This window comes from Galeopterus variegatus, unplaced genomic scaffold (genome assembly GCF_000696425.1).
Source record: "Galeopterus variegatus unplaced genomic scaffold, G_variegatus-3.0.2 Scaffold1660, whole genome shotgun sequence".
Classification (NCBI taxonomy): Eukaryota; Metazoa; Chordata; class Mammalia; order Dermoptera; family Cynocephalidae; genus Galeopterus; species Galeopterus variegatus.
In genome coordinates, this window is record NW_007727771.1 from 288,856 (window position 1) to 352,920 (window position 64,065).

General features: G+C 48.8%; 1 protein-coding gene and 1 long non-coding RNA gene across 2 annotated transcripts; one reads left to right on the forward strand and one right to left on the reverse strand.

The window, feature by feature from the left end:
* The first annotated feature begins 8,050 nt into the window (after window positions 1-8,050).
* LOC103595014 lies at window positions 8,051-24,482 on the forward strand. Its single transcript, XR_550903.1, has 3 exons — window positions 8,051-8,138; window positions 16,670-16,755; window positions 23,612-24,482. It is a non-coding gene; the product is annotated as an uncharacterized LOC103595014 (long non-coding RNA).
* An 18,181-nt stretch (window positions 24,483-42,663) lies between these two features.
* FZD2 (frizzled class receptor 2) lies at window positions 42,664-44,542 on the reverse strand (the record flags this gene model as incomplete). Its single annotated transcript, XM_008578318.1, has 1 exon — window positions 42,664-44,542. A coding segment is annotated over one exon (1,677 nt), but the record flags the coding sequence as incomplete, so codon positions are not given.
* Between the last annotated feature and the right edge of the window lie 19,523 nt (window positions 44,543-64,065).

Sequence of the window (64,065 nt, forward strand, 5' to 3'; positions counted from 1 at the left end):
AAAAAAAAATGTGCAATTCAATGGTTTTTAGTATATAAACACTCAACCTCTTGTGTTAAACACCATGCCAATCTGGCCTACTTTACTACACAGACCTCTTCAGTTGCTTTTCCTTTGCTCCCCCCCTGCCCTAATTCTTAATTCCCTGGACTCAAATTTTGGAAAAGTTGCCCCATATTTCTGGCATTTCCCACCTCTGACCCATCTCTTTGGCTGGGCTCCCCCTTCAGACTGACTATACTGAAAGTAACAACTGGAGCTGGGGACGGCGGGGAGTGTGCAGAAAAGCCACCAGTATGATCCCCACATTTTGTAAGAGTCAAGAATGTCCAGTGAGAATCCAGGCTGCAGGAGTTTGTGGGCATGACCAGCCCTGGGAGCTGCAACACTCGACAGAAACATTGTTAGACTGTGATTCACTCCCCGCCACAGTCTGGAACACTGGATCTCTTAGCTTGGACTTCAGAGGAGGGCCACGCAGACTGAGCGACCTTCTGAGGTCCAGGTGGGGCCAGCACAGCTAGGGCCTCTCCATTCTCAAGCAGGACTGTTTCACGCCCCTTTACCCCACATTGAGTTTCCCATATGTGAAAAAGTTATGCGTTGGGACCCTGAAGGGAGGGAAAATCTTGTCCTCTTTGTGTTTTCCAAGAAAGAAGAGGAGCCGTCTGAGCTCCTGACCCTGCCTAGAGATTTGGCACCTGGAGCTCTTCTGACCTGCTGTGGAGACCCAGACCCAGGCTCCGGAGTTAGTGAGAATGAAGCAGGGTTCCCTAAGGACCCTCGCATTATTTTCTTCCCCTGTCGAGGACTGTTCCTTGACCTTGGGGCACTCACATGCCTCTCTCTTTTCATTCCTGTTTCCCACCAACAACATCAGCCCATCAGATCTTTCACAATACAAGGAAGAAAGTGGGGCAGGGAGTCTTCCTTTTCCATCTTACTATATTGGCTTTGGATCCCTATTTTTATTTTTTTAAATTTTTTTGTGTGTGTCTGGCCAGTACAGGGATCTGACCTTGACCTTGGTGTTACACGGTGGTGCTGTAACCAACTGAGCTAACTGGCCAGACCTCCCTCTATTTTGAATGCCTGTTGAAGTCTGGATCTCAAAGAAGATTGTCCCACTCTGAAGGCACAGGGAGGGGCTGCTGAATTATTCCATGTCATGCAGTCCTGCTGTCCTTGCATTCTCAGGCCAGGACCTGACTGGAGTAGTGAGTGGGTAACCCAGAACTCCCTGTCTGAGGGGGAGACAGAGTTTAGTCTCTGGCAACTGCCTTCCTGGTGGAGAAAGGCAGACTAAAACAATGAAAGACTACTTAACAGAGTAACATGTTCACAATTGCAAATCCTACAAAATGCTGAAGCTACAGAGAGTGACGGGTATTATGGCAAGACTGCCCAGAAGCTAGCTCTGAATCATTCTGAATCGCACGGGGTCCCCAAATCCTTCAAAAGCTCCTTCATTAACACCCTGGTGGGAACCATCACATGACTGTGCTCACAATGTCGAACACTCCCCCAAACGAAGCCAGGTGGAGAGTGTGTCCATATCGAGGGAAATTGTCCAGGGAAGTTAATGCTGGGCTGAATTAGGGGAAGTTGTGCCTTGGTTAGGTATCTTTAAGAACAGGAAAGTCCCCCAAATCCAGTGTCCTTCCACCACCCCAAGCCACTACCACTGTCTTTAGATGACAGGAGGAACATGGGGAGTGGGCATTGGGGTGGGTAGCTGTTCAGGCACATGAGAAAGCTGAGGGTATGGTTAGCCCTGCTCCATCTGATAAGGGCAGTGGGATGAAGTGCTGACCAGGTTTCTTGAAACAGTACTTTCTCTTTTGTGGGATTAGCCAAGTGCATCTGGAGGAGCAGAATGAGAACTACCTATTGGGGAGGGAGGTGAGATCAGCCACTGACACAGGTTGGGACATCATCTCATAGCCAACAATGCCATGGGTGTGGCCATTTTCCCTAGCCACACGAGCACAAGTCACCACTCATAACCACTCTGTAAGACATGTTATTGTTACTACCCCCACTTTCTAAGTGAGGTTCCAAGAAGTGAAATCACTGGCAGCTGGCTCACTGCAGATTTGGGACCCAAGCCCAGGTCTTCTGATTGTAGGTCTTGTGGTTGTTCCACTATGCCACCTTGTCACTCCATGAGGCTGGTGTCTAGGATCATTACTGATTTTCAGGTCCCACTATATGCCCCTTTCCTTGACACAAGCCATTGCCCTGTTCAGTGTTTTGGGGGAAGGTGGGAAGACTCAGCTCATGGCTCAAGTTTTCCAGGCTCATCAAGCTGTTCTTAGGTTCGGTTTGACACCTTCCTTCCCCACCTGCTTACACTTCCCACCCACACCCTCATAGCCCCAACTGACTTAGAGCTATAGTGAGGCAGGCAAGGCCAGAAGGCTTTGTTTTCCAATGATGAAGAAATGGCTGAAATCCTGGCATCTCCCACAGAAGACAGAGGCAGCTCTGGATTTCCTGTTGCTCTCAACATGGGCCAGATAATTGGAGACAGATTTTTGAGCTTGGGTTGGGAGGTGAAGCCTGAAATACAGTCATCGGGCCTCCTGTGAGTCCGTGTGTGTGTGTGCACGCGTGCCCTGCTTTGTTGGGATTTCTTGGTTAGTACATATATGTGTGTCTGAATGTGCACATATGTGTAGACACTTGTGTATGAGACACTGTGTGTATGTATGTATATCTAGTGTATGCATGTGTGTTTGTGTGGCATGCCTGTGATCCTTGTACTATTTTGTTAATGTATAGGACTCTGTGCATGCATGTGTATGTGTAACAAAATGTAGAAGCATGTGTCTGGGCCTCTGTGAGTGGCTCCCTTGTTTTGTTTTTTGTTTTTTCCTTTGAGAGATTCAATCCAGCTTGGAGAGACCTCACCAGCTCTTTTAGGATTTTATTACTCAAGACTTGGTGATTAAATGTAAAACAATAATTAAGATTAAAAAAAAAAAGCAGGAAGGCAGATGGCCTTCAGGAAGACGATGTGAGGGATAGAAAACAGCCAGAGTGCAAAGCAGATAGCAAAGGGAGACCTTTGCACAGGGTAGAGGGATGCTTTTAGAGGATACAAATAAAGCCCCAGTTTCCCCCACCTCTCTAATGGATAAAGGCAACATACACTTCCACAGTGGTTTAGCTTTCTCCACTGTTAAAAGTTGGGGCACGGGAAGGGGTTTCTATTGCTTTTCTGCCTGACTCTCCACCCTGGAAGGAGAATCAGTCTCCTTTCTCCTCAACCCCTCCGTGCACATTCACTACAATTGTGAATTTGCTACAAATGACATACCGTCTAGTTATGAAGTAGCCTACAGCCTAACGATTACAGCTAGCTATTGTGCACCTGCTGCATGCTAGACCCGGACCCCAGGCTGGGCACTCTATATACATTTTTGTAACAGTGTATGTGTGTATGTGTGTGTTATATACTCATATATATATATATAAAACCACTTATGAGCTGGGTATTACCTTTTTGCAGAGGAAACTGAGGCAGGACTTTAAACCTCCATGATTCCCCCAAGTGATGATTCATTTGTTCATTCAACAAACATGTACTGGTCGCCTGTCTGCCTCAGGCATTGTGCTAGATCTGGAGATGAACAGGACAGAGTTTCTGCCCTCACAGAGTCCACTCTCTAGGGAGGGAATTGATGATGCTGCAAAGATTGAGCTTCTTCTCACTCTGACCGTTCTCAGTGCCAGCCCGAGGTGGCTGTTATGGGGCCGAGGACTTTTCAGACTAGGGCAAGATTTATTCCCCAAATTAGTTGTTCTTTATAAAGAAATTTGCAGTGAGGACTGGATGGGGAGGAGACGACATGGTGGAAGTGGAGGGCAGTGGATGTGTGTTCTGGGAGCTTGAGCGGGGAGCAGGGAGAGGACACAGCAGTGGCCTGACTGCTTACTAGGCCGCTTCATAGCCTGGCATTTGCTGGGTAGACATGGTGCCCTCAGATTGTCCAGCCTCTCTGGCAGGAGGTAGGAGGGAAACAGGACAGATGGACACACCCTTGTCTCTCTGGACTGCCCTCTGAGGTCCCAAGATGGCTGGTTGGATGGGAGTGGGGTGAGGGTAGAGTCACCTTTTTGCCCCTGGCAACCTGAGTCAGTTCACCAGTGCCGCTGCAACACTGCTGCAGCCTTCCCTGGCCTAAATCGCTTCCAGTTTGTTTAGTCAAAATCCTTGGCCCAAACATCAAAGCCCCTTTGGAGTTTCTGGTGGTTGTTGTTCTTATATGGTGTTTATTTCAGAGATGGTTCTGCTGTTACTGGCTGTGTGGGGTGGGACAGCAGGGGCTCCTGGGGCCCTTGGGTTTCAGAGACACCAGGAGGGGAAGGTGGAGGTAAAATTTCCATGGCAACCACCCTCAGGACACTCTCTCCCCTATGCCTGCCTCTAGGCGCACAAAAAGGGAGGCTGCCTCTTCCCTTGCCCAGGGCCCCTCAGACGAGTCTCTATTCCCCTCAAATTTATGCTAGACCCCAGGGGTCAAGGCCATGTCAGCCTCCCCCTCCCATGACAGCTCATCTTAGAAGCCATGAGCTCCCTCCAAGCAGTCAGCTCTCCACTCTGCACCTTACCATCTTGGCTCCTCTGCGCCTCGGCCTGGTCCCCAGTGCCTTCTACACCTGCATGGCCCTTCTTCAGAAGAGGCTTTCCTTCCTTTTCTTTGGACCCGATTAGCTGAACATGGACCTGGGCTGTTTGAACTTATGTTTGGCTCCATTTGGCTCTGAAATCTGCACCTTTCTTGCCTCTGAGTTTGTGCAAGTTCTAGCAGGTCCCTTCCTTCCTGCAAATTGTTCCCCAGTGCCTAGCACAGGGTAAGCACATGGAGAAGAGGGGATGCTCTGTCCAGGTGAGCTGGATGGGGCTGGTAGTGAAGAGGCAGAGCTTGTGGTGGCCTCCACTCCTAGGAGGCGGAGCTACTAGGAATCTCTCTAGGAAAAAGCCTGCACTGGGTGAAGTGGAGGCCAACTTTAGGCCACAGCCATTTGCTAGAACAGGGACAAAGGAAGGAAAGAGACATGGGGAAGGAAGGAGGCAGAGAGAGAGGAAGGGGTGAGGACATGTATGTGTAACGGGGCCAGGTCTTTGGTAACCAGTTATTGAACACAAAAGGTTACAACCATGATCTGCAGGGACAGTCTTTCTGGGCTGACTACTCTCTTTCCTACATTGTTCTAGGAGCCAGAGGGGTCTCTAGCCTCCCCGTAGCCTCTCTACCCTTCCTCCACCACCTCCTTTGTTTCTGCTTTTTTCTCCTATCATCTTCCCAGGCTATGTCCTTCTTGCCCCTGAGCTTCCCATCTGCTCTCTCAATGTTCCCAGACAAAGGCAACTTCTAGTGCACCGATGGCCACCTTTTAGCCTCCCCCATTGGATAATACTTCAGAGCTGCTTGCTAAAAATGGGAGCCCAGCTGGGAGACATGGAGTTAAGACTAGGAGTGAACTCAGCTATTGTCCCTGTCACGGGACAAAAGGAAAGCTCTGAGTCTGAATCTCCTGCACTTTTTCACACACTTCTGAGCCAAGAACTAGGTCTTTACTACAGGGAGTACCCATCTGGGAACTTGGCCAGTCACAGGTGAGCTCCCCGCTGAGTGGTCCCTCCCATGGGGAGCCTAACTGGATGTGGCAATTCAGAATGCCTAGACATAGGCTCCCTGTCTCCAAACCAGCATCATTAATGCCCTAAGGAGCTGGTCTCCTGATTAGGAAGGAATGCAGTTTGAGCCACCCTCTCCCAGCATAGCTCCTTTGGCTCAGTCGTACAGCAGGTGCCTCCCTCTGCGCCCCAACCCCTTTCTCTATGCTCACCCCACCTTAGCAGACTGCTCATTAGTTAGTAATGTTAATGTGGCTGCAGCTGGTGATTAAAACCATTGGTTAGACTGAGGGTTAGTGGTCAACATCCCTGGCATGTTGCTAATCCCTTGGAAATATGTTTTTAATAACCATAGGGGAGGAGGTCAGGGTGGGTGGTCTTGGGAGTTGGAATCCAGTCATCTCCTGCTGCCCCAGCCCTCTGTTTCTGTGGTTTCTCCTGGGCAAGCACTGTCGGGTATGTTGGGGTAGGGGAACTGCTTGAGAAGACTGACCAACTCTGTAGCAGATGAAGGTGGTGCCTGGTACGTAGCTGCCTCTGCTAGTGGGGCAGGGACAGGGTTGTGCCAAGGGTGTGGCTGGAGAGGCCAATTGAAGTGCCTAGAGTCGAGAGGCTTTAGCTACATGTAAGGATTAATTCTGAGCCCTGTATTGCTCACAACTATGCCAAATGCCCAGGAAGGAAACTCGGGTTCCAAGGGTTCACTTGCCAAAACAACCCCATCCAGGCTTCAGGCTTCCTCAGTCTCTCTCTTTTTAGACGATCCTCAATTTGGAAGGATCCATTTCCCCTCCCTTAGGTTCCCCAGGCCTCCAAATTGTCCCATTCAATCATTTAATTTATGTAATGTCTTTTATAATATATAATTATAATGGTTATATTAATAATATAAGAGTGGGCACATAGGCCGGCCTGTGGCTCACTCGGGAGAGTGTGGTGCTGATAACACCAAGGCCACGGGTTCGGATCCTATATAGGGATGGCCGGTTCGCTCACTGGCTGAGCATGGTGCTGACAACACCAATCCAAGGGTTGAGATCCCCTTACTGGTCATCTTTAAAAAAAAAAAAAAAGAGTGGGCACATAATAAATGTGAACTATACATTAATATATTATGTGTAATAATATAATTATTATGCTTAACATTTTACTGACTGCCTACTTTGTCAGGCCCTTCATATATACCACCTCTTATGTCCAGAACACCCTGCCAAGCAAGTCTAGTTATCCCATTTTATATATGAGAAATCTGAGACTCAGAGAGGTTAACATACTCAAGGTCACAAAGCTAATAAGAGGCAGGGCCAGCATCAGCCCTAGATCTCCAGCTAACTTCAAACCCATTCTTTTCCAAGCCCATGTTCATGTAGGGAACATGAAGAATAAAACAATACATACTGCTTTTGAGACACTGATAATTCAGCTCCCCAGACATGGCATACACACCCTAAAAGTTAGATAACAGCACAAAATAACTTTTGTAGGGTGTTACCAGGCAGTGCAGGCAAGAGCTCGGGGAGTGGTACTGGCAGTATATTTCACAGGTTTGGAGGAGGGAAAGGCCACAAAGGCAGTAGGGACCACTTTATAGAGGAGGGAGACTTAAAGGAAGCGTTGGCGCTGCTGGTGGTGGGAAGAGCAGGAGCAAAGGTACATAACAGGTGGCTCTTCAATGGCAGTGAGCACATGGAACTGGCTTACTCCATCCTGACAACTTTTGTCCCCCACTCACAATGCCTGTAAGCAGGCCTGCCCTCAACATTTGCAGGACTTGGGACAAGAGTACAAATAAAAGGCCACAAACAAAATCTGTAAAGATTTAAGAATTATAAGTCAAAAAACTGTTGGATAAAATATACCTTATCCTCTTACCGTGACAAATATGCTTTCATAATGACTTTGGAGTTTGCACGGGAACATGGTGTCGCTGCCCCCATCCTCTGGCCTACCTACGTCTCCTCACACCAGCAGCTCTTTTTTGCTCTGCTCCTGTGAGGTCACCTCAGTAGCCCACGTGCGTGTGCTCCACCACCGCCCCCCAAAGACAACCTTCCCTTGACCATCTTAGTCCTAAGGGTAAGTGCACTTGCAGCTTGTTCTGCCCTCGGGAGAATGGATGGGGAAAAGGGCTCTGCAGGCCTCGGAAACAGGCCGGCTGAGGTCACTTGGGAGGGAATTCTGGGGATCAGGAGGGGTCCAGGACTAGGGTGAGTCAAGTGGCCCTCACCTCAAGTGTAAAATTTGAGGGATACCAAAAAACTTAGTAATAAAGGTAAATAATACTTTAATGCAATATTTAAAAAATCAAAATTAAGGCCAAAAAATCCATAATAAACAAAATATCAAAATTTTTAATAAAGACAGAACTGGTTTTACCGATTTCTTTTTCTATTTTTTGGTCTCAGGCTCCAATATGGTTCCACACAGTCCTGGGCCAGGAATCCAGAGCATATTTGAGAATGGAGAGCAGAGGGGGCTTTGTAAGCTCTGGGTAGGTTCCTCCCATAGAATCTGTTCTGTGGGGTGGGGAGCAACTGGAGGCTGTGAGAACAGGCCCTGGAGCAGGGAACTCTCTTGCCTGGAGCTTAAGGGTGGTAATAACTGGGAGCTCCGTGAGAGCTTCAGCATCTAGCAGAGTATCTGGCATTTAGTAAGCCCTCGATGAATCGTTCTGGAATAAATAAATAAATAACACTAATTTTTCCAACATCACCATCTCAGTCATATTCATTACATTACTATCTAGGACAGTCACTCTCAGCACTGCCTCAGTATCATCACGTTGGCCGGGTCAAGGGCATGAGTCGGGGTGGGGAGCAGAGGCAGGGAACCTATCAAGACATAGAGAACACTGAGCCAGGATCCTGGAACAAGCCATATGGGGGTTTAGAAGACAGGACAAAGAGGGAGGGAATGGAGAGGAGGGAAGAGCTGGCTCAGGGAGCACTGAAGGCCAGGCCAGGGCATGAGCAAGCATGGGATGCAGGGGAGGGAACTGTGCAGCCCGGCAGGAGTGTGGTGCATGGTGGGGGCGGGGAGTTCTGCACAGTGAATAGGGGCCTGGAGAAGGAGAATCAAAGACTCGGAGGAATGGGGATCCCAGAAGCCCAGAACAGGTCAGTTCTTCAAAAACATTTCCCAACAGCCCCCTCGCAGTCGACTCGGGTTGCGCACTGGTGTTTCCGATTTCAGGTCCCAGCCTCTCCCCGTCCCCCGTGCCCCCACCTTCCCCGGGGAAGGACAAACACACTTGATATATGAGGTGTTTCCACGTAGACGCTTGGGGATCCCACAAAGGTTCCAGTGTGTGCGGCCCCTCCCCCTTCCTCCCCACCCCCTTCCTTGCCTCCTGCTGTCTGGGAGTCTGGGAATGCCTCCTTTTCCTGGGGGTGTCATAAAGAAGGGGACATGCGGTGAGGGGGACATTTCTTGTCCTCTCCAGTCCCAGATCACGGGTGGGCGAGTGTGGGTGACTGTTGGGGTGTGCAGTGATGACTACTGGCCTCTCTGGCTGCCCGGAGGCTGCGGGGCAGGGGTGGCTTGGCTGCTACGTTTGCTTCTTTGCCTGCCCTGCCCACCTCTTTCCTGGCTGCTGCGGCCCCTTCTCCCTTCTCACTGGCAGGGGGAGTGTCGCACTCTGCCCTTTTCTCCAGACAGGAATCCAAAGGAGAAAGAAAACCGAATTTTCAAATGCTCCCAACGTGCCAGGCATCGCACTAGGCCAGTTTACAAAGCTCATCTCAATTCTTTCCTGGAAAGCTTTTGAGGTAGGTATTTTTACAGCTGAAGATGCAGTGAGGCAAGTGCAGTTGGAGGCAGTATGGCACAGTGTTCAAGACCGTGGCCTTCAGTGGTAGACAGGCCTGGCACCAAATCCAGCTCTCGGCGTCGTCAGCTCTATAAATGTGGCAAGCTTCTGTACCCCTCCCCACAAGCCTGAGTCACCTTATCCCTAAAGGAAGAATATAAGAGTCTTCACAGGGTTGTTAGAAGTCTTAAATAAGATATTGTGCATTGAATACCTGGCAAGTAGTACATAGTGGGTGCTGAGATTATTATTGATGGCAAGTCCTATACCCGGTGGGGGGCAGAGCAGCCCCTGAGCACTCCCTCACGAGGCCTGCCTCAGCAGGAGCCCTGGGTCCTGGGGAGTGGGCTTGGACCTGTACAGTCAGGCCAGGCTGAGGAAGTGTGTGCAGGGGACAACTCCATTCCGATTCTCAGGAGCCCTCTATGGAAGTACAGATGGCACACTTGACTCCAAAAGAGCCTGAAATCAGGTGGCCCTGAGGACACAGACCTCCCATCTCCCACCCACAGGCAGTGGGGAGGACCTACTCCACCACAGCGGGTGGTCTCCCTGGCCAAGCAGCTCCTTCTCTGACTCAGGGAGAAACTGCCGCTGGCCGTGGGCCACCCCAGCCACTCACACTGCCACTCACACCACATGTGTCCATCACTCTAACTCTTTTTGCCACTACAGTGAAGAGGGGAAATGGGCATACTTGGGTATGTGGAATAATGTTTTATGTGTGAATGAGTGGGTTATATGATGAGCGTGCTAGTGCAGGCACCCATGTGTAGGGTGTCTGCACGTTATTCTTATTCTGCATGTGGGGGTGCATGTATGCATACACAACTTTGGTCACACAACCCTCATATTTACCCTGGGGTCCCTGGGTGCATGTGCCTGCCATGTGCCAGGATATCTGCATGTGTCCACATGGGTGATTGCTTGTCAAACAAACTCCCTGGAGCTGGGGCTCTGCAGGAAGGGTCAGACAGCAGTCTGAGACACTTTTCATGGGTCAGGAAAACCAGGATCCCCTTTCAGGAAGCTTCCCAAGGAAAATAAACTAACCCAGCTCCTGGGGCACAGAGGGAGGGAGCTGGAGGTGGAGGGAGCTGGAAGTGGGGAAAAAGAAAGGGCTGAGAGTGGAGGAGGAGGTCACAATGGAAGGCAGCCAAGTGATACCCCTTTGACACCACCCCATCAATCCCATACTGATCTCTGGAGATCCTCTTCCCTGCACTATGTCCTAAGAGAGCTCTGTCCTCTTTCTCCTCTTCAGATTCTTCTTTCTTCTCTCAGATTCTTTTTTCTCTCCTCTCCATCTCTCTCCTCTCTCCCCAATTTCTTCCCTTCCTTCTCTTTTATCTGCCCTTCTCTCTTCCTCACAACTCCCACTGCTGTGCAGCAGACTGCCTGCCAATCATCTCTGTCTCCTCTCTCACCTCCACTGCAGGAGCCAAGGTCATGGTCCACCTATGAGAACAGGTGGTCAGTAGCAGTACAGGTTGTTTTTAACTTCTGTCCTTTGGTGCCACAAGTCCCTGGCTATTGCTTCCATCTATGGAGTTGATCTTTATTCACTGATGGGCTGATTGACTGCGTTGTTTATCACACGTTTATTAAGCAGCTGTTTTGTGCTGGGCACTGTGGTTGGCTCTAGAGCTACAATGGTGGGCAATAAGTGAGAGAAACGAGTGGGCTCCGCCTCACAGGACTTTCAGACTAATAGAGAAGTCAGAAATTAATCAAAGCCACACACATAAATGTAAAATTAAAACAATTTAAGGGCTGCAGACAGAGCGATAAGTATATGTATTTGAGAGCCTCTAATGGTGTAATTAGCAAGGTAGGGAGATGGGAAAGATTCCCTAAGGAAGTGATTAGGAGAGCTTTGAGGGAAAAGTAAGACAGAGGGAAGGGAAGGCACAAGAAAAGGCCCTGAGGCCAGAGGGAGCAAAGTCTATTTGTATAATTGAAATGAGGCTTATGTGGTCAGAAGAGAGGGAGGAATACAAGGCTAGAGCAATAGATTGGACCAAGCCATGCAGGTTCTCATCTTGACAAAAAGCCAGTATGTTCCAGAAGTGTGATGTATTTTATAATTTTTTTAAAAGTTAGAAAAGTATAGAGTTGGCCATTTAGCTCAGTTGGTTAGAATGCAGTGTTGTAACACCAAAGTCAAGAGTTTGAATCCCCATACCAGCCAGCCACCAAAAAAAAAAAAAAAAGAAAGAAAAGAAAAGAAAAAAGAAAGTATAAATTCATTAAGACTTTTAAGTGATTTTTTGTTTTTTCACCACAACAGCCCCCACACATATTTGAAGAACAACAGAGCACAGACTTGGGAGACAATGGAAAATTGCAATCTACTGATGATGCTTGATCCACTTATGAATTCCCAGGAGCCCCACAGGTTGAGGGTCATTGTGCTGGGGAAGAGACGAAATGGGGGAAGAGAATCATCCCAGTGTGTTGCTGTGGCCTGGGTCCGACTGAGGAAGCCTGGCTGAGCTCAGTACCCAGCTCCATACCCGCCCCATTGGGCTTCCACATTACTCTCCCACTACAGGGTCTGATCCTAGCCTTCTGCCACCCAGCCATGTGCTTAGCCCCTAACAGCTGGAGTGGCTTGTGCTTAGGGAGAGGTCGGGGACAGGCAGGCAGGGGCTGGAAGAGGGATGAGACAGCTGAGCAGGGAGGGGAGGAAGAAGGATGAGTGCGACTCAAAGTGTGGCCTATGGATCAGCAGCATTATGGGTTTTAGCAAGCCCACCAAATGATCCTTTGGCACTGCTAAAATTTAAGAACCAGTGATGTGGAAAGCAAAAGGCAGGTGGGAAGTGCTCTGGGCTGAATCATAGAAAATGGGAGTTGTCAGTCTGTTACCACCCACTCCATGTCACCCAAGGGCTTTTCATGTAAACCTTTCTGATAGAAAGGTGCAGAGATGGAAATGGCCTGGCTTCTTTAGGCCCAGCCCCTCACTAATCTCTCCTCGGTCTGTCTGTCCTCTTGTTCTGGATGGGAGGAGAGTACCCATCTCATCTTAGCCCTGTGTGGGGCCAGGGAGAGGAAGTGTCTCAGGATGGATATCAGGCAAAGCTTTCTGGCAGACACAGCTGTCCCTTCCAATCCTCTCCTCCCCCCCAGCTCCCTCACAACAAGCACACCCAGCAGCTGCAGGAACCACCCAGCCTGGCCCAGCTCTAGCCCCAATGTCCCCAAGCTCAGGGGAAGTGGAGTTCAACCTGTTCTTCCATGACTGCCCCTCCCAGACCTCCACCAGTGACCAGACCCACCACAGCCCAAACCATGACATCTGAACCCTTCTCTCCCTTCCCAACAATCTTCGCTTCTGGAAGGTATGGGGAAAAGCTGCCAAAAGTCATATCCTCACCCCAGGGCCCACAGCCTGAGCCCAAACCTGGCCATCAGCTCCTCAGGTCACAACCCACCCCCACCAAACACTACCCCACACTGTGGGTGGGATCTCATATCCACACAGGCCAAGCAGCTGGGTGGACCACCTGCCTCAGGAAAGACCAAATGCAAGGCCGAGAGGAAGGGCAGCAGTGGAGGAAGCTCTGACGGAGAGGAAGCAGGAGTGATAGAGCTGGGCCAGGAAGTCTAGGATGTTAGAGCTGGAAGGTATCTTAGGGATCAGCTAGTGCAGTCTTGACATTTTAGAAGCTCAGAGAAGTTGTCTTGCCCAGTGTCACACAGCATATTGGTGTCAGAGCCCAGAACAAACCTGATCTCCCAGTTCAATGCTCTTTTCACAGCTTCCCCCAGAACAAGAGAGGTAGTCAAGGGTATCTGTGCATAAAAAAGTGCTCTCCCTTAACCCTGTGCAGTCCCCTTCGTTACCTGGAGTCTTCCTTCCGGACGCTTCCTTTAGTTAACTCCTCGTTTCTTTTCCCCTATCACTCATTCCACTACTTCCAACTGCCTGTAGCTCAGTTCAGCAACTCATCTCATATTCACTCCATGTTTATGACTCTTTGTGTCTCAGGAGAGGGTGTGTGTGCATTTGTGTGTCCTGCCTCCACCATCAGACTAGGGGGTTTCCCCAAAATGGAGGCTATGTCTCTACCATCGTACTAGGTGTTCCTAGAGAACAAATTATGTCTGCCTTCCATTAGAATAGGAGCTTCCTTGCCCCAGGCTTCCAAGCCAGGGTGGTGGGGGGCCTCGGGCCTCGGCCATGCCCCCCCCACACCCACAACCAGACCAGTGATGACCACCAAGCAGCAGGTGGAGGCCCCCTGGTCTCCCCTGCAGGCATAAGGGGTGTGCCACAGGCCTCAGCCAGGCCCCTCCTCCTTCTGCCACCCTATTTTCTTTCCCCATATTCTCTCCCCCTCCCTTCCAAATGCTCCGCAACAAAATCTTAGAATGTAACAAAAATAATATTAATAGATAAACTTATATTAAAAAAAAGAATAGGTGCTTCCTGAAGGCAGCGGAATAGTGTCTATAGGTCTAATAGTGTCTTGCCAAAAAGACAGAAACTGAGCCTCCAGAATTTTGTTGGTCTCTTTCTCATCTCTACAGTTCTCTTCAACTGAGAAAGCCCTGCTGTTAGTCCCTTGGCCATGTGGCCTGGGACTTAAGAGCAGGGAGGCCCTTGGACAAGGAGTACCCGTTCAGAGACTATCTATGCCTGAAATGGCTGGTGGCATTTGGAGCCATTGGGGCTACCACCACCACCTTGAGACATGACTTGGGAATTCTGAGACAGCTGTTCCCATTCCTTGTCCATCCCAAGATTCCAATTTTTGTCACAGTAATTACAAGCCTTGGTGTTCTGTGGTTCCTGTCCCACTAGCCCTATTAGGAAATTCTCTAAAGTTTTGAGGGGACCTCACCCTACCTGAACTGGAGACCCTCTGTACTAAGGGAGTCTTGTGGAAATAAAGGGTAAGATGAGAGGCATTTCTTCCTCCCCTTGGCTGAGGCCTCTGGGGATGGCTAAGGCAGGTGACTTCATCTCCAAAGCTTCCCAGGTCCCTGCCCCTCCTTGGACTTCCCTCTGTAATATGCCCAGCCTCTCCTCCTCACCATCTTCCATAAAGAGTTGGGGCCGTAGTTCAGCAAAGGCCGTCAAACCTAACCCTTTAAGAAATTGGTCATGGAGCTTTTCTCCCTGTTCTCCAAATAGGGTGCTGGGATTTTTGTCACAACTCTCAACTTTCTCAAGTCCTGGTAGGGTTTATTCTGGAAACTTTCTGGTATTATCACCCTGATCATCTAACAGCCCCAGCCCCCAGCTGCAGAGGTGACGGGGTCTGAGTGAGTGCTACAGGTACAAGGGGACTTCAGCTCTGTCCCAGGGGATCCTGCCACAGCTGCCTCCCACACTGTGCTGGGCTCTACAGTGTACAGGGCACCTTCACAGACGTCATCCTAAGAACACATATTTAACAGGCTGGTGAGCAGTGCTTCCTCTGCCGCCCTCCATAACACCAGATTAGAGCACTTTCCACATTTAACTCTGTGTGTGTCACTTACCCCACCCCACCCCACTCTATCAAGTGTGAGCTCCCAATGGTCAAGGACCTTATTCACTTGTGAATAACCAGCAGAGTGTGGCATATAGTAACCGTTCACGTTTGTTGGATGGACTGATAGATGGGTGCATGGTCAGACAAATGAACATGATCAGTACAGTAGTCCTATGAGGTGCATAGGACAGACCCCATCCCCATTTGCAGATGAAGGAAGGAAGACTCAGAGAGGTTAAGAAGCGGATCCAAGGTCCCACAGCTCGTCAGTAGAGCTGAAACAACATTCTGGGCCCTTTTGTTTGGTTTCAGTGCCACTAACCTTTGTACGACATCTTATAGCAGTGCCAGCTTAGAACCAAACCCAGTCCCCAGACTCCCAGCCTGCACCCAGAAGCACTGTGTGTGGTTGAGCAAGTTGTACACTGCACAACCCCAGGAGGTGTTCCTCACACAGAGTCTCAGTAAGTAGCATTCCCTGGAATTGTTGCAGGACACAACCCGCATGGCTGTATATGGATACTCTGCCTCCACACTCATTCCTCAACCCTCTTTGTGCACATATTCAAACACTTGGGGCAACAAGAATTCATCCCCTCCTCCTCCTCTTCTCCCACTAGCCAGGGTGCCAGGCAGCAGGAGCTCTTGGGGGGCAGGTGAGGATCCCTGAGGAGTATACAGCACCCCTTCCCAGGACCACTGTGTGCCTCTTGCCTCCCCTGGTAGGAACACGTCCTGTCAAACCTCACCATGCCTCAACAGCCCCCTCGTATGTGCCCACACCACCTTCTCTACACGCTTCTCCCCCACTCGTGTGAGTACATACACCCACACACATGCACCAAGCAAGATCGAGGGGTAGAGCCCCAGCTCTCCAAGCTCCTGTCTGAGACTCAACCTCGCAGGGGGCTGAGGGCTGGGGGCTGGCCTCCCTTAGCAGAGCGCCCTCCTCCTCCCCCTCTGCTCGTGTGCAGGGCCCCTCCCGGGGAGCAAGGCTGGGATTAATAAGCGGCCCGGCTCCCTCCCCTAATGGGCTCCAGCTGCACAAACATTCCCAGAATTCAGAGCCGGCTCTGTCTGGGGCGGCCCAGGCCTCAGCCCCAGCATTCCTGGCCCCTTCCTCCCCCAAGCCTGGGACAGCTGCTCCGGAACTCTGGCAACTGGCTGGGGATCGAATCCCAATTCAGCTTTTCCAGGGGTGGGGGCATTGGAATGGCTGGGGCTGGGGGTGGGGAGGGGAGGGGAGGAGAGGAGAAGGGAAGAGACCGACAAACTCTGCAGGGACATCTCAGTTCCCGCCCTGCCTGCTCGCACGCCCACCCTTCCCCTGCTCGCACTGCTCACACTCCTGTAGGTACCAGGGACCCATCTCAGTCTTACCTAAACTGTCTCTGTAGGTTGAGCCCTTGGCTGGCAATTTCCAGGAGGAGGTAACCAGGGCAGGGCTGGGAGATGATATAAACATCTCCCCTTGTGTTTTAAGAGATCCAGCTGTGTGCCCCATGGAATCTATAGCCTGGCAGGAGCTTGTTCAAACAGATTCTTATTAAGAAGGGGGAAGGTGTGGCAAAGGGAGCAGGAAGAAGAAGAAAAGTAGAGTCCTCACCCTCCCATTATCCACCCAGGTAGGGACATTTAGGGACCCAGTGGCAGGAATCCTAAGTGGACAAAGATGTGTCTGTGTTAATGATGGCTCTGAACCTGTCTTCTCTTTCCCATCTCTAGATCCAGGGCCAGAAGGGGTTGCTCGGCTGTCCTTGCCCTGTCGCCCCCAGTTATGGACAGCTGCGGACACCAAGGGCTGAGGCCAGGTGAGGAGTCCTGTGACTTGTGTTGTGCCAGGGTCCATCAGAGTGGGGGACTGGTGGAGACCACAAAACCTAATAGAGGAGTGTGTGTGACTCTTTGTGTGTGCATGTGTCTCAGTGCCCCAGCACATGCACCTGCTTGATGGTGTGTGCAAGTGGAAGAGTGTGTGTGCACACTCATGCACACCAGCCTCTCAGTGTTCAGAAACGCCTGAAGTTCCACACTCACTTGGAAAGGCTGCCTGCTGGCCTTGGAAAGGCTCCCCCAAGTTGGATGTGTCCCTACCATGGGGCATGTGCTAGAGAAGAGAAAGGATGGTAGAAAGAAAAGGGGGGTCAGTGAGACAAGAGCCCTGCACAAGGCTGTGTAGGCTGCAGAGGGCACCAACTTGGGAATTTAGAAATGTGCATCCTGGCCTCAGCTCTGCCATGAACCAGCTAGGAACTTTGGACAGGTCACTTCCTTGACATGAGCCTCAATTCCCTTACCTTGAATATGAGAAGGTTGGACAAGAGTCTCTCCTAAATCCCTTCTTAGATTCCACTCAGACAAGAGCTGGGTTGGGGGTCATAGGGAAGATGCTCCCTCCCCTCAGAGCTGCAAGAAATAGGGCTCTGGAGAGGCCACCAAGAGAAGCCAACAGGGACTGTGGGGGCTCCCCAGGTCTCCGTGGCCCTGGAGGGGAAATTCAGAATTCATTCTCACCCGGGGAACCCCAGTCTGTAAGGAGGCCAAGTATACCGTGACATGGAGACAGATAAAGGCAGATTCTCTCAACTGGCTAAGTTCTTTGTGGCAGTCCTGGGGTCGGGGAGAAGAGGGTCATCGAATCAGAGAGCATGGGGTTGGTGACCTTCTCTCCTTCATGTACAGACAGCAAACACACACACACACACGCACGTGCACACGCACGCACACACACGCACGCACGCACACACACGCACGCACGCACACACACACGCACACACACCCCACGCACACACACGCACACACACACGCACGCAAGCACACACACACGCACACACCCCCACGCACACACGCACACACACGCACGCAAGCACACACACACGCACACACCCCCACGCACACACGCACACACACGCACACACACACACACACACACACACCCTCCTCAGGCCCTGCTGAAGAATGCAGACAGACCTCTGGATATCTGTCCCCATCAATCACAATGCCCATGCATGTCACATCACCTGCTGCCTCATGGGCCCAGCCATTTCTCCGTGGAGGCACACACGGGATGGTTCTGTCACGGTGTTTGAGCTCTAACTCATCATTGCTATATGTCTCAACCCCTGACTGCACCCCCAACTATGGGACCAGCTCTTGAGTTGGTGGGAGAGGGTGAGGTGAGACCTTCTCCTTTGCATAAATGGAGACACTGAAGGGCTTTGGGTAGGGACAGGAACTCAGGAACTGGACCCCATTTAGGACTCTATCCAAGTGAGCCTCCTGTAGCCATTCATCTGGCATTTAGCAAACAGCTACTTAGTATTTAGCCCTGTGTCAGAAACTGAAGAATACAAAGAAATAACATTTCCCCCAGGGGTATGAAGTCAGAAAAAAAAAAAAAAATTCCTTTCCTAAAGCCAAAGGAGGATTGGAACCAGCCCTAGGCTGACCCAAGGAAACAGAGTCATCAACATACAATTGGGTTTTAGAGCTGTTTGTACAGGCACCAGAGAAACAACAGACCAGGACACCTGCACCTCCTAGATAGAAGCTCTGGATTATAAAGCTGTAGGTGTTTAGCAGGGATACTTACGAAAAGAAGAAAAGCAGCAGACCATGGTGGTGGAACTCTAAGGTAGAAATGGGCAAGAAACTGAGTTCACAGCCTGTCTCCCCCACTCACCCCTCCCTCCCTCTCTGAGTTATCTATTGAGTAACAATCCACCCCAAAACTGAATGGCTTAAAACAACAGCAAGTTTTTATTTGTTCACAATTCTGCAATTTGGGCATCACTGAGGCCTGGCTGGTTCGCTCAGTTGGTTAGAGCGTGGTGCTGATAACACCAAGGTCCAGGGGTCAACTCCTGTACCAGCCAAACATAAGTAAATAAATGAATGGGCAGGGTTCAATGTGGACAGCTTTCCTCTGCTCCATGCAGCGTTGGCTGGGGCAGCTCCACTGGTTCCTGAGCATCCAAGATGGCTTCACTGACATGTCTGGCCCTTGGAAGAGATGGGGCTGACTGGGCCTCTCTCTTTCTCTTCATAGTCTCTCATCCTCCAGGATGTCACTCTCCTCTTTCTAAGAAGCCTCTCTGTCCTCCAGAATGGTCAGACTTCTTTACATGGTCGCTGGCTTCCAAGAGGGCAAAAGTGGAAGCTGCCAGCCTCCTAAAACTTAGAACTGAACTACCGGGGTATCAATTTTGCTGCATACTATTGGTCAAAGCAAGTGACAAAGTCACCCCAACTGCAGGCTAAAGGAGCAGCACGCATGAAGGAGAAAGCACTGCTGGTGGCCGTCTTTGCAGATAACACCCACCACACTCCCCTAACTCTGCTTCCTCTTTGTTTCTCCTTGGCTGGATGAAAGGCACTATCCTCCTCCCACTTAATTCCTTCCTCCTTCGTACCCTATGTCTGACCAGTCCCCAGGTTCTGTTATTTATGCTTTCTGCATGTCTCTCAAATCATTTGCACAGTTACTACCATTCTCTTACCTAGAATGCTCAGCAGCTTCCTAGAAGGCCTCCTATTTCCACGGCTGCTTCATTACAATGTTACTTTCCACCGTTCAGCCAGTGTGATCATTCTAAAGCCACCCCTGTGGGGAGCTGGGTGGCTGGGGGACAGGAGAGCCAGGGAGACTTGTGCTTCATCATGTTACTTTCCACCGTTCAGCCAGTGTGATCATTCTAAGGCCACCCCTGTGGGGAGCTGGGTGGCTGGGGGACAGGAGAGCCAGGGAGACTTGTGCTTCATTATGTGCCATTTTGTACCATGTATATACCTTTCCAAACACTAAAATGCCTTTAAAAAATGTACTCAAACTCAAATTTCATAATAAATAAAATAAACCACATCCTCAGTGTGTCACTGAAAACTCCTCAGTGGTGGCCCATGATTCCCAGGAGAAACTTTGGACTCCTTAATGGAGCTTACAAGGCTCTTCAAGATCTGCCCTACCTTGCCCCTCAGCACTTCCCAATTTAGCACTCGATGCTCCAGCCAAGTGGAACTTCTCTGAACTTCTTGCAGTTCCTTGAAAGCACCATTTCCTCTCTTGCCTTGCAGCTTTTGCACAGGCAACTCCTCACAGCACTCTCTTCATCCTTCAGGTCTCACCTGAGATGTTGTTTCCTCCAGGAAGTCTTCCATGGTCCACAAAGTTGAGGTTTGACACCTCTTCTGCAGATTCCCATAGTGCCCTTGACTTGACTAGCCTTGTGCTAATCGCACTGCATTGTAATTGCCTGGTTCTCCAACTGTGCCTCCCACTAGAGCATACGATTTCAACAGAGCAGGAACCACGCTGCATTGCTCACTGCTGTTCACTAGCACCTGTGCTAGAATAGAGGGGAAAAAAGGAAGAATGGGAGGAAGAAAGAAAAGGAGGAGAGAGGAAGAGAAGCTGGTTTAAAAGCTGCAACAGCTCAGGAAACTAATCTTGGAGCATGAAGGGGGAAGTTTTACTGTAAGAAATTATGTGGGTAAATCTCACAGAAGTTAGATACAGAAGAAGGCATATTTCATGATTCCATTTCTAGGCAGTCTATAGGAAGCAAAGTTAATTAGTAGTAATAAAAGTCAGGATAGTGTTTACCTCTAGAGCAGTACTCACTGGAAGGGGACAGGAAGAAAATGTCCTATATCTTGATTTAGGTCGTGTTAATGTGAGTGTAGACACATGTAAAAATTTATTAATCTGTACTGAAAATTAAAATGCATTTTATACAGTTTACTCTATGTTATATCTCAATAAGAAAGTAGAGAGGAAAGAAAAAAGGAAGAAAGGAAGAAATTCTGTGGCCAGAAATTCAGGCAGACTGCCTAGTTGGGTGACAGTGATAAAGCAGTTACGATCTAGGATGGAGGTACAGAACTGGGAGCTAGGCAGAAAAAGCTGTGTATATGTGTGTGTATGTGTGTGCATACAAGGGAGTGAGGAAGCTGGTTTATATGGAAAACAGGAGAGTAGTGCAAAAATTTGCTCATCCATTCTTCATGTATCTACCTGTTCCCTCCCCAAAGCCTTCACCGTTTTTTCCGTAAGTACAGCATAAAGCCCAGGGTGCTTGACTCAGCATTAGGACATTCCACTATCTGTCCCCCACCCACACCCATCCAGATTTATCTCCCTTGCCTCGTGCTCATTCTCCCCACATCCACTGTACAATGCGTGCTTCCATGGGCTCTTTGCTTGGATAGGTGTACCAATCCACACAGAAATCAGCTATCCAGGCTCTTTGCTTAGGAACTCCTACTCACCATCTTTATTTTCATGGCACTCTGCTCATTGCCAGATAGTATGTAACTTGCCCTCTTGTAGATCACAGCTATTTGTGTATGTTTCTGTCCCTGTCTATAACATAAGCTCTCCAGAAGGCAGTGGTAATGTCAGTGCCCAAATTTGCAGCTCTAGCCCTCAACTCTTGTCTGCATCAGAACCACATTTCTTTTCTTTTTTTTTTTTTTGGCCGGTAAGGGGATTGCAACCCTCGGCAGGGTGTCGTGCGCACCATGCCCAGCCAGTGAGTGCACCGGCCATCCCTATATAGGATCTGAACCCGCGGCGTCGGCGCTCCCAGCGCTGCACTCTCCCGAGTGAGCCACGGGGCCGGCCGAGAACCACATTTCTAACTGCCTACTGGATATCTCCTCCTGAAATAAATGTTCAAAACTGAGTTAATGATAGAGAGCCTAGAAATAAACCATTACTTATATGGTCAAATGATTTTTGGCAAGGGTGACAAGACCATTAAATGGGGAAAAAAATAGTCTTTTCAACAGGTGGTGCTGGGAAAGCTGGATATCCATGTACGAAAGAATGAAGTGAGACCCTATACACCATACACAAAAATTAACTCAAAACAGATCAAAGACCCAAATGGAAGACCTAAAACTAAGAAAATCTTAGAAGAAAACATAGTGCAAAAGCTTCACTTCATTGGACTTGGCAATGATTTCTTGGATATGACACCAGAGATACAGGCAATGAAAGAAAAAAATAGATAAACTGGACTTTATGAAAGTTAAAAATTTTGGTAAAAATCTTTAAAAAGGTTAAAAAAATTTTAACTTTTTAAAAAGATTTAAAAATCTTTAAAAAAATTAGCTCACTTGGGTCGGCCCCATGGTGCAATTGGGAGAGTGCGGTGCTGATAACACCAAGGCCACGGGTTCAGATCCCATATAGGGATGGCCGGTGCGCTTACTGGCTGAGCATGGTGCGGGCGACACGAAGCCAAGGGTTGCGATCCCCTTACCGGTCACAAAAAAGACACACACACACACAAAAATTAGCTCACTTAATTAGAGTGTAGTTCTGATAAAACCAAGGTCATCAGATCCCCATGCTGACCAACTGCCAAAATAAATAAATAAATAAATAAATAAATAAATAAATAAATAAATACGATTTTTGTGCATTAAAAGATGATAGAAACAAAGTAAAAAGGCAATCCATAGAGTGGGAGAAAATATTTGCCAATCATGTATCTGATAAGGGATTAATATCCAGAATGTACAGAGAACTCTAAAAGTCAGCAATAGAAAAACAACCAAATTCAAAAATGGGCAAGGGAATTAAAAACACATTTTTCCAAAGAAGATATTCAAATGGCCAATAAGCACCTGAAAAGATGTTTGATAGCACTAATCATTAGAGAAATGTAAATCAAAACTTCAATAGATAATACCTCATCCATTAGGATGGCTACTGTGACAAAAAAAAAAAAAAAGAAAAGAAAAGTGTTGGGAGGATATGGAGAAATTGGAATCCTTCTGCACTATTGGTGGCAACATAAAATGGTACAGCTGCTGTGGAAAACAGTATGGTCATTCCTCAAAAGAAAATTTTTAAAAAATTTATCATTTATCAATGATCTAGCAATTCTACTTCTGGGTATATACCCAAAAGAATTAAAAGCAGGGTCTCTGAGAAATATTCATGCATCTATGTTCATAGCAGCATTATTCACAATAGCTAAAATGTGGAAGCAACCTAAGTGTCTGACGGATGAATGGATAAACAGAATGTGGTGTATACAGGCAATGGAATATTATTCAGCCTTAAAAAAGAAGGAAATTCTGACATAGGCTACAACGTGGATGAACCTTGAGGACAATATGCTAAGTGAAAAAAGCCATCACAAAAAAAATACTGTGTGATTCCACTTATATGAGTTACTTAGAGTAGTCAAAATCATAGAGCTGGAAAGTAGAAAGGTGGTTGCCAGGGGCTGGGGGAAGGAGGAAATGAAGAGTTACTATTTAATGGGTATGGGTATAGTTTCAGGTTTACAGACAAAGAGTAATGGAGATGGATGGTGGTGATGGTTGTACTATGTTATGAATGTATTTAATACCACTGAAATGTACACTTAAAAGTGGTTAAGATGGTAAATTTTATGTTATGTGTATTTTACCACGCTAAAAAAAATTGGGAAAAACTGTTAGTTAATTCCTTGTGGCAGAAACAGTCATGCCCACCCTACACTGATTCCATGTGCTCCCCCTATGCTTTCCAGCCCTCAGTAGTTAGGAGAAGCCATAGACTGATTCCAGCCAATGAAATGTGGGTGGAAGTGACATACATCACTTCTGGGCTGGGGTAATAAAAAGCCCAAACATACTTACCTACCATCTCTCTCTTTTCGTATGTAACAGAGGAGGCAACTTGAGGAGGCCATGTGTTCCAGATGGAGTAGCCACACCATGGTGGTGCCTCTGTCAGCTTGGATCCCTGAGTGACTGCATGGAGGCCTCTGCTGAGCACATGGGACCTGTAGTATGAGTGAGAAAGCCAATGAGATGTTGAGATGATGTGTTACTATAGCATAATCTGCATGATCCTAATAGACTCTCCACTGCCCAGATCTGCATATTATCTTTATTCCTTATGTTGGTGAATAGCTTATCATCTACTCAGTCATCCCAGCTAAGAAACTACCTCAAGCTCCTTCCTCCCTCATCTTCCTCTTGATTCTGACAGACAGTGCTTGGTCCAGGCCTCATCATCTCTCCCTTAGATCAGAATTAGCATCCTACCCAACCTCCTTGACTTCAGCCTCCTTTCTCTAGCCATCCTCCACATTGCCTCCAGAGTTCTCTTTCTAAAACAGAATCTGATCACAACCCTCATTCACTTAAAGACCTCCACCTGCTCTTCATATTCTATGGGATAAAAGCCAAAAACATAAGGCTGGCACCAAGCACCTTCACTGCTTGGTCATCCTACCTTGCCAGGCTCCCCTGTCACCTTATGCTGTCAGATCCAACCACATGGATGACCTGTGATTCCTCAAACATTGGTCTTTGTACACGCAGCTCTTGCTACTTGCAATGCCCTTTCTCCCATTGCCGGCTTGGCAAACTCCTGCTCATTCTCCAAGCCTCCAGTTATTTAACCTCCAGCCCCTCTTTATAAGCTGTATTCATATCTCCAGGCAGAGTTATTTTCTCCCTCTTCTGTGATGTCCAGGCACCTTGAACCTTGCTCTATTAGCATTTTTCACTAAAATTTTAATAATCTGTTTACCAGTTTGCCTCTCCCACTAGACTGAAAGTGCCTCTGTGGCAGAAATGGTATCATTCATTTTTATACCCCTAGAGCCAAAGTAGGTAAAAGTGTGTTGAAAGAATGAGTGACTGAATAGATGAAGGAATCAAGGAAAGAATTTTCTTATATCTCTTACTTAATGTATATATGGTTTGTACCCCAAATTTCTTCAATATGCAGTGTATTAGTTTTTGCCTGCTGAATAAAAATTATCCCCAAATTTGGTGGTTTTAAACAACAAACATTTATTATTCTGAAATTTCTATGGGTCATGAAGTTGGGCACAGTTTAGGTGAGTGCCCCTGGCCCAACATAGCTCATAAAATTGCAGTTAAGCTGTCAGATGATTGTGGTCTCATCTGAAGACTTGACTAGGGTAGGGGGGCGGGGAGAAGGGAATCTGCTTCCAACTGGGTATTGGCAGGCCTCAATTCCCTCATCACATAGGGAGGGGATTACACAATAACACTAACATCAGAAAGCAGGGATCATTGGGGGCCAACTTAGAAGCCACCTACCACATGTAGTCATATAGTTTTTCCACTTTAAATAACACAAGGGAAGAAAAGAAAAGAGAAGGATGAGAAATTCCTAGTGCAGGACCTTGAGCCAGGTTAATGTCTTTAGAAGCAAAAAAATCCTGATACCTGGGGTGATATCAACAGAAATATTACCTAGCTCTGATGAAAATGCTAGGTGTGTGCATGTGTTTGTGTGTCTGTATACACGTGCATATCCATTAGTCCTGAGAAGGAGATAGTCGTTTTTGTACATCTACAGAAAATGGCAGAGATTAAAACCAAGATTTTTGGTATGGTGACCCTGGGATATGACGCAGGTATAGTGGCCTAGAAGGAAGGGGCTGTTGAGATAGAAGAATGTTCTGTTTTATGCACAGACTAATAGTCAACAAACTTGGGGTCTGATCCTGACTCAGCACAAAGGAGGGGTTAAGAGCATGACTCTGGCATCAGACTGCCTGGGTCCAACTTCCAAGTGATCACACTTATAAGCTGCTCTCTTGAAAAAATTACTTAACTGCTCCGGTTTCTACATCCTCTTCTAAGGAATAAATGAGTTAATACATGTCAAACATTTAGAACTGTGCCAGATACCTGAACTTAATAATTTTTATTACCATTTGTTTCAGTTACCTATTCCTGCATAGCAAAGTACCCCAAAACTTATTAGCTTAAAACAGTAATCATTTTATTATATCTCACAATTTTATGGGTCAGAAATTTGTGCAGGACTTGGCTGGGTGATTCTTCTGTTCCACATGGTGTCGATGAGGATACTCAATGATATTCAGCTGGTGGTGGGCTGGTATGGAGGGTTCAAGATGGTTTCACCCACATGTCTGGTGTGTTAGTGGGGATGGCTAAAAGGCTGGACCCAGCTAGAGCTATTAAGCAGAGCACCTACATGCGACCTCTCTAGCATGGCGGCCTCAGGGTAGTCTGACATCTTACATGGCAGCTCAGGCAGCTTGAAGGGGAAGGGTTATAAGGAACAAGATTGTGTCTGCATGGGCTTTCATGACCCAGACTTAGATGTCACATAGTGTCACTTCTGAAAGAAAGTGAGCCGAAACGCTGGGTACCGATCAAGCTTTATTAGAGGAAAAGAATCTGCTGGGCTGCACTCAAAATGGAGAACAGCAGCAGGCATCGGGGTAGGAGGGCTTATATAGGCTGTAGAGAAGGCTGATGTCATCAGGAAGGGGTTTGGTGCTGGTGTGGAAGATAAGGCTGGCTGATGCAATCAGGTGGAAGGTTGCACCCATGCGGAAGTAGAGGAGTTTGTATTTCTCAGAAACCACGAAGTTTCTCGTAAGGGAAAGGCTGGTGGCCATTTGGTGTTCAGTGTGTGGAAAATGGCGCAAGTCACATCCAAGGTCCACCATTCCTGCCTTTTAAGCATAGGGAGAAGGGAAAAGGAGCAAAGGTCTCATTCTTCTGAAGCTACTTCCTGTTGGAGATGGGCAAAGATATGAAAAAAATAAAATAAAACAATTAGGTGGCGGGGTATTGGTTTCATGTGGGGAGGCTGTATTCCTCTGGAGAAGGGTTGGCGGTTCTCAGGGACTGATGATATCCTTCTGCCAGGAACAATTCAGTGATCTTTTGGTTGGTGAAAGCCTGCATCTGCTCCTGTAAGAAATTAGAAAGTCACCCAAAGAGGCAGGGACCAAAGAGAAGGATCAGTCCTTGAAGCGTTTGGAAAGTGGGGCAAAAGAGGTTAATTTAAAAGGCACATTGCCACAATGAAATTGCTAAGAAGCAGCCTACTGATAGGAGGTAAAAGAGTGCCAGGAGAAATCTCTCTCTATCGTTACAATCCTTTGGGGAAGCTGCCGCCAATCCTGTAGCAAGTACTAGAACAAGTAGTATAATAGAGGTTAGGGACATGGGGTGGCATATACTTATCATGTCCCATGATGGCAAACCCATGATAGCAGGTCAGGATTAGTCTTGGAGCAGCTCTTGTGTGAGCGATGTGAAGCAGGCCTGTAAAAGTGAGAAGATGATCTCCAGGGGAAAGATTATTTTTCTTCTGGAATTGGGGGAAGAGTGGAGGTCCTGGAGATTTTCAGTTTTGTGGGTCCTAAAATGGATGAAGTGTAAGGAGATTTTGGGTTGGGGGTTGGGCGTAGGGACACCTCTGGCTTGGTGTAAACAGATTCTTTGGGTAAAGTCCAAGGCGCTAGTTTTACCAAGGATAAGTGATACCAAGGGGACTTTCCTAGTACCTTTACTGCCATGGGCGTGGTGAGAAGTACTATATAAGGCCCTTCCCAACATGGTGAGAGGGGCTTTGAGATTTGGGTTTTAATATACACTTGCTGTCCCAGGCTCAGTTTAAAGTCTGAGGAAGTAGTGGGGAAAGGATGAGGTAATAGAAGGTTGGCCTGTTCCCAAAAAAGATCCCTAATGAGCGAAAGAGTAGGGAGATACTGGCCCAAAGGTGATAGGCTGGAAGGGAGAGATGTGAAGGTGAAGGGTCTGCCATACATGAGTGAAGGGGCTGAGGCCAGTGGGTTTGTGGGGGGCAGCTCATAGGTGAGTGAGCAGTAAAGGGAGGAGTTGTGTCCAAGGGAGGTGAAGTTCCATGGACAGTTTTGTGAGGTGTGATTTTATGAGGTGATTGGCCTTTTCTACCTTGCCCAATAAATGGGGCCGGTGTAGGTTAGGCCGTGTGATAGGGTGTGGGGAAATGTGTGGAAAGGAATTGAGAAAGAGGTCTAAAGCCTCCATGCAATTATGTTCTAAGGGTCGTGAGTGTTTTAAGATGAGAGTGGCTGGATTTAAGGGAGGGCAAGGTTTAAAGGAGAACTGGGAATTCTCAATGAAAGTAAGGTGAATAAGTTGTAAGCAAGAGGGGGAGAGAGTCAACATGGCCTTATGGCTGAGAAGATCTTGAAAATGACGGGGAGAACAAATAGTTACTTGTTGTCCGAAGGTCAGTTTGGAGCTTTCTTGTGCTAAAAGGGCAGGTGCCGCCTAAGCCCATAAACAGGGAGCCCATCCTCTAGCTGTGGTGTCAAATTGTTTGAAAGATATGCAACAGGGAAGAAGATATCTCCCGCCTCTTGTCCCAAAACCCCAATCCTTGGGTTTCAGTGACAGTGATGTATAGGATAAAAGTATGAGATAGGTTTCGGAGGGATAGAGCTGGGGCTGCAAGGAGAGCGGCTTTTAACCTCTGGAAGGGAGAATGAATGGGCTTTGTGGGATCTAAGGAAATGGCAGGATCCCCTTTGGCTGCCTCATAAAGTGGTTTTGCTAACACACCAAGCCTCATAAAGTGGTTTTTGGCAGGATCCCCTTTGGCTGCCTCATAAAGTGGTTTTGCTAACACACCAAAGTTGGGAATCCACACATGGAGATATCCTGCAAGCCCCAGGAAAGAGAGAATTTCAACCTTTGTAGTAGGAGTAGGGAGTTCAGAAATTAGACTCTTGCAATCCACCGTTATTTCTCTGGTGTTGGTGGTGAGGTGGACTCCCAAATAGGTGACTGAAGGAGAAGAAATTTGGGCCTTGCTAGGGGACACTCAATATCCCCTGGAGGCCAGGAAACTAAGGAGAGCAACAGTGTGGGCCTATGAATCCTCCTAGGAAGGGCTACAAAGGAGGAGGTCATCCACATATTGTACTAAAGTGCTAGAGGTTGGAGGAAGTTCAAATAAGTCTTGAGCGAAGGCCTGGCTGAAGAAGTGGGGACTATCCCGAAACTCCTGAGGTAGTACTGTCCAGGGGAGTTGTTGGGAATGATGCATATCAGGATCAGTCCAAGTGAAGGCAAACAGGTTTTGACAGAAAGGGTGTAAGGGAATAGAAAAAAAGGCATCTTTGAGGTCAAGTTCAGAGAAGAAACGTGTTGTTGTTGGGATTGTGGATAGAAAACTATAGGGGTTAGAAATGATTGGGTGTGGTGCTGACAACACCAAGTCGAGGGTTAAGATCCCCTTACTGGTTATCTTTAAAAAAAAAATTTTGGGCCGGCCCAGTGGCGCACTACTAGTGCGCCACTTGGGAGCGTGGCAGCGCTCTCGCCGAGGGTTCGGATCCCACATACAGACTGGTTCCCACTCACTGGCTGAGCGAGGTGTGGGCGCAACACCGAGGGTTGCGATCCCGTTGCCGGTCCCGGTCCGGTACGGGCGTGACACTGAGGGTTGCGATCCGTTGCCAGACACGAAAAAAGACCAAAAAAAAAAAAATTTCTGTGTGAATTTGGTGTGATGTAGGGTGTAGGAAAGGGGTTGAGTGATCCATGCACGGTATTCTAATCCTGTGACCCCTACTATTGTAATAGAGGAAGGGGTTGTTGGTCCTGCATATTCAGGAAGGGTAGAGTAAGTGGCCCCCGTATCAATGACAAAAGAGATCAGCTTACCTGCTATGAGGAGAGTTACCCTGGGTTCACCTGTAGTGATCTCCATGGGGGCCTTGGGCCCTGGGCATCATCAGTCTTCCTCCTAGGCAAAGCCAAGGAGCTCTAGTAGGGATGACCATGGAGCTAAAGGTTGTGGGTTAGGGACAACCTCCCAGTGACCTGGCTGTTTGCAGTGATGACAGGGCAGGGGATAGGGCCTGGGATTAGGACAGACCCATGCCCAGTGGCCCAGATGACTACATTTGAAGCAGTTCCCTGGTGGCTTGCCCCTAGAGGCAACTGGCTAAGGGGTATGTGAGCCTCGGATGGCATTAGCCAGGAGTTGGTATTTGGCCTGATCTCTTTTGTATCGATCCTTCTTCTCCTCCTCCTCCCTGTTGTTAAAAACCTTTCTAGCTGCATTGAGGAGGTCTCGTTGGGTTGTATTTGGACCATCCTCAAGTTTTTTTTAGTTTTTTTGAGTATCAGGTAAAGAAATGAAAGTGTAAGAGGGCCATGCCTGGAGGGGAGTTTGGGTCTGTATGTGTAGTTATGTAAAGCCTCAGATAAGTGGGTTAGGAACTCATTGGGATTTTCGGTGGATCTCTGTGTAATTTTTCTAAGCTTGTCATAATTGACTGACTTGTGAGTAGCCTTTTGGAGGCCACGAAGTAGCTGTGTGATCATATTATCCCAGAGATCCCAGTCCCTGTGGCCGGCTTGGTAGTCCCAATTTGGGTCCATGTGAGGGATGGCAACGGCTCCCATAGGCTGCCTATTATTTTGAGCATGTACCTCATCTTCCTGTTGTTGGGCCATTATCCAGACCTGCTCCCTGTCCTTGGGAGACAAAGTAGTAGTGAAAATCATAAAAATATCATGCCAGGTGAGATCATAAGACTGGGTGAGATATCTGAGTTTCTTAAGATATGTGTCTGGGTCGGACTGGAAAGATCATAGTCCTTTTTCGATTTGGGACAGATTGGAAAGAGAAAAGGGGATATGGACCCAGATGATTCCCTCTATCCCAGCCACTTCATGAAGGGGGTATAAAGGAGCTGGAGCTGAGGCGGGGTTGTCACCTGACAAAGGGGAATAAGGAGAAGGGTTGGGTGGCTGAGGATGAGCATCTCAAGACCAGGTATGGGAAGAGAGGGAAAAGGTGAAGGGGCTGGTGGAGGATCTGGAGTGTAAGGAGGTGGTCAGGGAGCAGAGTGGTCTGATGGATCAAAAGATTGATCTGAGTCTGGAAGGGGAGGTTGGACATGAGCTAGGAGAATTTGAGATGTAGGACAGTTTTGACAGAGAGAAGGATGCAATCAGAGATAGAAGAAGGCTTGAACATAAAGAATCTCTTCATCTTTGCTGCTTCAGTGATAAAAGTTGTCTAAATCTCTAAGAGTATCCAAATCAAAAGTGCCATTTTCTGACCACTGGGATCCATTGTCTAGTTTGTACTTAAGCCAAACTTGATTGCAGTAGAAAATGAGGCATTTGGGTTTAATGTCTCCCTGGAGGCCAAGAGGTTGTAAATCGGCCAGGAGACAGCCTAGGGGCGTAGAGTTTGGCAGTTTGTATCATGAGGATCCCATGTAGAAGGTGAGAAAGGGAACTAGTAATCCTAGTAGAAGAAGAGTGACAACAAGGTCTCCCTGGAAGCTGAGAGATTGTAAATCATCCAGGAGACAGCCCAGAGGCACAGAACATGGAGGTTTGGATTGTGAGGATCCCATTTAGAGGGTGAGAAAGGAGGTGATCAGTCCCAGTAGAAGAAGGGTAACACCAAACAGCATCCTCATTGGTGTGCACCTTCTTTTCTAGAGAGGAGCCACCAACTGGCTAGAGGAGCACCCTCCAATAGCTACGGGTTCCCCCAGCCAGGCGCCTGGTCTTTGGGAAGTAGACAGTAGTCGTAGAAAGTAGTTGGAGAACCCATAGAAGTAGGACAGACCCACTGACTCACCCTGAATTGAGGCTGATGGTGGATGTCTGAAGTGGCAAAAGGAGAGTTCCAGAGGTACCCGGTTTGGCAAGTCTGGGAAGGGCAGCCAGGGGGGCCAATCAACCTAAGAGAGGGGATCATCTGAAGGTCCCAGCCAGGGCCCTTCTCGGGTTTTGGTACGAAAATGAAAGAAAGTGAGCCCAAATGCTGGGTACCGATCAGGCTTTATTAAAGGAAAAGAATCTGCTGGGCTGCACTCAAAATGGAGAGTAGCAGCTAGCATCGGGGTGGGAGGGCTTATATAGGCTGTAGGGAAGGCTGATGTAATCAGGAAGGGGTTTGGTGCTGGTGTGGAAGCTAAGGCTGGCTGATGCAATCAAGTGGAAGGTTGCACCCATGTGGAAGTAAAGGAGTTTCTATTTCTCAGAAACCACAAGGTTTCTCATAAGGGAAAGGCTGACGGCTATTTGGTGCTCAGTGTGTGGAAAATGGTGCAGCTCACATCCAAGATCCATCAACTTCCACCATATTCAATTGGCTATAGTAGTCCAGATTCAAGGCAAGGAGACATAGACACCACTGCTCAACAGGAGGAGCGTCAAATTTGAAGTTGTGTATTAAAGTCACCTCACTTCTTGTCCCCCATAAAGAAGTTTCCATATAAATACCAGAGTTGTGTTAATGGAAGCTTATTCCTCCATGAAAAGGAATTAGGATAGCATCTCCTGAGACTTAGAGGCAACCATTTCATTCCCTTCCCCAGAGGTATGCACATATACTCTCATACATATACATCCATATACACACATGCAGGCACAGTCACACAGATCTGGTACATAAGGGCAGTCAAGCCTGCCCATCTCTAGCCATGTCTCAGGTCAGGAGGACCTAAGTACTGCCCTAGAGTTCTTTCCTAGGAAGTTAATTCACTGACCATTCCTCCTCCTACTGGTGTGAACAGAGGGTGTTGGTAGGGATGGAATCAGTCACTGACTGGGAAAGAGGACATATGTCCAAAACCTGGTGTGTGTGTGTGTGTGTGTGTGTGTGTGTGTGTGTGTGTGTCTGTGTGTCTGTGTGTGTCTGTGTCCGTACGTGTGTAAATGTCTCCTGGTTCTCACTGGCTCAAGTCAGTGTAGAAAGGAGACCTAGAAGCCTGGCCAGTTAGCTCATTTGGTTAGAGCACAGCCTAATAACAACCCCAAAGTCATGGGTTCGGATATCTGTACCAGGCAGCTGCTAAAAAGAAGAAATGAGATCTGGGCTTGAGAACAGGCAAGGGTGGCTCAGGCCTGTGCTGCAGGGCCAAGGAAGCCAGTGTGAGACTTAAATTTTGCTGGGGATCAGCCCAAATCCTCACTCTCAACCCTGCCACACTCTTCTCTGCACTCACTGTCCCAGGCACACTCTCCTTCTCGCCCTTCCCTGATCATGCCATGTTCTTCCATTTTTCCATGGCCTTGCCCATGTTGTTCCCTCTGTGGAATGCCCCTCTTTTTCCTGACAACCCCAGTGCCTGTCTTTTGTATCACACGATATTACAATGATGTGTTTAGATGTCCATTTTCCTCAAGAGCAGGGGCCATGCTCTATTTATTGCCATATCTCAAGTGCTTGGCACAGAATCATTCTCAGCAAACACTGGTCAAACTGATGATTGAATTCATTCAGCAACTATTCTGATTCAGCAACTATTTCTCCTCTATGTCTCTGGGCTGTCCAACTCCACCCCAATTCCCTGAGCCCCTATGAGAAGGGGCAAAGGTCTCTAAGGCTAGGGTGGAAAGTTCGGGCTTGATTCTTTTTTTTTTTTTTTCCTTTTTTTTTGTCTTTTTTACTGACCGGTAACGGGATCGCAACCCTCGGTGTTGTGCCTGCACCGCGCTCAGCCAGTGAGCAGGAACCAGTCTCCACATGGGATCCAAACCCTCAGCAGGAGTGCCACCGCGCTCCCAAGCGGCACACTCTCCAGTGCACCACCAGGCCGGCCCATGGGCTTGATTCTTGAAGCCCCAGGGAGACATTGCACTCTCCAGAAACTGGAAAGGATACAGTGCTGAGCTGTAGAGGTGTGGCCAGAAAACTCACAAGCCCTCACACCCATAGCGGGAAAAGCCAGAGAATTCTGCAAGGTTTTTCCAGTGTAGGTGAGGACGTCTTAAAATCTTCATGCCTTAATTGAAATAGTCCATAAATGCACATGGTTCTTCTGGGTTAAGTGTTAGGGTCTTTTGGGAACTTTTAGACCTGGGTCTGAGCCAGCACCTTCCTGGTAGGAGATGATTCTGGGTGCTGAGGTGGGGGTAGGTGCAGTTGAGAAAAGAGGCCCTGTAGACCAGTGCTCCTCACACTTGAATGTGCAAACAAATCCCCTAGGAATCTTGTTAAAATCCAGCTTCTGACCCAAGATCCTGGGGTTTTTTTGGCAGCTGGCCAGTAAGGATATCCGAACCCATGATCTTGGGCTCCACTCTAACCAACTGAACTAACCAGCCAGCTCTACATTCTGTTTTTCTAACAAGCTCCAAGGAGATGGCACTGTTGGAAGGGCGGGGCATGGCAGACAGAAGGCAGTTGGAATCACACTTTGAGTAGCAAACACCTAGAAAACTGGCATTATGATCCAGATACTGAAGGCTCAGGCCTTAAAGGCAGAAGTGGCCATCAGTCATGTCAAAAAAAAAAAAAAAATGTTCAGGAGATGATGCAGGAGACGGTTTAGCAGTATAGCATGAGGGCAGCCTCACCAATACCTGGCATTCTTCAGTTCTGTGACTGTGGCAGACATGACTAGTGGATCCCAGCACTATCTCCCACTAAACCAAGAGGATGCCTCAGAATCCATCTTAACACAATACTCTCAGATAGCCACCCAATTAATTATAGTTGGCGTGAGAAATAACTGCATTTGCTATTTCTGGTATTGTGGTTAAGAGTTTGACAGCCTTTGCTCTGCTCTGGCTAGTTTGATGCCCTTGGAACAGTGGTTTCCATGAACTTTGGTTATTTCAATATGTTGTAATTTGAGGTATAGACAGCACTCATTTCATAGTTATTTTGAACATTAAATGATATTATGAATATATAGGGTCTGGCACACAGAAAATATTCAATAAATGGTGGCTACCAGGTAGAGGGGTTAATATGTTGGCTCCACAGGTAGAGGGGATGTCAATGGCAGGGTGGGAAAGAGGAAGGCAAGGAAGACAGGAGCCAGAGAGCTAGGGGTGGAGATGAATAGGTGGACAAAGTCTGTGCCAGCTTGGGGATGGCTGGGGGATTTCCAGCTTTCTCTGGATGGTTCTGGGTTTCCTACTGGAACTAAATCTCTTTGACTGAAAGGGGTGAGTGGCACTTATCATCTTGAGATATCTGAGTTCAGAGCTTCTGGTCAAAGAAAATTGTGAGAGGGCTGGCCTATGGCTTACTCGGTAGAGTGCGGTGCTGATAACACCAAGGCCATGGGTTCGGATCCCATATAGGGATAGCCGGTTCATTCGCTGGCTGAGCGTGGTGCTGACAACCCCAAGCCAAGGGTTAAGATCCCCTAGAGAAAAAAAAAAAAAGAAAATTGTGAGAGGGCTGGCCTATGGCTTACTCGGTAGAGTGCGGTGCTGATAACACCAAGGCCATGGGTTCGGATCCCATATAGGGATAGCCGGTTCATTCGCTGGCTGAGCGTGGTGCTGACAACACCAAGCCAAGGGTTAAGATCCCCTAGGGAAAAAAAAAAAAAGAAAATTGTGAGAGACTTTGAAAAGGCTAGTAAGATTACATGCATGTCCTTGCATGTTATCTCTGAGTTTTATTGTCCTTGAGCTATTTGATATTAATGGAAATGATTTTTGTCCATAGAAATGCAAATTGACAGGTGGAGATGCAATTGATCATTGCCCAGTGGATATTGCCCAGTTTTGCATCTATTAAGCAGATTTATTTTGACATTCTTAATGGCTTAGATATGTTTCTGCTCTTTAGATTTTCCTTTGAACTGGTTGTTACATCTTACTGGTTCTTTCATTAACTAATGAGTTAAATGAAAATTTTGACATGTTTATTGTATATCTGTATGAAAGTAATTATTCTACCTTGTAGAGAAAACTTAAAAAAAAAAATCTTCTCTTTATCAGTGAAGATTGGGCAGGAGGTTTCCAGGACTGTCTGTCCTGGGCAGGCTTTTCCACATGGTCCAAACACCGTTACCTATGTCAGGTTTATAAAGGATTGTCCCCAATTTCATTGTTTGTTCTACACTACCCAGACAGATATATCATGATTCCATATTTGGGCTGGACACATTCTCAAACACTTAGATGAGCTTGTTTAAAAATATACAACAAGGCTGGCCGGTTAGCTCAGTTGGTTAGAGCACAGCCTTACAACACCAAGGTCACGGGTTTGGATCCCCCTACTGGCCAGCCACTAAAAAAAAAAAAAAGTAAAAGACATATAACAAATCCACAAGGACCACATGAATACTTATCCACTCATTTATTCAACAAACTAGATAGTAAGCTCCATGTGGCATATGAGGTTAGCAAGTGCCTGACTCATGGTAAGTACTAAATAAATATGCACTCACTGAGCCAACACATGAATGAATAAGCTTAACTAGCATTTATCAAGTGCTTACTATGTGCCAGGTACTGTTTCAAACACTTTATTTGAATTAGTCTGTTTAATTCGCACACCAGTTGCAAGGTAAAGTACAGTTACTCTCCACATTTACAGATGATGCACAAAGACGTTAATTAACTTGCTCAAGGTCAGCAGCTGGCAAGAGGCTGAGGCAGGATTCAAGCCCAGGTAGCCTGGCTCCAGAGCCTGTGATCTTGGGCATCTTGCTAGGTTCTGAGATACAGAAATAAAAGACACCCCAGACTCTCCTCAAGGAGGTCACCCTCAAGAAAAGAGACAAGAAACTAATAAAAATGTGATCTGTTGTGACAAGTGAGAACCCAGTTCTGGGGATAGAGGGTGTCAGAGGATGGGACAGGGGTATGGCTGTCTGCAGAGGGGCCACCTGACCCGAGGTAAGTTCTGAGGCACTGGTAGTTAATATCCAGGCTGGAGGAAGGGAAAGGCATTTGGGTCACAGGAACGGCATGTGCAAAGCCATGGGGCATGGCTCGTCTGAGAACCTGAGTTCCGAGGGTGGAGCACAGGAATGTAGGGAAGAGCAGTGGAAAGTGAGACTGGAGAGACAGGAGCCAGGGCCAGATCTGGGAAAGCTTCATGTGCTGAGGGAGGGAGGGAGCTTGGATGCTCCTCGGAGGCCTGGTAGGATTTTAAGAAAGGGAGTTACCCAAAATTCTGCCTGCCACCACCCCTCTCAGGACACTAAACTCAATACACAGAATTCCCTAAAAGCCACATCCCACTCCAGGGAGCTCCCTGGGAGGCCTGGACAGGAGGGAAATACTAACTGAATGTGGGACACACCCAGTGCCACCTGGGAGCAGTGGCTGAGCATTCTCTCTCCAGCCCTCCTACCCACAATTCCTGAGGTCGCCCCCAGCCTGCCATGTCAGGCACACTCCCTCTTGTCACATTCCCTCATGAGGCCAGAGATAAGAATAAGGAACCTCCCATCTCACATCCCTTCCCTGCCCACCCTCTGACTCCACCATCCTAAGCAGCTGCAGGGCCTGGCATATCCCGGACTCCAGTTAGAGGATCCTCTGACTCCACCATCCTAAGCAGCTGCAGGGCCTGGCATATCCCGGACTCCAGTTAGAGGAAGGAGAATGGGGAGGCTGGAGCTTCCTGGGGGAGCTGTGGCTCTGGGCTGTGCCCTCCCCTCCCACAGGGCTGAGGCTGGTGATTAGTTGGGTTAATTATATCCAAGCCATTTCCGATTGGCATAAGCCCACCCACCCACAGAGCCTTCCCAGAAAGCAGCAGGCCCAGCCCAGGTCAGGATGTTGGGGCGACAGTTACTCTGGGAGCGCTCTGACCCCTGTGATGGCTAGAGAGGGTGGCTGTCCTCCCCCTCTCCCAGGTCTCCTTCTCATCAGTTTCTACCCCCATCCTCTTTTTCGCTTGTCCCCACACATATCCCTTTACCCCCCCTTCTCCCCCCAGGTTTGGAATGAAATCATGGGGCTCTCAGTTCCTCGCTAGGGCCTGACATAAACACTCTGATTGGGGCTAATTATAAGGGCCAGGTTGGGAGGCTGGAGCCTTCAGAAAACTTTGGTTTTCAAAGAGCCCAGGGCTCAGCCCTCAGCCCAGGCTGGCTCCTCTCCAGGCTTCATTGGGGAAGAGGGGTCCTGGGCCACAGGCAGTCCTCTCTAAACCCAATTGTCGGGCTGGCTGGTTAGCTCAGTTGGTTAGAGCATAGCCATAGCACCCCAAGGTCATGGGTTTGGATCCCTGTACCAGCCAGCCGACCACAAAACAAAAAATCCTAATGGTCTATGAGCTTGTTCCATGTCCTAAGTCCCATCTTATCCTTTCTCAGTTTCTTTTGCCTAGCTCTTCCAGGCCTCAAATCCTGGGGCCTCTGTGGATGGCTTGGAGGAGCCACAGTCTGCAGTGGAAGGCGAGGCAGCTGGGAAGGGGCTCAGGCTGTGAGGCTGGGAACGGGGCAAGAGCGGGGGAGGCGTGGGGAAGCCAGCTGTGACAGCCCTCGCCCTAATTAGGCAGCTTCAAAGCCGGCTGCAGAGAGCCCGCCTGCATCTGTGCCCTGCCCACTCAGGCGAATGCGACATTTCTGTCCTAATCAGAGGAGAGAAAGGAAGAAAAACACTGCTCACCACCACCCTTAGGAGCCTCTAGACACTGGGATGGCACCCAGAGTTAGGCAGAAGAACTGAGAGCACAGGAAAGCATTCTGTTCTGTTAAAACTCTCAGTAACAATAGGTTAAAAAGCCCTCAAGAAATATATATCCTTGGGCCGGCCCGTGGCTCACTCGGTAGAGTGCGGTGCTGATAACACCAAGGCCACGGGTTCGGATCCTATATAGGGATGGCCGGTTTGCTCACTGGCTGAGCGTGGTGCTGACAACCCCAAGTCAAGGGTTAAGACCCCCTTACCGGTCATTTTTTAAAAAAAAAAAAAAATTTAAAAAGAAATATATATCCTTGGGCCGGCCCGTGGCTCACTCGGTAGAGTGCGGTGCTGATAACACCAAGGCCACGGTTCGGATCCTATATAGGGATGGCCGGTTTGCTCACTGGCTGAGCGTGGTGCTGACAACCCCAAGTCAAGGGTTAAGATCCCCTTACCGGTCATCTTTTAAAAAAAAAAAAAAAAAATTTAAAAAGAAATATATATCCTTTGATCCAGTGATTCTACTTGTAGGACTTTATCCTAAGAAATTGGAAAAATGCTACAATTTATTGAGTTCTCCTATGTACTGGCTCTATATATGCATCCTTATAACAAACTTGCCTGACAGGTACTATCACCTTTTTATACATGAGGACACTGGGGCTCAGCTGATACTGTCCCAAAGTCTTGCTGTCTGTACATGGTCTGTCTGTCTCCTTTTTCCCCACAACTACAAAAGTATTACACATTCATTCCACTCTGCTGCATCTTGATGATTTGTTATCTGAGTGAAGGACAGGATTGGATAGAGTGAATAATCTGGTTTGAGGGTGCTTCTGGTTTTGCAGGCCCAGTGGTTTTCCCTCCTGAGCCCCTTTTGTAGCAGAGGTGATTAGAGGCTGGGGGGTGTTGGAGTCCCAGAAGGTAAAGCCTGCCCCTAGGAGAAAGGAGATAGCTAGTAATCAGGACTAGAAAATGTCTAGACCAGGGATTGGAAAAGTAGTTTGGGGACAGGACGAGGTTGGGGCGAAGGCACAGAGTTCCAGAAACCTCCTAAAGTTACATGCAAAATTACATGTGGGTTGGGCCATTTTTTTCCAGATGGAGGTCCAAAGATTTTTCAAAGTCTCAGAGGGTCAGTGGCCCCCAGAAGTTTACGACCTATTTAGAGGTGAGGAGAGTGAGTCTAGAGAAGGAAGGGACCCTGCTACAGTAAGCAGCAAGACTGCAGAAGGGACCACTTCCCTCAGGAAGTGGCAGGGATCCCTGACATGTACCCCATGGCACCCAGGACAGCATCTCCCCACTTCCAGAATACAGCCCAGATCAGGGGCCTCAACACCCTCTTGGAGAATTTTTTGAAATAATCCAGAAGTCAGCAACTCCAGGTCCCACTGAGCCAAACCCAATCCTCACTCTTTGAGGATGTTCACAAAAATTCTGTCTTGGAAAACTTTAGTGGCCTTTTCTGGGACTGGTCTTTAAAAATCCTCTTAAAAGGGGCCAGCCCGTGACTCACTTGGGAGAGTGTGGTGCTGATAACACCAAGTCAAGGGTTAAGATCCCCTTACGGGTCATCTTTAAAATAAATCCTCTTAGAGGACAAAGAGTTTATAACTAATGAAAAAAAATCAGGAGGGAAGTCTGCAGTGGGGGGAGGAAAAGCTGAAGTCTGATCAATAAGGGGGGAAGGGTCCTAAAGGAGAAATGCCTGGAACCTGGAGAACCCACAGCCATGCTTCTCTGTGGGATGGGGGTGAGGGCCTGAGACCTGCCCAGGCCCAGGGGCCTCAGGTGAGGGGATTTCCTTCTTGGTCCTGACCCTCCACTAAACACACAGCCTCACTCTTCCAGAGGGAGGGAACCAACCCACTTAACAGCACAGAAATGGCTTCCTGCCTATAGGACGACCTAGACATCTGCAAAAGCAGACCTCCAAGCCCGTGTTGTTAACTGGGTTTTCAGAACAAGGAAGTAGAGTGACAGCAAGCTCAGGTGGCTTACCTTTGGGTCTCCTTTCTCCCCACTAGCCTAAATTCCTCTCACTGTGCTCTAAAGCTTAAAGCCTCCCCTCCTCTAATAATTTCATTAAAGAAGTGGGAGTGGTGGGGAAGGGTTCCCAGACTACTTTCAGTGAGACAATTCGGCCCTTGGCTATTACCGCCTTGGAGAAGGGCAGGGCATCTATAAGATCTATTCTTTCCGGAAGAGGCAATTATTTTATAATCTATCTTCCTCCCCAGTCATAAAACCTATTTTGGCAGTTTTTTCAGGCCCTCTTCCCCTACGCTGGCAGGAGACTTTGAGGTGGGGGAGGGGGCTAGGAAGAAAGAATTCCCACACCCACTCAGGGAAGGAACAGGTAATTGTTGCTAGTCTACCATCTCGGGTTGTCAGTGTGAGGGCCCAGGGATAAAAGTACCCAAAGCACACAGAGCTGAGATCCTAGGGGGCTTAGAGGTGGAGGAGGCTCTCCCTAAACCTTCAACAGAGACCACCAGTCCACTGGGCTCGGTCCCAGGCACTGGAAAATCCCATCGGATTCAAGGATTTTGCCATTATAACCAGGAGAGGCACTGACAATTTGTTTGCAATTTAACTCTTTCCTGCAGCCCTTGTGGGGTTCCTTTAGAATCTTCCAACAAATGGAGCCACCCAGCAGTGACACCTCCTCCTGCCTGCTTCTTTGATAGTTGAGGGAACCTCATGTCGAGACTTCACTCATGATTTGATAAAAAGCTAGTTTTAACTAGCCACCGGCACAAATGATCTGGGGGGAGATTATATATTTGGGGAGGGGGGTTCTGCTGAAATCCCCAGGCTTCATACAATGCCAAACAAAGCCCCACATATGACTTCAATTACCACGAAACATTTGCAGTTCCCCTCCCCCAACATAAACTAACACACACAAACACTTCGAAGTAGGGATTCTAACTTTCTCCCTTGTCCCAAAGACACCAACAAAGGATGGTACGGTACCATCTTCCCCATAACCATTTAGCTAAAAAAGCAAGGTCTGGGGCTGGGAGGCCTCTTCTCCACCCCACCCCCAACCGAGTAGGTAAGGAGGAGAAGGAAGGCGGAGGTGTAGTTTGGTCAAACTAATAAAATGTTACAACCCTGTTAAATACAATTAAAGGGCTAGATCTCTCAAAGATAATTAAATGCACTTTATTATTATGGTTATTAGCTTTTAATTTGAACTATTATCAAGAAACAGGAGATGGTGAAAATTGAGTTATGTGGCATACTTGTCTTTAAATCAATCCTTTGGAATTAAAATTCTAAAATATTCCAAATAGTTGAGGGAAATGGTGTGTGCTGGAAACTGGAACTCTCATACCAGCAAGGATACTTTGCACATTACTTCTGAGGCAGCTAACTTAAGAAAAGTTTTGATTTTTATTTGTTTGGGGTAGAGGGAAGATAAGAAACATCTGTTATAAACATTCTATCAATGTTCTGATATAGAATGTCCTGTAAACACTCAACTCCCGCCCCCAGCCCCCAGCCCCAAAGAGCTTGCCCAACGCCTTCTTCTAAGGCAAAGATACCCTCCTTCCCCCACCTCAGGTTTTTTTAAAAGTCTTTTCAAAGGAAAACTAAAAATCCCACCAGCCCATCCATCCCCTCCCTCCAACCTAACTCATTTTTATTGCTTTTTGAAAAAAATAAACCCCCAACAACAAGAACCCACACATAACACACAAACCAACCCTCAAACTGCTAACCTGAATGCCAGAGATTTTCAGTTGGGGGACAGCAGACTTTAGAAAAAGGGGAGAGATGTGAGGAGATCTCAACCCCCCAAATTTGCAAACAAATGCTCAAAGACTAAGGCTCTCCCTAAACATGCTGGCCGACAGGATCAGTACTCCAGGTGGTGTGTGTGGTGGTGGTGGGGGGGGTTGTTTCAAAAGACACTTCACAAAGCATTTTCTGCCCACTCTAAGCGCTTGGGGCAGCGAGTTGAAAAGAAGAAAAGTCAAAGAGGAGAAAGATCTTCCTGCCTGCAGGGGAGTGGGCCAGAGGGTGGAGGCCATTCCTCCCCCGATCTCCGCCCTCTCCCCACCACCACCCCGGTTTTTTTTTTTTTTTTTTTTTCTTCCACGTCTTCATCTCTGTTGGGAGGTTTCCAAAGATCGAGTGAAGGAGACAGAACAAGTGAAGAGGGAGAAAAAGGAGGAAAGAGAAATAAAATAAAATAAAACAAAACGAATCCAAGTCTTGTTCAAAAGTATCCAATAGCTTCCACGGGCCCAGCGTCAGTGAGCAGGCTCGTAAATTTGGCTCTTACAGAAGTTGAATGGAACAAACTCCCAACTCCTCACAGCCAACAAAAACAGCGCGCAGGCTGGGTGCCTCTCCTAGCAGGCCCAGCCCTGCCAAATCGCCAGAAAATTCGATCCACAGAGTACAGGCAGTTTTCAAAAGGACACTTAAGAAAGGAGAAAACCCCCCTCAACTCCCCCCACCCCCCATTCTTCAGCCCTGGCGCCCCCACTGCTTTTATTATTTTTTTTCCTTTTTTTCTTTTAAATAGAAAATATATAATTAAATTTACAAAGACTATTTACAGTTTTAATTACAAACCTGGTGGGGGTGTTGGGCAGAGTTCTCTTTAAAAAGCGATCTAAAAAAAGAAATGGTTTCGATTGTTCTTTATTTAAAAAAATAAAATAAAGAGTCTGCAGGAACCCGCGGGCGCGGGAGGGCGCGGCACACCTCCGGGCCTGGGGACGCGGGGCAGGGGCGCCCCTTTCACACGGTGGTCTCTCCGTGCCGGCTGTTGGTGAGACGCGTGTAGAACTTCCTCCACGAGTGCAGCGTCTTGCCCGACCAGATCCAGAAGCCCGACGTGATGCCCACGATGAGTGTCATGAGGTATTTGATCATGTAGACGGTGAAGTCGGGCGACATGCGCGGCGTGTAGTGCGCTGGGCACGGGATGGCCAGGCTCTTGCAGTGCTGGCTCACCCACGAGCGCTCCCAGTGCTCGCGGAAGGCCTGCTCGTAGAAGTAACAGGCGATGACGATGGTGGCCGGCACCGTGTAGAGCACGGAGAAGACGCCAATGCGCACCATGAGCCGCTCCAACTTCTCCGTCTTGGTGCCGTCGTGCTTCATGATGGTGCGGATGCGGAAGAGCGACACGAACCCCGCCAGGAGGAAGGACGTGCCGATGAACAGGTATACAAAGAGCGGCGCCAGCACGAAACCCCGCAGCGGGTCCAGGCTGTTGAGGCCCACGAAGCACACGCCGCTCAGCAGGTCGCCGTCGATCTGGCCCATGGCCAGGATAGTGATGGTCTTGACGGCCGGCACGGCCCAGGCGGCCAGGTGGAAGTACTGCGAGTTGGCCTCGATGGCCTCGTGGCCCCACTTCATGCCCGCGGCCAGGAACCAGGTGAGCGACAGGATGACCCACCAGATGGAGCTGGCCATGCTGAAGAAGTAAAGCATCATGAAGAGGATGGTGCAGCCCTCCTTCTTGGTGCCCTGTACCACCGTGCGGTAGCCGTCTTCGGAGAAGCGCTCGTTGCACACCACGCGCTCCTGGAGCACGAAGCCCGCAATGTAGGCCACCGACACCATAGTGTAGCAGCCCGACAGGAAAATGATAGGCCGCTCTGGGTACCGGAAGCGCTGCATGTCCACCAAGTACGTGGTGACAGTGAAGAAGGTGGAGGCGCAGCACAGCACGGACCAGGTGAGGATCCAGAGGCGCGCGAAACGCGTCTCCTCCTGCGAGAAGAACATAGAACCGTCGGGCCGCGCGGGTTCGCAGGGCGCTGCACAGTCGCGCTCTCCAAGAAACTTGTAGCTGAGATAGGACGGCACCTTGAGGACACGCGGGCAGTGGAACGGGTGCTCCAGCGTAGCGTAGCGCGGGGGCGCTCCGCCGCCGCCCGGGCCGCCAGGAGTGCCCCCAGCGCCCGGCTGCATTCCCGGCGGCGGCGCAGTGGTGAGCAGTGCGGGCGCTCCGTCCTCGGAGTGGTTCTGGCCCACGCAGATCTGCTCGGCGCCGTGGCGCGGGAAGTGCTCGCAGCGAAGGCGCTCGGGCCACTGGAAACCGAACTTGTTCATGAGCGCCTCGCAGCCCTGGCGCGCGCGCTCGCAGATGGAGCGGCACGGCGGGATGGCCTGCTCCAGCACCGTGCACACGGGTGCGTACATGGAGCACAGGAAGAAGCGCAGTTCGGGCGAGCACTGCACCTTCACCAGCGGATAGAACTGGTGCACCTCGAGGCCCGCGTCCTCCTGGTTCGTATGGCCCAGAAGATTGGGCATGATGGTCTGGTTGTAGGCGATGTCCGTGCACAGCGGGATGGAGATGGGCTGGCAAAAGCCGTGGTCCGGGATGGAGATGCCCTTCTCTCCGTGGAACTGGGCCGGCCCGGCGGCGGGCAGCAGTAGCAGCGGCAGCAGCAGGCGGGGTCTCTCCTCCTCTTCCTCCTCCTCTCGCCTCTCGGCTGCCCCTTTCCCCTCCTTTCTCCAACCAGCGACTCCTTTGTGCCTCCTCCAGCCCTCACCTCGGCCTCTCGGATCCCAATTAGTCGGTTTCGAGGGGCCCCCGCTAGCCGCCCGCCCTCTTCTCAGCCCCCCAAAAAGGGGATCCTTGAAACCGCCCCGTCGAGCTCTAAGGATCATCCCCAAATGTGCCCTCGGCCAATCAGATTTAAACCCGAGGACCAGCCCCGAGGGCTGGATTGGTCGACCACAACATAATGAGATCAGAAACCAGATGCCAACAAAACTTTCCCCCCCTCCTTTTGCTTTTTAAAGAGACAAGCTATTATTATATTAAGGGCTGTTTGCCCAGCCCGGGATTTCTCGGGAGTCGCCGCGACGAGATCCGGAGACACACATTCCCCAGAGCTGCGGCAGACCTAGGCCACTGTCCCCTGGATCACTCCTCTTCCGGGGGCCAAGGCGCCCTGCCGGGTAGGGGCTCTTTAAATTCTTGCCCCCGCCCTCGCTCCGAACCTCACCTATTCCAGTCCAATTTTCAAATCATGTGAAAAAAACCCTTTAAAAATTAAAAAAAACAAAAACAAGAGGCTTTTTAAAAACGAACAGTTTACAAAGACTTTTCTCTCAACTCTTCGTGCATCCCAGGGAAAAGTTTCACTTCATCCTATCAGGAGACCCCTAGGAGTTTGGCTTGCCCCTCCCCCTACACACACCCTTAAATAACCCTCTGCAAAAATGAGAGCCTGTCTCTTTAAGAAGCTCTTAAAGGGGCCTGGACTCCGGGGCGTAATTGCCCCGTAGCGAGCACAAAGGAGCCCATTATGGTTCTTTGTGTTCGATGGCACCTCAAAGTGAGAAAACTCAGGAACTCAGAGGCCCGGATCTGGAGGGTTGGGGCGGGGGTGGAGGGGCGAGGTGAAGGAGAAAGGCCCGAAGCTGCGGCTTCTCCTTCCCCCGTCTTCCGAGGCAAATCTTAATTATGCAAAGTAAAGTTATTTGCCATAAGGAGGAGGTCTTAATCGAAAGTTAATGGTGGGGAGGGTGGGGGTGACTAGCAGTTGGAGTGAAGAGACAACTCTCTCAGGCCTGACTAAAATTAGGGGGAATTTCCCTTCTCCCTCCCCACCTCTGCCTCCGCCCTCTGAAAGCTTCAAGATATCTTCTCCTGGGAGAGAAGGGAGTTTTACCCAAATCTTAAAGGATTCCGCACCAGAAAGGAGTGGTGTGTTCAGCAGGGGAGGACGCAGGGGGTTGTGGTGGGTTATTACTGCCCCCCATCTCTCACCTGGCTGGGTATTGGGGGGTAACCAGCAGGGATCCTACCAGTTTAGGAATGTTTTCTTTTCTTTTTTCCCTTCTAGGATTTTAAGGGGGTCTGGGGAGGAGAGGGGGAATTTGCATGTAAATCCCCTGGGCTTGGTACTGGATGATGGGTCAATTATTTCTGTTGTCTCTCCCGAGGGAGAGGGGAGGAGGGACTTAAAAAGAAAGAAAATTGAGTTTAGAAAGCACCTTTGCTTCTTAGTATGGGTCAAATCCTCCCAGTCTGGAGAGCTGTTCCTGCTCTAATCTAGAAAAGGATGGCTTTAAACAACAACAAAAAGAAGAAAGGAGTGGGGAGAAGAAAGCAAGCTCTAAGAAGATGGATACAGGGGATCCAGGTCTGACAGGATTCAAAGGTGTTTTTCCTGATTTGAATGAATAATATAAAGATTTTCAGGTTCTTTAAGACTTGAAAATGCTCCTTGTATCCTGGGAGAATTTCCCTTTTCCTTACTCTAGGAAGAAGTCCTTCTTCAAAATTAGGAAGATACGCCTTTTTCTTGTCCATCCCATTTCCATTCCACCCATTTCTGTCCCACTCACGAGTCCATCTTCTTCCAGAACAGTCCAGGGGTGGGAAAGTTGTGCTTTCTCTGCTCCACTGGGCCCAACCTAAGCCTGAGCTGCACCTCCTTCAGACCTCCCTGCCTAGTCTACCTCACCAAGCCTCGGACTGAGTTGTGGAAACAAAAATGAATAAGACAGGCTCCTGCACCCCACTCAGGAAGCTCACAGTCTGATAGGAAATTGAGAGCAAATCTCCAGTGTAAACGCAGCATCTTCAATTTCCTTCTGCGACAAACCCATTTTCCTGCCCTAGGGCCAGGCCTGAGTGACAGTTATCCCTTTCCCAGCCACCCCAAAGTAGAGGGGGAGCTGGAGCTAGAAAATGGAAAAAAGGACATTCTTCCATCCACTCAGTCAACCTTTCCTTCCTTCAACACCGGTACTGAGACTTTGACTTCAAACCAACCATAGTAAGTGCTGTGGAGAATGAAGAGTAAAATGGCAGCGCCCCTGTCCTTCAAGAGTTTACAGTATTTCAAAAGAAAAGTGATTCCACGAAGATTTTACATTTGTCCAGCATTTTTACACGAGATAAGGAGATATCACAATATTTCATGATTACTCTTGTCTTTCACATCAGGGACCTGAGTGTGAACAGGACCAGAATGCACATGTTCGTATTGCAGGCCTGCCCACGGCACTTTCTGCTCTGCCAACCTGCCACTTGATTACAGGAGGCCTGTAACAAAAGGATGTCATTTGTCATTTGATAGATGTAGCACTTAGTTCTGATTTTTAAAAAAATTAGCTTGATCGTTGACCTGGACCAGATTCCTAACTCTACCACTAGCTGTGCAGCCTTGGAACAGTCACTTTACTTATTTGAATCTCACTTTTCCCATCTGCAAAGTGGGAGTAAATCATCAGATTTTTAAATTGTGAGACTACGCATCAAAAGTAATTTCAGAATGGCAAAAATAAATTTCATAATCATAAAGCACCTTTCACAACAAGAAGTTACATGAATTAAATATTCATTCAGTAAACATCCTGGGAGACCTAGAGTAATTGCTACCATTTATTGAGCTCCTATTAAGCACCGCACATGTGTATGCCTACAAAGTGGGTATTATTTTTTGTTTATAGATGAAGAATCAACGTTGTTAGATGAGGATTGGCAATTTCTCAAGGTCTTGTAGGGACCTTGTAGGTGATAGAGCTGAGATTTAAGCCCAGGCTGGCTTGGCTTTTAGAGCTGTGTTCTCTCTCCTATACCACATAGCCCCTAATGTCTGTGAGAACTGTGTGCTTTTTATTCACTTATATATATTGAGCACCAGACCCAACCCCTGTTCCTGTGGAGCTTGTGTTCTAGTGAGAGAGGCTCACATTCACCACACAGTCACATACATGGATGTAAAATTGCTGCAGGATTCAATGCTATGAAGGGAAGGTCCATGGTGCCCTGAAAGCATAATGGGGAAGGGAATCTGACTCAGTCAAGGAGGGTAGGAGAGGCCTGTGGTTGGAGTGAGGAGTTAAGTATGATGAGGTCAAGAGAGGCCAACAGGGCTCAGACCTGCAGGGCCTTGCTGACAATGTGTGAGGCTTTGCATGTAGAAATATGAGCTCACAGGGCTGGCCCGGGGCTCACTTGGTAGAGTGTGGTGCTGATAACACCAAGGCCATGGGTTTGGATCCCATATAGGGATGGCCGGTTAGTTCAGTGGGTGAGTGTGGTGCTGACAACACTAAGTCAAGGGTTTAGATCCCCTTATCGGTCATCTTTTTAAAAAAAAAAAAATGAACTCACAGTCTAATGGGGAAACAGACATGTAAACAGACAAGGTAGGGACAGGCATTCCAGACAGAGGGAATGGCATGTGCAAGGGCATCGTGGGGGGAAACAGATGGAATGGGCAGGAAGCACAAGTACTTTGGCCCTGTTAGGGCCCCATGTGCATCTGGGAGAGTGACAGCAGAGGAGGCTTTAAGTGAGCAGGGACCTTAGATACCCTGCACATAGTCTGGCTGCTGGAGATGGGAATACACTGGAGAGGTTAGGGAAGGAGTGATCACACTTAAGTTTTAGATAGTGCATTTGGGCAGCTTTGGGGAGCATGATGGTGGTGGTGGGGGCAGAGATACCAGTTAGGGATTGATGGAAATGTCAGGCAAGAGATGGTAAGGGCAGGAACTGAGATGCGAATGGTAAGGAGAGAGAGTAAGGGAAGAGACTGATCAAGGTTTCTGACCTAGGTGTCCTGATGCCATTAACCAGCTAGAAAATACCAGGAATGGGCAGATAATGAGCATAGTCAGGCAGGGCCGTGCCTGTGGTATGTCCAATAGAAGCTGTCCAGAAGGCAGGTGCATATTCTACCCCAGTGCCCAAGAGGGATCTCTGGGCTCTATTTTGATCTGTCCCCTTTAGCCTATGGTTGGAGCTATGAGTGGCTAAGATCATCTAGAGAAGATAGATTGGGTGGGAAGATGAAAGCTTTGGGGGATACCAACATTTAGGGGCCATGGGCCAAGGACAAGGCATACTGAGGCGCGGATGGACCAAGAGAGATTCTAGCCAACACGAGAATGTCACAAGACTATTTTTTTCTGGGTCTGGGAGCCTCAAGTCAGAATTTTTATTTATCTTATTTCAGTTGTGGGAATTAAATGAGATAGTGCATGGCACTCATTTGACCTGGTGCAAGGCTAAAATCTTGGCAAATTGTAGGTATTATATTTATCCATCAAATTATTAAGTACGTACTGTATGAAAGCAGACAGTCTGAAGAGACTTAGGCTCCAGTTTCATCGAGCCTACAGTTTAGGGGGTCATAGTCTGCTATTCCTCCCTAAGGAACATTCCTGTTTGGTCATAAGCTTCTCCTGTGGTCTGGGAGCCTTGGTATCCCCAATGCACAGAAGTGCCTCTTCTCCCCCAAACCCTGGGGCACTACTGTCAATCATCTTGGTTTACAAATCTGATATCTGGGATCATTGCTGGGTGCCCACTGTAAACCCACTGCACACTCGATTCTGTGGGACGGGCTCCACAGAAGGAGGGGTTTACTAGAGCAGAAATCTCAACCTGACAAGAAAGCAGAGGAGATAGCTGGTGGAGAGGGGAAAAATCTGGTTTGGGGCCCAGAATGTCCAGGCTGCAGGCCAGGCTCCACTCCACGCCTTTGGCAAGTCATTTTCCCTTCCTTAGCTTCATTTCTCTCATCTGTGTAAGGGGATCATAAAACTGCTGACTGATTTTACCTTTTGGCCAGATGTAGCGGGCTGTGGGAATATTACGTTTGGATCATTGAACCTGTCCTTGCTTAATGCCATCCAAACAAGATGAAAGGCCTGTATGTCACAGATAAATGAAATGACAGCCAGTCAGCAACATTCGACATACCACAAGCCTGCTCAGAAGAAGAGAGCACAGAGGACTCCCAGCCAAGGAAACCTGGGGGCCCTGCTCAGGGCTCTCTTCTTCCCCTAAAAATCCTCCTGTCTCTGGCCTTTTCCTTGCCTCGGGGTAATTGCATTTGTCCTTGTCTCTGTGCTCTTTTTACTCTGTATGCTTTTCCTTCCGGGGAGGCCACCCTCTCTCTGTCTTTCGTTCGCACAGCTTTTCCAAGGGATAGTGCCTGGTATGGTGATTTTTGAGGAAATCCCCTTCTCCAAGAGGCTGTGGCAAAGGATGGGTCCCCTCTATGTTTCTTCAATCCTAGGCCAGTGTTCTTTCCTTCCCAAAGCACTGAGGTCCCTTCACCCTAAGGGGAGAAGGGCATGTGTATCTGGGAGGCAGAGAGAAAGGAAGAGAATGTAATTTCAGATATCTTAAAATCCTCAAAGATTTTATTCTCAAAGCAAAAATATTCAACCGTAAATGGAGTTGGTCCTAGGCACTTTGTGGAAAACCAGTGTGAACCTTCAGAGCATCTAGTTGGCTGTCCCTGCCCCAACCCACATGGTATTCTGCTTTGGGGGAATCTACCTTCATCCTCCCTCCCTGAGCCTGGCCACCAAGACCTGGAATCCACCTTCAGGTTTTATACCAAATTCCCTCTCCCTGAATTCCATCCTCCATTCAGCTCTCAGGAAAATGGCCCTTAGAAACCGGCCACAGAATCATCAGGAGATCTAGGACTGCTGGAGCTGCGCTTCCTGCCCCCTTGCTAGTGCCTTCAGTGCAGCTCACCCCACCCCTGCCAAGTTCCAAGGCCGCCCCTGGCTTGGGGGCAGAGTATAGCTGTTATCCCCTTTATCTCTCCAACACCCGCTGCAAGGTCTCTGGGAGGCAAAATGGGCCATAAAAGGATTAAACAGATGTAACAGATGATCTATTAATTAAGGACTTTAATTAGCCCATGTCTAGGCTGAGCAAGAGCAAGGTATGGGCTGCTCAGAGCAGACTGGGGAAAACAAAGCTGAAAAATCAGTGTTGGGCTTGGTTAGTGAGGTTCTTGGGGTAACTCTGCCTTCTAGACCTACGAAATGAATGTCCCTGGGAATGAACGGGTTATATATTCTGTCTCCTAGAAACTTCTAGAACTGCAGGCCAAGAGGAAAGAAACAGAGGAGGCTGAATTATAGACTTGCAGATGTGCAGGGGTCCTGGGGGTGATGGGTGTGTGGACGCTCACTGGGGAGGGAGGACCAGGATGGGGTGGCTTCCCGGCTAGGGCTCCCCTCTTGTTCCAGTGGACACACTCTGCCGTCCTGGCTGCACCCCATCTCCTCACTCGCTCAGCACTCTCTTTTTCCCCTTCCTTTTTCCACTCTCCCTTCTCCCCCTCACTCCTCCCAGAATTTCTCTCCTTTCCCTCCATGTTGAGCCACTACACCCCCTCCCCTTTCTCTTTCCTGTAACTTAAGCTGTTGTTGGGAGTTGGAGGAACTGTGCTGGTTTGAAAGGAGGCCCCACTGCTTTCCAGGGAGGAATTGAAACCGTGGAGCTGGGGGTGAGGGGAGGCAGCAAAGGGGGAGGGGGCGACTTGAGAAATCAAAGCGGCTGCAATTCCATCTGGGAAACCAACTTTGATTTACTAGCAAGGACCCGGTTCTCAACCACCCCCATCCTTGCCCACTCCCCCTCCTTCCCGGACTTTGCTTTGTGGTGATAACTGAGGGATGGGGGGACTGACCCCCTCCTCCAACCTGAAAGCCTGCTCTTGTTCTGGGAGGACCAGCCTAAGGAGCAAGGCCCAGGGGACCCTGGCTTAGTCAGGTTGCAGATGCTTCTGAAGGGGGCCCAGTGTCTCAGGAACTGGGAGGAGGGTACCCCTGGAAGGTGGGAAGCCCATTGGCCCAGGCAGACTGGGCCCTGCTCTGGCTTGGGAAGACCCCCTCCCTGAGATGCGGGGCTGGGATGTGGGCTCTGAGGGGAGGAGCCCAGGGCTTTTTCATCCATCTATGGCTTTTCCCTCAGAACTGGGGATGGGGGATGGGCTGTTGGAGACCAGGGGGTGAGTAGCAAGAGCCAAGAAAAGAAGATGACTGGGAAGGATAGGGAAAATCTACTTTAATAGATTATTTTGTGTTGAAATTCAGGGTGAGCTATGCATGACATTGGGTTCCAGTGGGGACTTGAGACCATTCTGGGTGGAAGTGCTACCTTTCTCTTCCCTTCCTCTCTTGTCCTCTCTGTTCATGGAGTGACCATCTCTGTCAAATCTTTAAAGCCCTCAAGGTTTAAGATGCTATTTAACCAACCCCCTGCAATGAAAATAGGATCCTAATCCCTGAAGTGCCAAAGTTGTAACGGAGAGCAAAGTGAGTGGCAACTCAAGGAAGTGCTTACACATGTGGGCTGATCCCACCCCATTCTCAGAGGGATGGTGGACTGTTAGACTCCTGGACTCCTGGGTTCCAGGCAGAGCCCTTTTCTCCTGAACCCCCACCTCTCCAGTATTTTTCAGGGTTCAGCATCCAGCCCTCAGGACTAGCTCTGATGAGAGGAAGAGACTATTTTGGCAGGTGCCCAACACGAATCAAACCTTTTCAGAGCTCACAGTGCTGTATGGGACTGCCCCTCCAGAGCTCCTGCCCCAGGACAAAGTTTCTGAAAGCCTAGAGTCCTCAGGCATCAAAAGCATGGGAGGAGGTGCAATGGTGGGGGACTGGGGTTCCTCTGTTAGGAATTCCTAGGCCCTGCCCACTGATCTGAATGTATAATCTCCAAGTGATTCTTCTACACACTCTTTTTAGAGCTATCTGCTTTCCAAACCACTCCATTAGCTCTCAGAGCCATGATTCCTCTTGGTAGCTGCCCATTCCTGCTCTGTCCCCCACTCCAACTCATTCAAGGCCCCTCAAAATCTAACCCCAACGTGTCTTTCTAACATTAATTCCTACCACACTTTCTTCATTGTGGTGGGCAAGATGAACTAGCCTACAGCATCCATTCCCACCTCCTTTCCTGAACCACAGAGGTTGGAAGCAAAAAACCTCATCTTCCAGCCTCCCTTGCAGCTAGAGCTCTGGATGCAAAATGTATTCATTTAAGACTTGGCAGTTAGAAGGGTAAATAATGATCTTGCTGCTCTGGCTATTTCTGCAGGCAGGCAAGATCCTGGAGATGGTGTTTTCCTACAGTAGCACACAGTGTTCAGTCTCCCTGACAGCAGTGTAAGGAGTGGTTCTGGTGGCAACCTCCTGATTCTCCTTATCACTTGTGGCGGAGGTGACAGTTCTTGCTGGGGATCATTTCCATGGCTTCATTATAAAGGCTGCTCCTCCAGTCCTTACAACAATTTTACAAGTACCTGCTTCCCTGTTGTCTTAATTCACTGGGCTGCCAAAACAAAATGCAATACACTGGGTGGCTTAAATGACAGAAATTTATTTTCTCACAGTTCTGGAGGCCGGAAGCCTGAGATCAGGGTGCCACCATGGTTGGGTTCTGGTGAGGGCCTTTTTCCTGGTTTGCAGATGGCCACCTTCTCACTGTGTGCTCATGTGGCCCTTCCTTAGTGTGTGTGCTTGGAGACAGAGAGAGAGAGAAAAAGATTTCTCTCTCTTCTTCTCATAAGGCCACCAACCCTATCAGATTAGAACCCTACCCTTATGACCTCAATTGACCTTACTTACCTCTTAAAAGCTCTGTCTCCAAATATAGTGACTTTAGGGGTTAGGGCTTCAACATATGAATTTTGTGAGGACAGAGTTCAGTCCACATCACATGTATTAAAACTCCTTCTGCATGAAACACCTACTTTTGGTTTCCGTTTCTTCTGAATCCTGACTTTACCCATGAACTAGGCAGAGCAGATTACTTGCTACTTTGACACTTTGTCCTTGCTGCGACGGGCCCTTTCTAGAATGCCCTTCTACCACGGTAAATCCTTCAAGAACCCTTCTCTGTGATGCTTCCCTGATTTCATTCCTATTCTACTTTCTCTGAGTTTATGTTTATCTATGTCATTTAGCATTTGGCATGTGTTAGTTATGTATGTCTTACAAGCCCCAACCCCAACAAGATTGTCTCTTGAGGGCCAAGGCTGTGTCTTGGTTTTTATGCAAGCCCTAGCGCCTATCATATAGTAGGCACTCGGTAAAAATTTGTAAACGACTCAGTACTCTATAAGTAGAGCAAGGTCTGAAGAACTCCCTAGGTTACATAGTGTAGAGGCTCAAGCATGCTGTCCTGGACAGCTAGCCCAGTTCCCTTGACCTGAACATTCTATCCCATCTGTGGAACCCATACTTAGGGAGGGGAGAAGCTAAGCTCCAAGGAGGAGAAATGTGTAAGCCAGGTTTCTAGCGCCTAGATTTCCAGCCTCCACTTTTGACAAGATTATCTAGTCCCTTGAAGCCATGTTTAACTGCAGATGTGTTGCAGTGTCCGATCTGAGAAGGAGTGAAGTAAGAAACACATTGGACACCATGGTGAGAACCCCTGAAGAGGACATAGGACACCTAAGTGCTTAGGTCCTGGCCTTGGTACTTGATAGCGCTTGGGTCCTGGCCTTGATACTTCAGTGGGTCATTTTGCTTCTCTGAGTGTCAGTTTCTGCATCTGCAGAATAGGCATAATAAATCTGTCCTGTTTCTTCTGAAGTGAAGATTGAATGAGAAAATGGATCTGTAGCAATAATTGCTTTGGGAAAGGAAGTTGAGGGTGGTCCATGCTGCTCTGTAACCTGGAAGGAGAATGTCAGCCAGAGATCAGCCTGGAGGCCTGAGCACAGGCACACGAGGCAGACCTGGTCACGAGGTGGTGCTGGGGCACCGCACTGGACTCGGACTCCAAAGACTCAGTTCTGCTTCCCTACCCCGTTCCCTTGGACAGGTCACTCAAGCTTTCTGAAGCTCAGACTCTTCATCTATAAGATGGTGATACTCATCTCCTCTCTCAAAGGGTTGGGAGGATCAGATAAAGTGGTAAGTGACTTCACTTAGTGGACACTCAGTACAAGTCTTTAGCGTTTGTTTTTCCTAGAACTGGTAGAGGCAGCTGGAGAAAGAAGTTTTCCCAGGAGTGGAGCAGGTGTCGGACTTCTAAGACTTCTCACCCTTCTAAGGGTGGAGGATCTCAGGTTGCTTTCCCCAAGGCTGGGTGACTCTGATTAACTCTCGAGGAATTCTGTAGCCTAGGGGTTGGCTGTAGAGAAGAATAAATATGCTAACGCTGGGTTAGAGTCAAAATCTAGTAGCTGGCCGGTTAGCCGGTTAGCTTAGTTGCTTAGAGCATGGTGCTGATAACACCAAAGTCAAGGGTTTGATCCCTGTACTGGCCACACACACACACACACACACACACACACACATTCTAGAAGCAAACTGCCAGGTTTGGAAGGTTTGGATCTCCAAAAAATCTATAGAGGACTTCAGTTTTGGGAACAGACTGACATGATCTCTTAGAAGCTGGGGGTAACGCAGTTTCTTCCAGGCATCCCTCTTTTGACCACCCTCCCCTACTTCTTATAAACATCTCTGAGCATCCTCAAAAGAGAGAAACTGACCCATTAGGAAGCAAAGAAAGAGATCAGGGCCTCAGCTCTGAATATCTCCTTTTGTTGGGAGGAGCCTTAATGTTGAGGCAGCTTCTGCAGGGACTGCAAGGATGGAATTGGGAGAGGCAGGTCCTAGGGTCCTACTTTATGGACAGGGGGTCATTAAGAGAAGAAAATACACTTCCCTCCTCTCTCCAGGAAGCTTTCCTTCCCTACAGCTGGTGCCCCAAGGATCCCTCCCCTTCCCTTAGAAAGAGCCTGCTGAGCCTGGAATGAGAAGAATCTGAACTACAAACAGACCTCCCAGAGGCACCCCCAACTCTTCTCTAACCACTCCTAGCCAGCAAAAGGCTGGCTTCCTGGATTGGAGACTGGAAGGCAGGGCTAGAGTTTGGGCTGTGGAGAAGGGGCCTAGCTGGGGGGATTTTTTTCCCCTGGAGAGGGAGGGGAGAGAAATGTTGACGGCAGGGTAGGGAATAGGCCATACAAGAACCATATTTTCCAAATCAAAAATCAGAACCAGTAAGAATATATTTGCAGGTGCCATGGAATTGGAGGATTGAAATCAAGCCCATCCTAGAATGATCCAAGCTGTGAGATCCCCACCGCAGGAGTAACAAGCAATCACCCAATACAAGCCAGGAGAGAGAAAGAACCTGTGTCCCCCCCGCCCAACTCTCCCCTCCCTCTTACTTGACCTGTCTCTCTTCCTGTCTGAAACAGTTGTGGTGGCCTGCAGGGGCCATGCTCTCCCAGTCCTCAGTCTTGGCTGCATAACTGAGTCTGGGAAGGCTGTGAATGGGCTTTGAGGAGTTGGGGGCAGGGGCTACAATCAGAGGAAAGATGGAGAGAGACCAGCCAGAAGGACAGATGGCACAGAGCCAGAGGGGCCCCCTCCTGCCTGCCACACTTCCCCAGACCCTGGCCTCCTGCCCACCGTCCCTTTAGCATTCCTATCCCCACCTAGACCCCATATGGGGCTTTGATGTGAGTTAGCCAGGGCTGCCAGTGCCCAGGGATGCCTAGCAGCGTACTAGAGGGGGAAGCCCTGGGGAGGGCTCCAGGGAGGACAGGCTGCTGGAGCTGGAAGCTGCCTTAGTTTTGCTCACCTCTTTGCAGGGCCACTCTCTCCAGCTTGTATAACACAGCTCCTGCCAAGGGTGGTATAGAAAGGCACAGAGCCCACAGCGGGCTGGGGAAGGCCACTGAAAAGGCAGCTTAAGGGCTTCCTGCTGGGTGAGATGGATTAGGGGCCTGTGGGGAAGGAGCCGGGCAGTGAGAAAGGCACTGGCCCAAAGCCAGAGCCCCGTGGCCAAAGGCCCTCTGGTTCCAGGAGACCCTGGTTGTCTGGCAGGGGTCAGCATCCCCCACCTGGCTGAGGGGCTGGGAGAATGGGAGCCTAGCCAGGGAGACACACAGGGATGGGGAGATAGACCATGGGGCCCCCGAAACAGGAGGGAAGGAAAGGGAGGAGACACGCCTGGATGAACTAGTGGACTTCCAGAGGGAAAAGGGAGGAGGGACAGAGCGGACTACCCAGCCGTCTTACCCATGTCCCCCTGTAGCCTCCCAGAGTGAAGACTTCATCCCCACGGTTCCCCAGGTGGGAGGGGAGGGGATGACACCTGCTACCCTCTAGCTGGTCCTCTGCTTTTCAGGGACGCCAATGTGGAACAGAATGAAGGGGACCCACAGGGTCCCAAAGTTTCCACACAAGCATCCACTTAGAAGAGCCCAGGTGGCCACTGAGACAAGCTGTGCAACTGAGGAACCCTGGGTGGTACCTTGGACTGTGACAGTCAGGGCTGGTTTCAGTCTGGCCCTGGGCTCCACTTGTGTAGTCTGTGAGGTGGGATCTCTGGCCACACTGCAGAGTGGGATGACCACTGGCTTAGAAGTCAGGGGATCTGACTTCCATTCCTGGAATCTCGGTTTTGTCACCAGTCAAATATGGAGAAAAATCTGTTCTGTTTATAATACATCATATTGTTAAGAGATGATGACACATACACTCTGGAAAGCATATGCCAAGGTGTCATTACCCTGGAGTGTACGTGTACATGTATCCATCCTTTTGATGTGTGTTCCCAGGGACGAGAAGGAACACATTGAAAACCAGGGACTGCCACGTGGGGTGCTTTGCATCTCTTTATATCTTCACAGGGATTTTAAGAGGATAGTATTGTTGTCCCCATTTTACAGATGGGAAAACCAAGGCTCGATAGATTATGTAACTTGCCATGGTTTACAGAAGCTCATAAAATGGGGCATCTGAATTAAAAAGCAAGACTGTCAGGTCCTTAAGAGGCTATGTGGCTCCAGGGTCTGGAAGCATTATTTATATGCCCCTATGTTTGGAGCATGGATTTCTCTGAAGGTTTGATTCCTTCTCCCCTCTTTGGTTAGGCTCATTTAGGAAGCAGCTTAGATCCCGGGAATCCCCACCCCCCACCCCACCTGGCAGGACAAAAGGTTAGGGAGGGTTTGCTAAGTGGGTGAGAAAGTCAGAAACAAGCCCAGATGACCAGATAAGGTACACATAGCCACTGGGGACATTTCCCAGGGAGAAGGGGCTCCAGCGATGGGTATTTCCACCTCCAGGGCATCCCTGGATCTGAGCTGCCCTGTCTCCCAACTCAGCTGGGCCAGCCCCCTTCTTTGTGCTGGGTTTTTTCCCACAGCCTGGCAAGGGTGGTGCTGGGATCCCAGGCCCACCCCTCCTGCTGGGCAGCACCCCATTCACCCCCACAAAAAGCTTGAGCGTGGAGAAGGAGGGGGGTGTTCTCACTCCATGGAGGCCCCGGCACCCTTCTCCCTTTCTGGGGAACAAGAAACTTGCTAATGGCTTGGGCCCCTTCCCCAGCCGCTGGCCCCAGCCCTGGCTCCCCCAGACAAAAAGCTGCTTTACATGAGAAGAGCGGGCTGGCCTGGCCTTACCCAGGCACTCAAAGAGGCGGTGGCCCCTGACAGCCGAGACACTGCCCCTTCCCCCACACCGTGGCCGCCCTTGGTTGCAATTAGCAATTCTTTCCATATCCCCCACAGGGCGCAGAAGGACGCTCGCCCTCACCTCCTAAACCCAGCCTCCGGCCTTCCCAAGCCTCCCCGCCCGGGTTCCCCTTCCCCCACCCCAAGTCCTCTCCTCACTGCCCCACCCCCAGCTCATCCATGACCCTGTCAGCTTCCTTGGAGTTTTCCAAAGAAGGAGGCACCCAGAGGGGCCAAAGCAAGGGCACTTGGGGTGGGGGTGGGGGGTGCTGCTGGGGTTGCCCATGCTGGGAGACCCCTTCCTCAACCACACTGCCCCCTCCCGCCTCCCCTCCTACTTGCCACCCTCGCTCCAAAGCAGACTTAGGGGAGAGGAAAGGAAGAGAAGTTTTGAGAAAGAGACCTGAAGATGAGCTGGTGGTGTCTGGGCACCAGGTGCTTGGGGACGGGAGGAGGCTCTGTTTTGGATAAAGTCAGGGACTCACCTCTTCTCCCCTGGCTGGCCTGATGCTTGATGTTGCAATTTGGGCTTGTCCTTCATTCAGAGCAGCCTCAGCATAGGGCTGGGGACCTACAGCCTACCGATTCAACATGAGCCAGACAGGTGGCACAGGCTTGGAAAATGAAAAAGAGATAGAATCCCGGAGCCCCTTTCAGGTTCACACAAATCCACTCCTCGGTGTCTGGTCCCCGAGGGGAGTAGAAAGGTGGGGAGTAGAAAGGTGGGGAGAGTGTCGGGATGGTCTGCAAGCCCTTGACTCCCATTAGTTTCCTTGAGGGTCCTCCCCTCCCTCCCCCAGGCCTCTGGTAGGCTTTTCCTATCCCCATCAGGGGGAGCCCTTGGTACAATGGGGGCTCTGGAGCACTCGGAGTGGAGGACATCCAGCTAGGTCTGCACTCCCTACACCCACAGGGCCTTCCTTTCCCCATGGACCAGGGCTGAGCATTCCTGGAAGAGAAGATCTCATCCTCTAAGGGAATTCTGCCCTGGCCTTAAAGGATCTACAGGAAGTGGGGTGAAATGTACAACACTGGTCCAGCAGGTGATTAAGGGGCAAGGCAAGATAAACGGAGTAAGGCTCCTCTGAGGTCATCTTGGCCCCCTGTGCGGCTTTTCTGGAGGAGTCTGGGATACCTGGTTGGTGTGTTGGTGGTGAGGGACACCTCCTAGGGTTTATGAAAGGAACAGGGCAGGGCTGACTTCTAGAGGCAGAGCAGGAGGCTCATGGTTGAGCTGAGAGGAGCTGAGTTGTTTTGGGTGGTCCTCTCCCCATTTTAGGTATTGATAGTACACAGTCCATGCAAATGGTGGGGTGTGGCTTAGGTTTAGAAAATGAAGAAGAAAGATCTGGCTCTTTTTACAGACCTTTGGTGGGCTCTCAAAACTCTCCTTGAAGCCTGGTCTCACATCTCAGAACCTGGGAGAACATGCAGATCAGCTCTTAGAGGAAGGGTGTTGGAGGCCCCAGCTGGTTCTAGGGAAGGAATCTCTCAGGATTATTTCCTGTGGAATTTGCCCCCCCTATTCCCTTCAGAAATCCTCAACCTCTGTTTGGGAAGAAAAAGTGCCCTATAAATGAGTGAAAGGATGTGAATTTGCACCTAGAGGTGAGGGGGCTGAAGGTAAACTGGCTAAAAGGAGGGAAGGAAAGTAGGGCTCTGGTCCTAACCTGAGGGAGAAAGACACAGTCTCGGGCTCCCTCCTCCAAAATCTGTCCCGAGGAGATTCAGAGCAAGTCCTGGCTTCCAGGTCCCCAGAAGGGCCCAGGAGGGTGGCATCGAGACAACCAGGATCCTGCTTCCTTCCACTTGCTGAGGAGCTTGGGTCTCTGGACCTGTGAAGCCCTCACAGGGCCACCCAATTCCCCTGGGAGGAAGGAATCTAATGGGGGTCAAGTGTTGGGAGCTCTGGGCAGGAAGCAGTTGTGAGCAAAGGCAGGAAACGCTCCTCAAGAGCTCTCCTCCCACAGTCAGCATCCTCCGAGGAGTTTGTTCACCATGCTCTGCTCTGGGCGCAGCAGGGAGGGAGGACCTGGGAAGGGGAGGGAGTCTGGGGACAGAGGAAAGAAGAGGCAGGGGCCCTGATGCTCACTGCCCCCTTCTCTCCCATTCCTGAGCTGGCAATTTCCCCAGTCCGTCTAGGGCCACCCCAACCTGAGGCATCTGGAGGCCCCCATGATCTGAAGTCCACAGGCCCTGGCTCCCTCTCCTCACCCTGAGAACACTAGACACCCCAGCCTCCTGCTTGACTTGCCATCCCCTCTCCTTTGATGCTTTGGTGTCTGCTGTCCCCATGACTTTTCTCACCAGGGCAGGACCCTAGAGGATCCTACACACCTTTGGAAATCCAGCTGGAACCTGCCTCCACTGAGAAAGCTTCCCTGACACCCTCTCCCCCAGGAGTTCCCACCTCGGGGCTCCTATATCACTTTGTTCCCTCTTCTCAGAACACAAACCACATTTTCTCTTGTTTTAGAATTATTTGTATTACCCTGTCTTTCCACTGAGCTGAGAGCTCCCAGAGCAGCTCTGCCCCACAGAAATAGGATGAGAGCTGAGCCACATATGCCATTTTAAATGTTCTACTAGGGCTGGCCAGTTAGCTCAGTTGGTTATAGCCCAGCCTTATAACACCAAGGTCACGGGTTCAGATCCCTGAACTGGCCAATGCCAAAAAAAAAAAAAGTTCCAGTAGCCACATTTAAAAAACTAAAAAAAAAAAAAAAAGTTCCAGTAGCCACATTTAAAAAACTAAAAAAAAAAAAAAAAGGTAAAATTAATTTTAATAACATTTTATTTAACCCAATGGATTTCAAATATTATTATTTCCACATGTAATCAATATAAAAATTATTAATGCCATATTTTACATTTTTTTCAAACTGAGTCTTTCAGATTCAGTGTTTAGTCTGCACTTAGAGTACATCTCAATGTGGATTAGTCTTGTGCTCAATAGTCAAATGTGGGTGGCAGTTCCTATATTGGACAGTGCAGTTCTAGAGAACACGGATGGAGCCCCACGTCTCTACTAAAAGTCCAGATCGCATCTTGTTTAAAAAGCCCAGTTGTTGGAACCAAACTACTTGGTTTTTTATACTGGCTCAACCACTAGCTGTGTGACCTTAGACATGTCCCTTAACCACTCTGTGCCTTAACTATGTCATCTGTAAAATGGGCTTAACAACCTTAATAGAATTGTTGTAAGGATTATGTGAATTGCTTAGAACAAAGCCTGGCACACAGTAGGTGCTCAATGAAGTTTAGCTATCTTTTTTTTTGGCTGCTGACCAGTAGCTGTCTTTATTTCTGCATGATGCTAACCTTGACCCCAAACAATTGTCTGCTGAAAGATTGAATGAAAGAAATACTCCTTTGCCCTCTAGTAGATTGAGGCAGAGTTCAGCTGAGCAGGGTGAGTGAGTTTTATCTGGAGAAGTTGGAAAAGGACTGAAGAGAAGGCTGTGGGTGGCTGGCAGAAGGCTCTTTGGAGGGCGAGACCGAGGCTTACAGCTGTGCGCCGTGGAATTTGGAAACAGTAACAGAGCAAGCAGCATAAGGCCTGATGATTCATTGCTAAAATGAAGTTTCTGGGGTTCAAAGAAGGGAGGTTTAGAGGGCTTGGAACTTTCAGAAAATGTTTCACAGAGCAGGGTGAGGTTTGGAAAAGTGAGCAGTGGGTGATGTGGAGTTTGCTGAGTGCTGAGAAAAAGGGACTCATTGGAAGAAAGGGTCTGATTGGAGTCCGGCCCACTGCCCACGGCCGTACCCTCCCTCCCCAGCGCAGGCCTCGGTGGAGAGAAAAGCATCTGAGATTTGCATTTTGGAGCCACAGCGCCTTCTGCTGGACATGCAGGTCAAAGAGCAACAGCAGGAGTGAGCGGTGCTGGGATTTGGGGTCTCAGTGACAAAATTCTATGCAGGGCAAGTTCTGTGCCGCATGTGCTTTTTCCCATTCCCCAGACACTCCTGGGGAGATCACACAATCAGAATCCCTTAACAAGAGTAGAGGAAGCTTATGCAACATGAACAGCCTCTGAAGTGTAATTGCCTATTGGTTCACCTTTATTTGCTTACAGTGGTGTAGATAAACATGTACTATATTAAATTGATTTCACCTCCTAGTCCTTTGGAGTTGTAGGGCTGTGGGCTAGAGGCAAATAAGTAATAATAGCATCTAACACTCGTATAGCCCTACTATGTGTCAGGTGCTATTCTTAACATTATTTTACAGATGAGGAAACTGAGGCACAGAGAGGTGTAAGTCACCTGCCTAATGTGACAAAGCTAATATATGAAGGAACCAGAATGACTGGGCAGTCTGGCTCCAGAGTGTTTTCACTGAATCACCATGCTGCCTCCTGTTTCTCTGAAATAATCAAGGCCATTTCACCCTTCCATGAGATATACTGAGTCCTGGTGCTCCATGAATCTAGACCTTCCTGGCTCTGTTTCTGATTCTCTGACCACTGCTAAATCATTTCTTAAAAATCAGGGTTAACATTTACTGATGCATGTAAGGGAGCAAAAGTAATATCGTTTCCTCACCCATCACAGGCTTCATGGCTGACGAGGCTATAACAAACGACAGATTCACAAGACAAAAGTATAACAAATTTATTTAACCACAGTTTTATGTGACACAGGAGGCTTCAGAAACAAAGATCCAAAGACTGAGGGAAAACTGTATTTTTATGCTAAGTCTGATGAAAGAAGTGGATAGTTGTGGAGAAACATGATTGGACAAAAAGGGGTTTGATCTAATGGTAATAAACTAGGGGGTGGGAGGAGACCAAGCGAGGCCTGTTTTTTCAGGTTCTTTTCTTTCTTTCTGTATGACATTCCCCCACCCCAACCCCACTTGGTATAAGGAAGGACACCTCTCCCATGAGGGTCTATGACCTACTTTCAGGGGAAGTAGGTCTAAGAATTCTTTTATGGACAGCTCTCACACAGAAAGGCCGGAGAAAGTCAGAGAGTAACCTCCAAGGTGCCATATTGTGGGGCACTGTGTCCTGCACCCTTCTGGATTATCTCACATAAGCTCCATAATGGCCTTGTGAAATGACTACTATTATTCTACCCCTTTTACTGATGGAGAAGTGTGTTAGTTTTCTATTTCTGCATAACAAATCACCACAAACTTAATGACTTAAAACAACATACATTTATTATCTCATAGTTTCTATGGGTTAGAAGTTCAGTCATGGTTTAGCTGGATCTACTCAAGGTCTCACAAAGCTGTACTCAAGATGTCGCCCAGACTGTGTTCTCATCTGGAGGTTTGGGTATAGGAGTGAGGGTTCCGGCTTCTTGCTGGCTGTCAGCTGAAGGCAGTTCCTTTCCACATGGGCTTTGCCAGTGTATCAGTCAGGGTCCTCCAGAGAAACAGTAGGACACACATACACACACATACACACACACACACATGCACATACACACACAGAGACACTTATTCCTAGGAATTGGCTTACACGATTGTAGAGGAGGACAAGTCTGAAGTCCAGGCAAACTAGCAGGCTGGAACCTCTTAGACAGGATCTAACGCTGCAGTCTTATGGCAGAATTTTTTCTTTCTCAGGGAAACTTGATTTTGTTCTTAAGGCCTTTCAACTGATTGGGTGAGGCCCATCCACCTTACTGAGGATAATCTTTATTTAAAATCAACTGATGGTGAATATTAACCACATCTACAAAATACCTTCACAGTAACACCTA